Genomic DNA, 72,089 nt, shown 5'->3' with positions numbered 1-72,089 from the left:
CATTGTACACACATGACTGCGTAGCCGCTACCAACTTCACCACCATCATCAAATTTGCTGATGACACCGTCATGGTGGGCCTGACAACTGACAACAGAGAGACGGCCTACCTGGAGGAGATTGGAAATCTGGAGAACTGGTGCCAGAGGAACAACCTCCTTCTAAACGTCAGCAAGACAAAGGAGTTGATAGTGGACTTTAGTACTAAGCAGGATAGGCCCTACCAGACCCCCGTCATCAACAAGAGCCCAGCGGAGAGAGTGGACAGCTTTAGATACCTCTGTGTTCACATCACGCAGAACCTGTCATGGTCCTGTTACATCAACACTGAGGTAAAAAAGACCCGGCAGCGTCTCTACCACCTCAGATGCATTCCGGACATTCCTAGACACTAGTGGACACTGCACACCTGCACATTTGTGGACATTAGTTATTTACTCTAACATAAGTCACTTTAAATATGTCACTTCAGGCATATTTGCACACCCCCTGGACATTCTGTTTCCATGCACATAGTCACTTCAGATGCACATAGTCACTTTAAATATGTAAATCATGACACTTTCAGGCACATTTGCACACCCAATGGACATTTCTATTTTTGTGGAACTGCATTCCTACACAAAAAAATCCACAAATTCTATTTTTTCTTTATCGTACAGCTGGTTTTCTTATTTTTCTATATTTTTCCATATATTTTTCTTATATTGTATATTTTGTACTGTACAGTTATTTTATTCATCTTAGTTAAATTTACCTTCTATTTTCTTTTCATATTTATTTCATATTAATAGTTTTTTATTTTAAGGTCACGGCCAGTCGTCTAAGCGTTTCATAACATGTCAAGAAGTCACTGGAAAGACTTGTCCTTAAGTAACACTGTGAGAGTCATGTTTTTTTATTTCTTCAGTGCGTTCAACACAATTAGACCTGAGCTACTCAGTAATAAGCTAATGGACATGTGGGTGGATGTCTGCCTTGTGACCTGCATTACTAACTATCTAACAGGTCATCCACAATATGTGAGGCTGCAGAACATCACTTCAGACACTATTGTGAGCAGCACAGGGGCTCCCCAAGGGACAGTCCTATCTCCCTTTCTGTTTACACTCTACACCTCAAATTTCAGACACTTCTTCTTCTTCAAGAACTTTATATCTTATCTTATCTTATCATATTTCACTGCATATCGTACTGTGTATGACTGTGTATGTGACAAATAAAATTTGAATTTGAATTCAAAGGTTTCTTTGTTACTGAACAGAAGGTTAGTGGTTCAAGCCGCAGCTCCAACAAATTGCAAATATTGCACCCTTAATTTTCTATATTTTTCATTTCCTGGCTGACCCTGCACTCTGACCCTTTTTTTTTCTATCTGGGATATACGAAGATAAGAATTTCACTGTGTTGTAATGTATCTGTGACAAATACAGTCTTATTCTTCTCTCCTAAACATCATACACATGGTTATCATTACACTTCCTCTCCGACCGTTGAAAACTGCGTTCTTAATTTGTTGACCCACCAGATATTGGATTAATCAATCATTATCCAGTATTTTCTCCATTTCTGTTTAAAGTTCGACTTAGGGACATCGAGATGAGTAAATTATCTCAAGTTAAAATGTAGATGTTTTAGAGGAGTCCTGTCTAATATTACTCTGAACAGACGACTAGGAGCAGCAGAAGAGACTTGTGATGCCGGTATACAAAAATATATAAAGGTATACAGGATATGGGAACTTTGGCTCTATATATTTTTTTTTAAATCAGACTGTCTACTCTCCAAATAAAGCATTGAGAAATATTCGTAGCTAACGGTTCCAGTAAATCACACACCCAGCCCACAATCACCCCCCCTCCCCCCCAATACAAACACACATACACACACACCAAGGGGTGATGTTACGCTGTACCCTGACCTGTGAATTTCTCAGCAGAGGAATTATTTATGGACGCTGTCTCTAAAACTATTTAACAGTTTAAAGGTCATCATGCCTTAGATATATTTTGTGGTTCAAGCTGTACAGAAGAGGATATTATTACTTAATGATAAATAAGATCAACTTAAAGATGTGATTATTTAAGTGACATGATTCATTATTAAAACTCCTTTAGCCTTCATCAAGGGGTGTTCAAATCAAAATGGGACTTGTAATGAACCTTCTTGTGAGGGTGTAGAACTATTTGTCTAGATTCTTATTTAATCTCAATTCTTTATCTTAGATAAGCCTGCCCTGGTAGTACTGGGAGTACCTATGCCTGTCCCGCAGAAGACACGATTGGATTTTCGTGATAGGGGGCCCCGGCCGGGCGTGGGGTGAGGGGTTTATGGTGCGGGTTTACAAGTCAGTCCACTTTTATCCCCTTTTCCACCAAGGCAGTTCTAGGCCTTTTTCACGCTGAATTACAAACCAGTTCCTTGTTTTCTTTGTTGGCGCTCAGACAGAAAAACCTGTTTCATGGCGGCACTGACATTTTACTGGACTAGAACAAAGACCCGCTTACGTCAGGGGTTGTTGTATTATCATGACCAACTAAAGGTTTGTGACCACCATCTTTAAACCGGAGTAGTGTAGTCATGTGTAGTGTTGTACCTAGCACAATAGATTAAAAAAAAGAAAAATGCTTTTCTAGTAATGTTTGTTTGATCCCAACGTATCCCAAATGTTGAAGTTTTACCCCCACTAACATTGCCGCTAGAATTTTTTTTAACGCTAACATTGCTGTTGGCATTGCTGGAAGAGTAGAGACATACAGACGTACAGTGACATAATCATGTGACTTTCTAGCCCATGGAAAAACAAAGCCAGTTCTTAGGAGGTTCACTATTAAACCAGCTTAGACATGGCACTTGAACCAGACATGAACTAGCATCTGGTTTATTTTGGTGGCATTTCAGATATTTTAGCTGAAATGCTTTTTAGCTTAGTTTTATCTTTATCAGAGCAACAAGTTATAATCAGTGGCATGACATAGAAAATGATTGGTCGAGAATAAAAGTAAAAGTAATAAAGTATATATAAATTAATGAGTTTCATAATTACATTTGCAAATAATTATTGTGCACCTGAGTTAACCAAAACCACCAAGGTTAAGCTATTTGACCTTTGCACCTCCGATCCGATCCCACTGATCCTCGTGAGAAGTCATATTAAATTTTTTCATATGCTAATGCTAATGAAGACGTTCTTTTGGATAGATATGGGGCCAAAAGTATTGAGACAAAAATAGAATGCAACGTTAGAATTTTCTTTTTCAATAATGACTTATTTTACATTTTAAATGTTATTTCATGCAATGAAGTTTTAATACAGCAAACCAGTATTTAATATGAATTCTTCCAACTCTGCTGGGCATAGAGTCAAAAAGATGCCTGCGGACCTCTGATATCACTCTCTCACAAGGGCTGTTCAAGACCGTTCAGGGGGCATTGATCTTTCAATGGGCGTTGCTTCCTGAAGATCATGTACAGAAATTTGCCACATAAGTTCACACCTCACTTGAGAATTCACAAGTTGTAGCCATTTTTATCTGGAGGTGGACACCCAGCTTCAGAAAGTAAAAGTTCTGCCACATAATTGTTCCATCCTTTAATTGAATCAGTTGATTCAACCAGAAAGACAAAGGCATTATTGACATCACGAGTTTTGTGCACATGGAGGTCTATAATACGTGGCACATGTTGTCTTAATACCTCTGGCCACCGCTGTACAAACCCAGCAAGAACTTCATGTCTAAAATGTCTGCTTAAAACTACTATATAACCAAAAGTTTGTGCACACCTATTTATTAAAATCAAATGCGCTAATTGAACATCCGATTGAAGATTTCTTGCCTTTCACTAGATTTTTAATCGTGGAGATTTGTGTTCATGCAGCTATATACTGTATGTATTAGTAAGGTCAGGCACTAACATCCAGACAAGGAGGCATGGGAATACATTTCCCTCACTCACTCATTCATCTATCTATACTGCTTAGGCCTGTATACAGGGTTGAGGGGGCCTGGAGCCTATCTCAGGAGACTTATGGCATGAGGTGGGGTACCATGAGGTGGGCAGGGTGCCAATCCATCACAAGGCAAAAACATACAGGCACTCTGGGGTCACCAATTAGTCTAATCTGGATAGCATTGGACTGTAGGAGAAAATCAGAGTACCCCCACCAAGCGCTGGGAGAACATGCAAACTCCATGTACACAGAAGCGGGAATTGAACCCAGACCCTGGAGGTGCAAGGTGACACTAAGCCACCATATTTTATTTACTATTCATGGTGTGAGTGGCCATGCAGATGTGACTAGGCATGTGACCTTGGTTGAAGTGGCATATTAGGTTTTCCATAATCAAAACAGGTAGGAGTTAGTAGTTTTAGCCAAAAGCCTTGGAATTTGTGGAGCAGCATGGCAATGGTTTGCTTCTTACCTAGAAGATAGGTCATATGAGGTAACATGGAGTGGATCTACATCTGCCCCACATAGACTCTCCACTGGTGTCCCGCAGGGCTCAGTACTTGGTCCTCTTCTGTTCTCCCTCTATACCCGGTCTCTTGGTAAGGTCATATCATGGGGGCCAGAGGTAGCTCAGTGGTTAAGGCATTGGACTACGGTTCGGAAGATCCCAGGTTCAAACCTCACAACCACCAAGTTGCCACTGTTGGGCTCAGATGTGTAATAAGATAAAAATGTAAGTCGCTCTGGATAAGAGCGTCTGCCAAATGTCTAAATGTAAATGTAAATATCATCGCATGGATTTTCATACCATTGTTATGCAGATGACACCCAACTTACTCTCTCCTTTCCTCCCTCTGACACTCAGGTTTCCACCCGGATCTCAGCATGTCTGGCAGACATCTCAACCTGGATGGCTGCTCATCAGCTAAAGCTCAATCTCAGTAAAACAGAACTGTTGTTTATCCCTTGTGACTCATCCCCATGTCAAGACCTTGTGATATCCCTGGACAACAACCAAATCACACCTTCAACCACTGCTCGCAATCTTGGGGTTACGTGGACAATCATCTGTCATTTTTCCCACACATCGCTAACCTTACTCGCTCTTTTAGATTTCTTCTTTACAATATCATAAGAATTCGCCCATTTCTTTCTTCACAAGCTACTCAGGTGCTTGTTCAGTCCCTTGTTATTTCAAGACTGGACTACTGCAACTCACTTCTGGCAGGCCGACCTCTGTCCACGATTCGTCCTCTGCAATTGATCCAGAATCCCCCCCCCAAAAAAAAACCCTCTTCCCAGTTGTGTTGGACTAATGGCACTTAGTTATTAACCTAGTTAACCCAGTGTAAGTATGTATCCAATGATGTAAACTTTAAAGCACTTTTTGTAAGTCGCTCTGGATAAGAGCGTCTGCCAAATGCCTAAATGTAAATGTAAATGTAAATGCAGCACTATGTAAAAAAAATTTGAAAATGTTTTCTGTATTGTACATTGTGCTGCGTTTTAAACTACCTGACATCCTTATCATTCCAAATCCTTAAGTAAATACTCTTATGACAGATTTAACTACTAAAATCCCCGAAGCACTTCGATAACAACTTCAGTATCTTATCTCCACGTGTACAAACTAATCCAGTCTGAATAGGGCTTTATATTTCACAAATAGTTTAAATGATATAAATTGCACAGCAATGCACAAATAAAGGCATTCCTCTATCCATCCAGCTCCCACAAATGAATGTCCTTAAGGCTTGCAGAAATGCAACATGCTGTGTCCCGTCTGATTTGTCAATGTTAGTTAAACCACACGCAGTCAAAGCTAGGATAAACTTCATTCTGTGTAGCATAACACAGCTCATGGTGCTCCAGCTAAAGTATCACTGAGCTTCTGCATAAGTAAACCATAAATCTGCTTTTTAATTTATCGAAACATGTTTTTATGTTTAAGCATCCTGGTATCAATAATAAGCTAAAAATGGCATGTAAAATAATATACAGAATAAAAATAAGTCTTTTTACCGGTGCTGCCTCAGTGAATGAAGATAGGAAAGTGAAAATAAAAGTCCTTGAATCAAGCTTAAGATCTCTTTAAAACACTCCCTTTCTTCCCTTCCTGATTGGAGAGCGTGAACAGGATCGGTTGGACACTCTTTTAAAAAGTGTAGAGATCTGGGAGAGAAATGTTGTGAGCACAGTGTTTCAGATATGAAGCAGGCAGTTCGATCATGGCTCTGGCGAACTGAGAAAACTTTCCATCCAAGAACTAGTGAAACTCTGGACACTGGGATAAGTGTATTAGTGTAGCAGGGGATTATATAGAGAAATAAAGGAAGTTTTTACTCTCATAACTGTGTTCTGTTTTTCTGCACAAACAAAAATCTTTGTATGACTTAAACACTCCTCATATAGAGATATATGTATATATTTTCAGGTTAATTCTTAAAAATAATGCAAGAATTCTAATGCATGAAGCCATTTGACTTTCTCATTTTTTTTGCTTGTCTGTTTGTGTCCATAAACACTATGCAAGCAAATTAAGCAGGTCAGGTTTAATGAAGTAGTTTTGCACTCAGTTGGAACCATTGAGTTACAGAGTGCAAGGTAAAATTAAATAAATCTATTTCCCCAAACTGACTCTACTGCGCCATACACTCCTGAAAAACTGGTCTTTTGGGGCAGAGACTTCCTTTTAGACCTTAACACTAGCAAAGCAACTGTACCTGTACCTGATTCCTCACTCCTACATGCCTTAACCCTGAAAGTCATTAGCTTTCAGATCCATTTTCTGATTAAAGTGTAGGCTAATAATATTTGAATGAAAGTGTTCGCTCCAGATAGAGCAGCCAGTCTGGAGGCCAGCTGAAGGCTAATCTGATCTTTTAGTATTATGCGATTTTGTGCTGAAATAAGAATAGATGTATTTGCTGTGGTGTATCCATTACAGCTCCCTTCATATCTTTTATTTAGAATAGAATAAGAGCATAGTTTATGTTACAATACTGATTGTTTAAAGCAGCTTTGTGAGCTAATATAGAGAAGGAAGCTGGATGAAACCTAAACTCAGCAGACGAGCCAGCCCTCTTCTGAGCCATACTAGATTCAATTTTTTTTTTATTAGTGAGAATTTTAGTTTGCAAGTTTATATACTGTAAGTTAATCACTATCATATACAGTACTACTTATGTACTAATATTCACTGGAATCAATACAGTTTATTCTCAGTAAATGTGATAAATTGGTTATAATTAGAGTTAACAGAGGAAAGAGGAGGGTGTTTATCAGAATAACACAAATAGCAGTTTGTGTTCGCAACATGTCTAAACCAGAAACTTGTAAAACTAGAGTAGGTGCTTATAGACTTGGGTGTGGATATGAGCTATAATGCCTTATCATGTGCAAAGTTTTTTTTTTTTTTATTGATTGGAATACAAGGAAAATGACCATGTATAATATATCTAGAGTAGGATCTTGTATGTCCAAGAAAGGTAGGAGTTGAAGCTTGTAGACCTCAACATTTCTAGAATAGGCCAACTTCTAGGCCTTGGGAGGGCAGGAGTAGGATCTTACAGACCATGATAAGGCTAAAATAGGATTCTGTACCGTAGGTCCCAGGGAGGCCTGAGTAGAAGCTTGTAAACCGCATTATGACAATATTAGTGGCTTGTAGATCTCAATATGGATGAAACAGGAGCTCATAGACCTCAATATGGATAAAATAGAAGATTGTAAACCTTAATATGGATGAAATAGGGCCTTGTTGATATCAATATGGATAAATCAGGGGCTTGTTAATCTCAATATGGATGAAGCAGGAGCTTGTAGATCTCAATATGGAAGAAACAAGATCTTGTAGATCTCAACATTGATGAAATAGGAGCTTGTAGACCTCAATATGGATTAAATAGGAGCTTGTAGACCTCAATATGGATAAAATAGAAGATTGTTAACCTTAATATGGATGAAATAGGGCCTTGTTGATACCAATATGGATGAATGAGGTGCTTGTTGATCTCAATATGGAAGAAACAAGATCTTGTAGATCTCAACATGGATGAAATAGGAGCTTGTAGACCTCAATATGGATTAAATAGGAACTTGTTGATCTCAATATGGAAGAAACAGGAGCTTGTCGATCTCAACATGGATGAAACAGGAGCTCGTAGACCTTAATATGGATAAAATTAAAGATTTTAGACCTCAATATGGATGAAATGCGGGCTTATAGACCTCAATATGGACAAAACAGGAGATTATACACCTCAACATGGAAAAAAATAGGTGCGTCTAGACTTTAATATCCCTATAGGAATAGACTTGGCAGTAATTAGAGCCTCGGTTCTTCAGGATGGAATAAGCAGGAGCTTATAGACATCAGAATAAAAGGAAATGAACATGTAGACCATAGTATGGCCGGACTAGGAATTTATAGACCTCATTACAGCTGGAGTATGGGCTTGTAGATGTCATTCTGGTTACATTAGGAGCTTGTAGATTAAATTATGTATGAAGTAGGACCTTGTAGGTCTCAATATAGCATGAAACTAGCTTCATTGCTTCAGTAAAAAAAGGTCTGACCTTTTACACCACAAAATGCAAGCAGTAGGATCTCATAGACCTTAGAGTGGCATGAATATAAACTTGTAGACTTCATAGTGTTCTTAGGAAAAGCAGCTTGTAGGCCAGTTTGTAGGCCAGGGTGTAGTGGTCCCCTTGCACCTCCAGGTTCCAGGTTCGATTCCCAGCCAGGCTCAATTCCAGTCTCTGTGTGCATGGAGTCTGCATGTTCTCCCTATGTTTGGTGGGTTTCCTCCGGGTACTCCGGTTTCCTCTCACAGTGCAAAGACCAGTAGATTGGGCTAACTGGCATTCCCAAATTGTGCAGGGTGTACCCCGCCTCATGCCCTAAGCCTCCTCTGATAGGCTCCAGGCCCCCCATGACCCTGAATACAGGATAAAGTGGTATAGACGATGAGTGAGTGAGCTTGTAGGCCTTGGGATTAATTAAATATTTGTCTGTATGGCTCAGGATGGTGAGAGAAGGGTAGGTGGGATTCAGGAGTAAAAACCTCCTGAATGTGACCATTTTTATACCCAGGACATAATTTTTTTTTTTTATTTGATCGAACTAGATCATTTTAAAAAGCTTGTTTTAAGTTTAATTCCATGTAACAGTTATAATGATTTACTCACATCTCAAAATTATATGTTTAATCTTCCCTTATTGCAATCCTTGAGCAAATGGATAACAAAAAAAATTTAGCAAATATCACTGTGACATATACATCACGTATGCAAAAACTGCAAGGGAAAAATGTCAAAATGTTCAAAATGTGTTCTATGCACTCTATTTGATCTGTTTTATATCTCCTATAATGCCCTTAAAGAAGAACCGCATCTGGGCATTTATAGGTTAACAAAGGAAAATTGGAGAACTTAAAAGAAAATTTATTTTAAACATTTAAGTCAGCTTGTTGATTCTAAGCAGTCATACAACATTCATTTCTGCCAGGTCAAAAAAAATAGCTGACTTTGCTTTTGAGAAATAACCGAGACAGGAAACAGGTTTATCCAGTGTCTATGCCGCAGTATGCAAATAACACATGTGAGAAAACCTTAAAATATTACTGTTTATGCTGTTATTTATTATATTAATGGGTGAATGTTCTATCCTAAGAACACAGACTTTTATTCTCAGTGTTATTTTTTTTTCTAGACACTGGATATAAATCCTTGATGCTTTTGATGTCTTTATGTTCAAAGAATTACCGTATCCTTGTTATACATCCTGTATTGCGAAATACATTGAAAAAATATTGACTTATCACAACATCATTACACTTATAAAGTTGTAACTGGAATAGCTATACGTAAATAGTTACATAACAGGGCATGTCCTCGAACAGCACATCAGATACGGTATATACTGTAAATCTTGCAAACATTTCTAGATAACATAGGACAGAATGCAGGAAATAAACTATGCAAAGTCAGTCAGTAAATGACTCCATTTAACCAGGGGTTCTTTGACTCCTATTTGTGTATTTAAATAATACTGGCTTGCTTTCTAGACAAATTTTATTCTGATGGTGAATGGATTTTGGTTAAAAAGTCAAAAATCCACGGTGGCAGCAAAGGATTGTGGGTTATTATAGTGGTAGATGCCTAAGGAATATAAAATTGTGTGAACCTGAGACACACACACACATGCACAGAAAGACACACGCATACAAAATCAGGGTTGCTGGGGGTTTAACGACCGCAACCAAGACAACATGACAACAAATACTCAGGGAGCCAATCCGTCTGACCTTTAATACGGTCCATTTCACACGCTCTTAACAGCTCAAGAAGAAGAAGAAGGAGAACTGGCTGCAGTTTCTATAGGACTATGGAAATATTTCACTACTTACACAGCAAACCAATTATATAAAAAGGTTCAATTAAATTTTTTTTAGTTACTAAAGATGCGGTACGGTACATGACCTGTGGATCACGATCACGATTCAATCTCCGGTCAGATGTTAATGTGTCTTCCATATCAGTGTGACACGTGTACTAGGTTTGAGTTTTACTCAGTTTCAGAGTGAATTTGCAAACCAAAGCTGAATTGTGCATCGTGCTCTGGTTTGTAAATCTACAATGGGAACTTGTTTGTCGAGTCTGTTTTAAGCTATGAGTTCATTTTCTATACAGGAACCTGAATGTTTTATATAGAAGCAGGCACTCTCTCTCTCTCTGTGCTGCTATCTAAGGCTCTCCTACACAGACTCTGACACAACACAGAGCCAAGCAGCTTATCAGTGCGGTCATGACCCTGTAGGACAGAATGAACCCTTCCCTGGGCCTTCAAGAAACAGGAGAGGCTAGACGCTATTTAACAAAGCAAGTCAGGACGCTAACCAGTGCATTTTTCATTTGAATTAAGCATGGGCAATATCTAGTGCACATTAAGTTGAAATAAATAGGGACACTATCTAGTGCACATTTCACTGAAGGAAGTAGGGGAACTATCTAGTGCACATTTAACTAAAACAAGCAAGGACACTATCTAGTGCACATTAAGTTAAAATATGCAAGGACATTACCTAGTGCACATTAAGTTGAAGCAAGTAGGGACACTATTTAGTGCACATTTATTTCAAGTAAGTTGAGACACTAGTGCACATTTCACTAAATTAATAGGGACACTATCTAGTGCACATTCCACTAAAGCAAGCAAGAACACTATAAAGTGCACATTAATTTAAAATAAGTAGGGACACTACCTAGTGCACATTATTTGAAGTACATGGGAACACTATTTAGTGCATGTTTATTTGAATTAAGTAGGGACATTAATGCACATTTAACTAAAATAAATAGAAGCACTATCAAGTGCACATTAAGTTAAATAAGTAAGGACACTACCTAGTGCACATTAAGTTGAAATAAGCAGGGACACTATCTAGTGCACATTAAGTTAAAGTAAGTAGGGACACTAGCTAGTGCACATTAGGTTGAAGTAATTAGGGACACTACCTAGTGCACATAAAGTTGAAGTAAGTAGGAACACTATTTAGTACACATTAAGGAGAAAAAAGTAGCGACACTATATAAAGCACAACAAATTGAAGTAAGTAGGGACACTATTTAGTGCACATTAAGTTGAAGTAAGTGGGGAGACTACCTAGTGCAAATTAAGTTGAAGTAAGTAGGAACACTATTTAGTGCACATTGAGTTGAGGTAAGTAGGGACCCTATCTAGTGCACATTTATTTAAAGTAAGTGGGGACACTCGTGCACATTTCACTAAAATAAGTAGAGTACGGTGGCACGGCCACCATAGGGACACTAATGCACATTTCACTAAAATAAATAGATGCACTATCAAGTGCACATTAAGTTAAAATAAGTAAGGACACTACCTATTGCACATTAAGTTGAAATAAGCAGGGACACTAGTGCACATTAAGTTAAAGTAAGTAGGGACACTAGCTAGCGCACATTAGGTTGAAGTAATTAGGGACACTACCTAGTGCACATAAAGTTGCAGTAAGTAGGAACACTATTTAGTGCACATTAAGTTGAGAAAAAAGTAGTGACACTATCTAGAGCACAATTAATTGAAATAAGTAGGGACACTATCTAGTGCACATTAAGCTAAAATAAGCAGCAACACTATCAAGTAAAGTAGAATCATTACTGTATGGTCCCCCTGAAGTGCACATGTTTATATGGTGCATGTCCTCTCAAGTGTCAGGTAGACAGAAGACACTAGATCCTAAAGCGTGATGTGTGAATGAACTATCTTAAATAAAACAAGTGTACACTTTGAAGTAACAATTAACACTCTGCATTAACAATTAACGTTAGCATTAAATAAAATAATATGTGTTTTACAAACTTGAAATAAAACAAAACACTACTGGTGACAAAAAAAATAGCCCCTTGGTAGAGCACGCAAGTGCACAGGCTTGGACTCACTGAGCCCCTTTGGCTGGCTCTGGAATTACCCAACATGCTCTAGTCTTTGTGTATTTAAGTTTGTATTTGCAAAAATTTAACCTGACTTAATGTTTTACACAGTATAGATGCAGCTGCAACACACACATGCCCATTTTAATAAAGATTTATTTCACAGGTCAGGCAAATATACATTTACATAATCAATCCTCACCTCAATCTCTCTGCTGATGTGTCTCAAAACACACACGCGCACACACACACACACACACGCACACACACAGTTTATTTCTGAACTGAAAAGAAAAAATACTGATAAGTATAAGAACAACGACAATACCAATAATACAATAATTTCTCATAACAATACTCAAAGCTCTGTCTCTAACTCCGGGGCTTTTTCATATAAGGGACGTCAGGAAGATGATTCTCAACGTCTTTCAGTCTCTTAGTCTTTTTGAAGTGGTCGCTCTGACACTCACACATACACACACACACACTCTCCCTCTGTTTCTCCCCGCCTCATGTACACGGCGTACAAGCCTCGTCTGATTCCTCACAGCACTTCTGTAGAACATGAGAGAGACAAAACACTTAGTAAAATACACACACACACACACACACATCAGATCAGATCATATCAGAAATATTAAAGCTAATGTGATAATAAACTTTAACATTCTTAAAATGTTAAATAAGCAAAAAAAGAACATTATGGCAACTAAACTTACTACCAACAACCACCAAATAACTAAATCTGTATCTATAAGCCTTTAGCAAGAACCGACACTGTTTAGTAGGGACGGAAATCACCAGTCACCACCTGCTATAATATTACGATCATTATGATTATGATATATTATGATACCTCGGTGACGGTTCGATTAATATTATAATTCTGTATCAGATTTTTTTTTATAAATATATATAAAGATTTTATATATCTTTTTCCATTTCGTTCCAATTTTAAGAGCATGAAACCTTTATATTTCAAAGTTGTCATAAATCGAAAATATTACACCTTAGCTTTATTTATTACCTTCACAACAACTAACCTGAACATGATTTTTAAATAGAAATAGTCTGTTTCTTATAACATTAGTTTTCTCACTTAAAAATCAAGTGCAGCATTTAAACAATACAAACTAACTTCAAATACAAGAGTTCAACATTTAACTTCAGTTTAAACACAAAGCTACATTGTTACCGAGCAGCGCGTATCTCTGTCATCTACCATAATTATGATTTCTAAATAAAATTAGTAAATAAGTAAATTATAATAAAATAACTAAATTATTCACTCGTACCGCACGGGGTGCCAGTGTGGGAATTGTTTAGAGTGCGCCACCTGTAGGCTTACAATGAAACAGCAATGTTTTACCGCTGCAAATGCGGTCTTAAGCGATTGTTGAGCAGAGGTGGGTAGAGTAACCAAAAAATGTATTCGAATAGCTGTACTTCAAAATAATATTAATCAAGTAGTAGTAAGGAAAAAGTAGTTATTCAAAATATTACTCAAGTAAGAGTGGTAAAAAGATACTCAAGTACTGAGTCACTGTTTCATCATGATGTCCGATTTTTTTTTTATTGTATAAACCGTCAGACAAAATGATAAAATAATGTACAAATTGCGACATTTCCAATTAATAAAATACCTGAAATAAATGTAATAAAATAAATGAATAAAAACGAAATACTGTATAAATAGCAAATTAAGGGACAAGAAACACAATTTTCCTAATTTCACAAGATATAATGTATATTCAGTCGCCCTCCGAATGACTCAACAGATTTGAATATCATTAGAACATACAGTATGTACACGAGTCTCACTTTATCATAAACTGGAAACTCAGTTTCCTCGGTTAGACTATTTTCTTTTATCAGACTTTAATTATTTGTTATTGTGGCTGATTGGTCGAACGGAGTCATGTGATTATTGTTGCTACATCTGATTGGTGAAACAGTCACGTAGTACTGTAGATGCACCGGCTGCGTTTCTCTGGCAAACATGAAGAATATCTAATGTGTAGAATAAATAATTAGAGAAAGAGTCAAGTGTAGCCGAATGTAGTGAAGAAAGAGTAGCTAATTTCTTTTTCTCAAATCTATTCAAGTAAAAGTAAAACGTACAGTATGGTGCAGTAAAACTACTTATAATTTTTTTTTTTTTACTCAAGTAAATGTAACTCGTTGCTTCCCACCTCAATTGGGAGCACACTTCCAACACACGTGTTTTTTATGAGATGAGACTAATTAGCGCTCGTGGTGTTTTGAGACAAGTGAAAGCGCATTAAAAAAAACAGATCAGAGGCTTTTTAACGTGCGCAACGTCTGAAACTGTGACGTAATAAAAAAAATCTGTTTCTGTTGCACCACTCAGAAGCTTGTGCACTCAGCACAGAATCGGTTCAAGTCTAGTCCAAGATCTTTTAAGATCTGTCATGTCTAATCGATCTGAAAACCAAATTTTGAATTTTGAAGTTTTAAATTATGGATTTTGGAGTCAGTATGGTGAAACATGAATCTCCACTCAAAAGTTCACATTTCACTGTAGTAAGAACGGACACTTTACAGTTGTCTAATCTCAGGAGGTACTGTAACTTAGTTTTAAATAGTTTTTTTAATGTACAAACACATCAAAGACTCGTTAAAATTCAAACAAATAACACCCTTGCTTTTTTAGATATTATACTAAAAGCTTAAAGTTAAACAAAACACAACACCTAATCGAGCAGTTAGTGTAAATCTTTTTCACCTGCTACATGCTGGGGCTTCATTGGCCCCGCCTTCATGATGAAGGGCTCTCCTCCCTCGAAGGCCTTGATGGGCTCGGGGCTGATCCCGCTCGGCGACTGGCCCTGCCCTGGGCTGTTAGCGCTGCTGTGATTGGTCAGCTGGATGATCTCTTCGAAGTCTCCGTTGGAGGACAGGCCGTTGTGGTGTTTGGTGTCCTGGACACCGTTTACCAAAGGCGCAGAGTTCCAGGACACGGGGCTGAGAGGAGACACGGTACAGATACTTTACAAACGTTACCGTGTATACTGTATTAAAAATCTTATATGTGAGTGTATCAGATGTAGCAGGTAAAGTGACTTAAACAGTATACAGCACATTCATACGCAGACAAATACATGCACATCTATATCTGTATTTACGGTAGCTCTGCTACTCCAGTACTTACAGTATTGTATTAGAAGATCCCCTAGCAGAATTCAAGGCGTTAATGAAATGAATGACAAGATGTTTCTGTCTTTTATTTTAGAGTAAACATTATCTTGTGATCAAAAGCTCTGTGCTGTTTTAATCACTTATGCTATGCTACTTTAATGTTTAGGATCATTGATACACGTGTAAATCACGCTGGTGACGATGTACCCGGCAGACAGTTTACCTAGCTTTCACCTCGCCCTGTGATTGGTTAAAAGCTGGAGTGCTGTTGCTGTGATTGACAGATGGATTAAGCGCCGGGACAGAATCTGCAAAAAAAAAAAAAAAAAGTTAAATCGTTTATATTAATAAAGAAAGACTTTATATTCTATATTATAAACTGTCTTTTCTACATGATTGCACTCTTATTCTGCAAACTCCTGTCTCATCATTGTCTCTGATCCTATGTTGTAATATATTGGACACCATTATACAAACAGCATTACAGTGTGTGTGTGTGTGTGTGTGTGTGTGTGTGTGTGTGTGGATGGGTGCTCTACAGAATCTGTGTTTCACTGACTGAGCTAGGCTAAGTCACTAAGTATCTCTTTGTTTGTCCCATTGTTCTTCTCCCCCTCTCTCCTTTTTTCCATTTTTGTCTTTATCTCGCTCCTGTTGCCGGACTCTCTCACTCTTACCATCTCTCTCTGTCCTCTTGTTGCTTTCTCTCTCTTCCATTGCTCTCTTTTTTCTCTATCTCATTTCTTTTCTCTCTTTTTCTGATATTTTTATTTCATTTTATCTCTCTATATTTGTCCCCCTCATCCTGTTCTCCTCTTTTCATCTCTCATTCTTTCTTTTCTATTTGTTTCTACTGCTCTGTCATCTTTTCTCTCTTTCCCTCTCCTTCTATCTTTGTCTCCTCGTCATTTTACTTCTCTTTCCATCTCTCCCTTTCTCTGTCACATTGTCCATCCTTCTCTCTTGTTCTGTCACCATGTGCTAATCTTTCTTCTCATCTTTTTCTCTGTCACTTGTTCTTCTCTCTCTTTCTATATTTCTTCTCTGTGCTACAACCTCTCTCTCTGTCTTCTTGTCCGTTTTTCTTTTTCCGATCTCTCTACGGTTCTCTTATCTCCCATTTCACTTTTTCCCTATGTCCCCTTGTCCATAACTCTGTACCTGTCTCTACAATCCCCCTTGTCCTTCTCAATTCTCCCTCTCTGTCCTCTTGTCCATTTCTCTTTTTTCCCATCTCTCTCTCTGTCTGCTTGTCCTTCTCTCCCTTCCCATCTCTCTCTTTATCTCTGTGTCCCTTGTCCTTCTTTCTCTCTCTTTTTCTCTCCCCCTGTATTCCATTGTCCATCTCTCTTTTTCCCTATCTCTCTTTCTCTGCCTCCTTGTCCTTCTTTTTCTTTCCATCTTTCTCTCTTTCCCTTTGTCCATGTCCCCTTGTTCTGACCACTTGTGTTGTTCCTTCTTGCTTCATCTCTCATTCAGTTCCCTTATCCTTCGCTCTTCCGTCCACTTAATGTCTCTCCCTCTTTCCCTCCCTTCTTTCTCAAACAGTGTACTGTTGCTCATCATCGTCATGTTGTCTGTGTGTCTGTGTGCTGACTGAACGCGCCTCAGAGCTAACTCACTCGTGTCTTTGCCGTTGAGCTGCGCTGGAGATTTGACCTCCTTCTGCAAAAGGAGAGGAGATGATTAAAGTTTAAAACTTCGTAACTGGCATCAATTACAGAAATCCAAGCTGCTCATTTGCTCTAGGAACTTCATTGTGACAACAAATGTAACCATGGCAACGTGGAATGAACGAGAAATTATTTAATGTGATTGAAGAGATTTTCAGGTCTCACCTTGTCTCCCGCGTCACTCTTACGGGTTCTCTTCATGATCTCCTCCAGTCTCTACACACACACACACACACACACACACACACGTCATGGTTAATATAGTACCCGGGTAGCTCTGTATAATATCACACATTACGCTCAGTGTCTCACCTTCTTCCTCTCCAGACGTTCCTGCTCCTCTTTCTGAAAGTGCTTCTCTCTCTCCAGCCTCTGACGCTCCGCCTCCTCTCGAGCCCTCGACTCCGCCTCCTCTCTCTAAACGAGACACATACACACAATAATGTCTCTCCAAGTCCTAAACGTCCAAACTAGTGAAGCCCTCAGGTGCATCCTTCTCCATGTGAGGCAGTTCCACATCCTGCCACCAGGTGGAGCCAGGGTTCTACTACTGCCTCTTTTACAGTCACTTCATTACTAGTCAGTGTTTCTCACTAACAGTTAAAGATCATTGCTGCAATAGTAATAACAACAATATCCTTTTTGTCAAAAAAAAATAATAATAATAACTACAAGTCTATGACCAAACCCCTGCAGGGTTGTCATGGTAACCAGGTTCATGCTGGTTTTTCCTTTCCACCTTACAATCTTTTATGCTTAAAGTCTGACTCTCTTCTGCTCTAAACCCGGCTCTTTCTTTCTCTGTCCTGTTGTCCTATTCCTGTGTCCTTGTCCCTCTTTCCAACTCCCTGTCTCTCTCCCTCTCTCTGTAAGGTTGTTCATCTCTATTTCTTTCCATTTCTCTTTCTATTCCCTCTGCCCTTGTCTTTCTTTCCACCTCTCTCCTCCTTCACACATTATCCTTCTCTCTCTCTCTCTTTCCACCTCATTTTTGTTCCGTCACATTTTCCTTCTCCCTCTCTTTCCATCTCTTTCTTTATCACCATGTCCGGCTATTATTCCACTCTCCCATGGTCCTTGTCGTTCTTTCCACCTCTCTCTCTTCTCTCTGCCTGCTTTTCCATCTCTCTCTCTCTCTATCCACCTATCTCTTTCTCTGTTCTTTTTATCATTTTTCCTTTCTTTCTATCCCTCTCATTATCTGGCTTGTCAATCCCTCTCTCTTTACATCTCTGTCTTTCTCCTGTCCTTCTTTATTTTCCTTCTCTTTCTTCTCTCAGTCCAATTATCCTTCTCTTTCCGCCTTTTCCTTTTTTATCCTCGCGTCCTTTTTCCTCTTTTCAATTTTCTCTCTTTCTCTGTCCTGTTGTCCATGCCTATTTCTTTCCATCTCTTTTCTTCTACTCCTCTCTTTTCATTGCTTTCTCTATTCCGTTGCCCTTCTCCATTTTCTTTCTCTCTATTCCCTTATCCTGCTCTGTTATTCTTTCATTTCCTCTTTTCTTTCTCAAATGGTGTCTTTGTCCTTTAGCTCCTCTCTCGCTCTGAGGCTGAGCCAGGTCTCTTTCACATTGCTCATGACTATTGTCTGTGTGTCTGTATGATGACTTAGTGCCCCTTGGTGCCCCTTAGTGCGCTCAGCTTCGTGATTAAACTGAATCCTTCAGCAGCAGAAGAAAGAGAAAAAAAGAGCACTTTGTGCTGTGCAGTAAAAGTTTGGGAAAAATCAAGACAACAAGCTCACAAACACGGGTAAGTGGAATGATGATGACGAGGAGCTCCTCCTTCAGCGCCCACCTGTTTCTGGAGACGCATGTTCTCCTCCTCCTCGGCTTGAGCTCTCTCCTGCGCCTCCTTCTCCTCCTGCAGACGCTGTTGCTCCGCCATTAACCTCTGCTCCTCCTCCCTGCGCTTCCTCTCCTCCTCCTCACGCTGAGCGCGCTCTTCCTGTAGAGCTCTGAGAGCAGACACACACACACACACACAACAAACCACTTAAATATACTCACACTGTACTGTATACATGCAGTGAAACTATAACAAGACATTGATGCCTAGACAATCACAGTAGAGAAATGTACAGCGTCTTGAATAAAAATACGTTCACACATTAAATAATTATTTAAAATAAATTAAAAGACAAATAAGTATGTGGGTAAGGACATAACATTACTGATAATTTTGGTTTGGATGAAGGTTCAACGCACCTTAAGGTGCCATTAAATCTATTTTTTTTTGCTGATGCCGTCAACATCGAAAAAAGATTCACAAAATGCTCACTTTCACACGGAATGCTCGCTTTCATACAAAAAACTTGTTTTCTCACGAAATGCACACTTTTACATGAAATGCTTGCTTTCACACAAAATGCTGCTTTCACATCAAATTTTCGTTTTCACACGATAGGCCAGCTTTCACACGGAATACTCACTTTCACACAAAATGTTCACTTTCACACAAAATGCTTGCTTTCACACAAAATGCTCACTTTCACACGAAATGCTCGCTTTCACACAAAAATGCTCACTTTCACACGGAATTCTCACTTTCACACAACATGTTCACTTTCACACAAAATGCTTGCTTTCACACAAAATGCTCATTTTCACACGAAATGCTCGCTTTCACATAAAATTTTCTCTTTCACACAATAGGCTCGAATTCACCCGAAATGCTCGCTTCCATACAAAATGCTCGCTTTCACACGAAAAGCTCGCTTTTACACTGAATGCTCGCTTTCACACTGAATGCTCGCTTTCACACTGAATGCTCGCTTTCACAATAAATGCTCACTTTCACTCTGAATGCTCGCTTTTACACGATATTTTCACTTTTACACGATAGACTCGATTTCACAATGAATGCTAACTTTCACACAAAATGTTAATGTTCACTCAAAATACTCGCTTTTACATGAAATGCTTACTTTTACATGAATAGCTTACACACAATACTTATTTTTATATCAATCCCTTTGACATTTACAAAAAAATATAGGCTACCCGAAAAAAAAATCACAAAAAATCCTCTCACATTCACATAAAATTGTCTCACATTCACATACTATAAATGCTGTTTCCCCTAAAAAACTCTCACATTCATGTTAAATTTTTTACACTCACATTAAGTGCTTACGTTTACACAAAACACTCACTGTCACATAAATGTCTCATTTTGGCAAAAAGCACTTTTACACTTTTACATTCCCCTCCTGGCTCTCCCACCTGTTCCTCTGCTCCTGCTCCAGTCTCTCCTGCTCCTCTCTCTCTCTCTGCTCACGAGCCTGCCGCCGTTTCTCCGCCAGCGCTCTTGTCGCCTCCTCCGGGTCTGTAGTGCCCGCCATCGGCTTGGTACCAGAAGGGGTGGAGTCAGCAGGAGGATTACAGGGTGTTGGCTCTGATGGTGCCTGAGAAACTTCTGTGATTGGCTGGCTGGCAGGAGCCGGTTTCTCAGGAGAGGCGGAGACTGTGATAGCAGGAACTAATATGATAAAATAGAGAGGAAACCAAGCCTTAGATAATATCTTGACTTTTAAATCCAAAGTTCTCGTCTGAATATTTGCGCCGCTGATCAGACTCACTCTTGGCCTCTTTAGCAGGTCCGGTTTGAGCCGGTTGTTCTTTCTTTGTCTCGGTCACGGTGACTTTGCTCACGGCGGGCGGCTGGACTCGGGCCGGGGTCTGTGCACGCCGGGGTCGGGTTTTAGAGGCAGGACGCGACGGGGGGATGGACAAGGGTTTGGGGGACGCGGCAGGACTGGGGGACAGGGGACGACTTCTGGGGGGAGCGGGGGAGGAAACGCGACTCTTAGGTTTAATGTTGGTGCTGAAATAAAGAAGAGCGAGAGAAATCAAAGAACTGACTGGGTAATATTTTAAACTTGTAAAAAACTTTACAACTGCATGATCAATTATAGATAGTTATTTAATCGATACATGATTAAATAAATGGTACGAGTTTACCGAGTTAGAAAGAAAAAGCTAATAATTAACAAAACTGAACAACAGCAGTGATAATGAAGTCCATCCCATAATATACTGTAATGAAGAGTGCTGAAATGTAAAGAGTGTTAGATTAATGTAGATTAATATCTGTTTGCTGACACACCTGAGCTCTGGTTTGGGTTGTGTGATCGGCTCGGACTGTCTCTTCTTCTGCACCTTCTCTTTAGTGATGGCGTTCTTCTCCTTTTCGTTCTCTCTCTCTTTGTCCTTCTTCTCTTTCTTTGCCTGTTCAAAGCAAAATGTTTCTTCGTAAATGTGCATACATGTAATAAAAAAACCCTATGTATGAGAGGGTGTACAAGTCTGTGAATAAGTGTGTGTATGAGTATGTGGATGAGTGTTACATACTGGTGTAGAGTTGCGTCTGCGCTGGCGCTGTGTGATATCTGGTGTGCTGGAGCTCCAGCGGTCCGCGGTGTGCTGGTGGGAGCAGCCGGCTAACAGAGACGCAGACGGAGAACGGGAACACTGATCTAAGAACACACACACACACATAGAGTTATTCATCCTGATTATCCAAATTAGCTACAGTATATAAAGAGATAGCATTGACTCTAATCTTAGATCTGACTCATAAACACTGTGGTTAACAGTTTGAATGTATAATCAATTTATTGAGCTTAAAGCTGATCTGAGATCAGTCTAATTTGAGTTTAAACTCATTTACTGAGCTTAACGCTGATCTGAGGTCAGACAAGAATGCAGCAGCTCTGCATTAACAACTCCATTTATGATCAATTTAGAGATCTTAAAACAGCCCTGAGATCAAACTTAATAACAGTAAGATCTTAGGTCTCAGATTAGCATTAAGCTCAGTAAACGTTAAAACAGTTAATGTACAAGTTCATTGAGCTTAATGCTGATCTCAGATCAGACTCTGTAACACTTCAATTAACATTTTTAACATAAAACCAACTTTTCTGAGCTTGATCAGCTGATCTGATATCGACCCAGGAACTGCATTGATTTATGATTTATGATCAGTGTATATATATAGCTTAAAACTGATCTGAGATCAGAATCCATAACACTGCAATTAACAATTTGAAAGGATAATCAGAGTTTCATGACCTTAAATCTGATCTGAGATCCGACTAAATAACACTAATAAACAGTTTGAACATACAAGCCAAATTTAGTGAGCTTAAAACTGATCTCAGTACAGACTCCGTAACAATGCAATTAACAATTTGACAGTATAGGCAGAGTTTCATGAGCTTAAAGCTGATATGAAATCAGACTCAATAACACTGTAATTACCAGTTTGAACATACAAGCCAAATTTACTGAGCTTAAAGCTGGTCTGAGATCAGACTAGAATGCAGCAGCACTGCAGTTCAACTTAAACAAAACAAATACGGTTTAAAGAGCTTAAAACTGATCTGAGTTCAGACTCGATAACACTGTGGTTTGGGACATACTGTGTGATGAGTTTATTGAGCCTAAAGCTGATCTGAGATCAGACCAGACTCAGCAGCTCTGCATTAACAGCTTCAATTTATGATCAGTTTAGAGAGTTTAAAACTGATCTGGAATCAGTTTAGAAGTCTACCAGCTGACTAATGTTTTATAATACACCATAGAATTTTGATTACTAGACTAGATTTATTAGACAGCCTTATTTGCATTAATGTGTGCAATAAAAAACAAACAAACATAAGAAATGCTTGTCAGAATATTGGCAATATGTTTGTCTATGTGTGTGTGTGTGTGTGTGACACTCACGAGGGTCGCTGCTGTTTAGGAGTGTGGCGGCGCTTCGGCTTCTGGCCAGGAAGGACAACGTTGGGGTCATGAGTCTCTCCACGATGCGACTCTCCCACGGGCTCAGACGCAAGCTACGAGCTGCCATGAGAGGGCACAATAAGTCACCACACACACACACACACACTAAAACACATACACCAACTCGACACACACCACCACACTGTTCTCGAGTACGCTCTTTCATTCTTTCTCACCAGCATACAAGCTGAATTTAATATAGACGTCTGAATTGTGATAGTAAAAAAAAAAAAAAACATAACAACAAATACTATGGAAATTATTATGTGACCCATGAAGGTTGTATGATATGTTTATTTAATGTTCAGAAATTAAAAAGTAAAAGGTAAATTTAACAGTAAAAAAAATGCATATGACAGTTAGTTTTATTTAAATGTGTATCCCAGATATTAAAAACTATAAAATTATTAACTATTTTTTATTGTAATATAGAAAAAAATAATAATGATAACATAATGATAAACATAATATACATAATATAGAGGGAAAATTGAGAAAAAAATTAATATATATTTTAAAAGTATCATCTTTCTGTTCAGTTTTAGTTGACTAAGATGACAGTAAAATTTCCAAATACGAAAATACAAAAATTATGATAATGTATTTTGGCCTGTGGAGCACAACAGGATCCGAATTAGTCGTCAATAGTCCCTTAAATTGTGACACGAACAGACCGCTCATATTGTTAACTAGAGAAAGAGCATTAACACGTCAGAACTCCTCAAATACGCACCAACAACATCTGATCTGATCCATAAGCAAAACCTTTGGTACGACCCAGTATGTGAGTTTTGTGATTTGTTACACCTCTACGATGTAATATTTTCATCAATCCTGCTCAGATAAAAGGCTTCTAAACATGTTTGCTTTGTTGTTTAAAGTTCTGCCACACACTACTGTTTTAGTGTGTTATGGGGATGAACGAGTACCAACAAAAGACCACAAGTTAACAGATAAAAACCTACTAGCTTTCATTAATTGTTGGGTCTTTTAGCCTCAGAGCCATTTTTATAATTTTCAAGTACTAATATTTACAGAAGGAAAATCTTCTCATTAAAGGATCGCTATGTAAGCCCGATGACGCCATGCTTATTTCCTTTACAGCCTTTTCCTTTCTTGGTCTACACACACACACAGTCTCATACACACAGAGTACTTTAAAAATAAATGATCCGTGTCTATACAGGAGCAATAAACCCGATTGAAGGTCATCAGCAATGGGCTGGTTTACTGCACAACCCTCTGTTGCTAAGCAACCACTTTTTTTTACCCCTCACTGCGGCAGGACGGCCAGTAGAGATGCTGAATCGGCATACATACGTACATGCATAGACACCAGACGGATCAGACGAGGACTACCTTCGCATTAAAGTGGAGTTTAAATTTTTATTGGATGAAGTAATAAAATGACATGAAATTAACCTTTCTGATTTGTACATCATAATTTGTAGTTATACACAGTTAAAGCGCAGTTTAATTCCTGTATCTGACTGGTCTCAAGGAGCATGTATAGTTTTAGGTACAACAGCACTGCTGTAACATAGGCGAAGGGTGTAAATTAATGCGCCCGGACTAATATGTCATAATTTAAAGTAATCTATAAAGACTTGTATGGAGGAACCGACACATAATCTAATAATCTAATAAACTGCTTCACTGATTTATGGATGTGACAAAGTTTGTTTTAAAGACATTTAACAGTAGAGAAAAGCCTAAAAGTAAAATGACAAGCTGGCTTTTTTTTTTTAGAGAGAAAACATGATGTTGGTAAAGGATGGGTAATTTATTGCAGCTATACTGTAAGTAATAACAATAACTTACTTTCCTGTTTTGTCAACATAAAAGTTTACTACAAAAGATTAAAATGTGTGATGTGTTGTCCATAGAAGCAGAATAACTCCCCATTTCCACCAGGAGCGGGTCACTCGATCTGATTCCTGCCAGCCTAGTGAGTCCACCAGGGGGCGCCGCAGAGCAATTCAGAAGTGTCCCACAAAAAGCTCTCTACTAAAGATGCACACCTAGTCTATTTTCGATGGAAGCTGCTTCTGGTACGCTTCTGAAAGCAGTTCATACTGCTTATCGTGTAGCTTTTTCCTTGCGAATATTGAAACTGGGCCCAAAGTCAAGTCAAGCCAAGCCGCACCTTTTCTAAAAAGGCTCCTGCTGGGTTTTAAAGCCACACAGAGTACAAAACAAAAATCTGCATCGGAAGTGTGACCTCATAGATGTTCTCTTAGTGGAAATCCAGGGTAACACTCCACACTACTCTGGCACAGTGGTAACAGTAATCTGCTTCAAATCATTCCACATTACACCATCTTATTTTCCCTTCTTCTGTCTGGTTTCACTCTGCATGTACCAGTTACTGTTACTGTTTATTATGAGTGAAATATTAAAAGTAACATCTACAACTGTTAATTTCTTAGAGAAATGCACATCAAAATTTGCATTCATATATACAACAGCACAGATACATTTATAAATCTGATCGGTCACAAGGAGCGTGCATAGTTAATATAATGAAAAAAAAAAAAGTTAGAATAACAGCATGGCTGTTTTTAATTTTTAAAAAATGTTTTAAAAAATCAATACATACATTGCCACAGACAAGAGTCACTGAACTGATTTATTTTCTCATCTCAGCTCTTTATTGTTTTCCCATGATGACCTTAAAAGTGCACCTGAAAGTTCCCCATGATATAGACTACGATGATAGATTTCCCTTAATATAACGCACCTCATTTCTCTACTTACCGTACTCCAGTTATCTTCATGCATTTGTTTTTGCCCAAAAATCTCTTTTGAAGGAAATTTCCTTTGTTTTTACGTGCCCGGTGTGATTAATCAAATGTAAGGTAGCATGTTATTAATCCTCAATAACATCTCAGTTCCTTGTTAATGTGTTACATTGCATTTGAAATTCATAATTCATATTTCAGTCACATTCCAGCTACTCCACAGCAAACAGCACACCACAGACAGCGGAAGAGGGACGACCCAAAACAAATACGATGGTGGAAAAGTAAAGTGACTTATGAAAACAAAAACATAAAAACAACAACAACAACAACAACAGGCACCACCACCACCAACACCACAAAACACCAGCCATATCACTGCTGAACCACCACCACAAGCCAGGAGATTAGAGATGTGTGGGCTGATGAGGAACTCAAAACTACCCACAATGCAACACAGGGAGAAAGGGGTTGATTATGAGAATGACTACTGATCACCAGGCACAAGCAGGCAGGCCGGCAGGAAGGTCACCAGAAACAACGGTTTAACAGGGAGGGAAAAATAATAATTTAAACAAAGATGGAATCTGAGGAGGGGGGAGGGAACACTTATGCCGCTCGAGCTTACTTCGTTTGGGCGAGTTCCACAGCGTCGCAGACGACTTGGACAGCCTGTTGCTAATCACAGGTTCTGTCTGCCGTGGCAGGTTTACGGTGGACGACGAGCATCTGCCTGCACCGGAGAGATCGCAATACACACACACACACACACACACACACATATACACACACATGTTCACAGAGGAATCCAAAGATTCATATATGGAGGAAAGGAAACAGATCCGGTGTTGGAGCTATGCCATCAGGATGTCCTGGAAGCTGACTCCCAGTCTCGTCCCAATACTGCCTGTAACACTACCGCTTCTTACTCAAAAGTGCACCAGATATCACTATGTACATATACAATCACGTGTTCACTTAAATGCACATGAATAGGCCACATAAACAGCCCCACTCGTGTAATATTCACCACTTTGGGGAAAACAGTCAAAGCAGTAAAGAAATCTATTTTATTTGTTAAAGACGTGGCTATTTATTTATTTTTTACTGACTTAGCAACTACATGCTAATTAATATCACCTCAAATATAGCAAATAAACGCGGTAAAACTAGCTAGCGTGTTTATTGAGTTTAGTCATGCCACTGAGATAAATGTATAATCTTCACAATTTTTTTTGTCATTTCCACTATTTTCAACAATGATGTTCTAAATATTGTTATTATATCTAAATTATCAGATCAGCCTATAACTGATATACAGTAGATTTAGCTAGGACATTGCTATTTAGTCATACTAAACCATTTCCTAGGAATTTACACACATCTAAACAAATATAAGATAAATGTAAATGTTGATTTCCCCCATGTTTTGTTTTATTTTCACTTTAACTAGTGAGCCGAATTTACTTAGCACACATAGACATTACTTGTGTGATAAATGTTAATCTTGGTTAAACATTGGTTTAACATAGTCAATATGTAAGGTAAATTAACTAGCAGATTTTCAGTCACATCTGAGGTAAATGATTTTTGACCTACTTTCACTATAAAAGACTCAACAACTATGTGCTAAACCTTAATTATTTACCTCAATGTTTTAGTTATATTGCCAATAATAGCTAACAATTTATGTAAATTTAGTTAGCACACGGCTGTTTAAGTCATACTAAGCCGTTTCTTAAAAACTTACAAACACATATGAGGTAAACGCTGATTTCCCCCTATTTCTATTAACTACATCTGTCAAATAACTGAGGTACATTTCACTAGCACATGGTTGGTTACTTATAGTGCACCTTTACCTAGACATACTGTATGCCAACACATCTGTGGTAAATTATTCTTTATATATATGCCAACACATCTGAGGTAAATTTATCTAGCACATAGTTCTTTACATTACAAAAACATTTCTTACAAATTGACTCATAGATTTTAGATTTTAAATGCCGATCCTTTTAACATTTTTGACCTAATTTCACTGTCTTTACACAAACTTAATAAAAATGTGATAAAAAGGTTTACTTCCATTATTCGTTATATATGTAAATATAACTAGTAACTGGGAGACATTAGCTGGAACTAGCTAGCTCAGTTATGCTAAGCTATTAATTAGGAAGTTACAAACTGTAAGAGGCATATTAGCTAAATATAGCTAATAACTACACGTCATTGATTAAATAGGGTAAACCCTGTATAACCAGATAGCAGACGACTCTGATCGCAACAAGCAGATCCACATCACATACGCTAACCCATACCAAAGTCTACTGCTATGAGGTTATTATCTAGCTATCACAATGTATTAATATAGTTAACAGCTGAAGTAAATTTAACTGTTATTATAGCTAACAAAAGTGGCTCATTTAGCTAGGGAATGGCTGTTTAACCAACACAGTCATATTGATATCAGTTATATGGTTAAATACTACTACTACTAATAATAATAATAGTAATAATAATAATAATAATAATAATAATAATAATTTGGAAATGCATCTGAGGTAAATGTTGATCTTCCCCATATTTTGCTTCTAGTTTTACTGTCATATTGGCTAAATATAGCTAATAGCTGAAGTATATTTTGCTAGCACAGATTGGGGTAGTTTCGACAAACCCTTTTCTAGATGTGTACCAATACATCTGAGGTACAGTAAATGTGCCCTTATGTTTTGTTAGATAAATATAGTTGGCACTTAATGTCTCAAAACATTAGTTACCACACATGTTTCTGGTCATACTAAGCCTTTGCCTGGAATTTATAAACACATCTGAGGTAACTGTTAATCTTCTCAACATGTTTTTACGGTCTGTATACAGTATGTTTAGATTAGCTTACCTTAGTTGTTAGCTATAAGGTATGTGCTTATATTTTCCTCACTTTCTTTTGTGAATTTGTTTTGCTTTGTGATTACCTTTAAAATAATAACTGTTAAGTTTGAAAGCTGTTTAGCTGTTCAACTAGATAACCAGATATAATACCAACTAGGTAGTGCATGTTTTTGCTGTTTTGAAAAGGAATCTTCATTAAGAGAACCCTCTTAAAGTCTATAATCATTGAATTCAAATTATTTGCAAATAAATTATCGATTGCATTCTTTAAAGGACGTTGAAATTTGGTACGAAGGTTAGTCAGTTAGTTAGCAACCAACTTCCAGAAAAATACTTTAGGTGGTCTAGTACTAAAGACACTTAACGTGAGCTAAACAGCCCATACGATGGTGATGGAGTTACAAACAAGGGAAAATAGTGAGGAATAGATGAGTGATACGGCAAACTATATATTACGGTACATCAAGACATTCAGAATAAATTGTATTTTTGTAAGAATTTACAAAAATACAAATTTTAAGCAACTAGTAAAAACATGGAACCTCATTTATCAACTTGGTATTGAAATTTTAATACGTTGTCCAATAAATAAAGAACATAAGCGCATTAAAAAAGATTTGTACCCTATATTTTGCTCCTAAGATGTATGAATGTACGTATGTACTGTATATAATTCTGATGAAACTTTCATCCACTATTAAGGTTAACTGTAAAGTCAGCTGTGCCATGAATGCGCTGGATCATTTACAGGTGATCGCGATTTATCTCCCATACACATGTGAAAATCAAAACATTTAGATAAAATATGTACATTATATATTAAATTCCCATGATGGCCTTGTAAATTTGTGAGTATCTTTTTTTCCCGCTTTGCCTATGAAAAAATTTACATTCTTATTTACCTGAGAGATAAATGAGGCCCATGATTCACAAGTCTAAATTGATGTCATATCAATATAAACAAGAACACAAACACACTCACAGGCAGAAACACACACATACTACTTAAAACCACATCACCAAGCATGTACGACCATATTATACCCAAAAATTTTATACACCCAGCATCAAACTGCTCTCTCACATACAAGCAGTTGCTAATAAACAAGAGAATCTCAGCCCGTATATGTAAGAATCCACAACAGTGACATCCAGCTGTCTTATCAAACTCTCACGCCTCATTTCAGTTCAGTATCTATTTAATGATTACAAGTTCTTATTCTTGGCCCTCTGAAAGAAACATCTAATGAAAATGCAGTGAAGTAGATAAGAACCCGTAAATGTCCAAATTATCCAAAAACAACTATTATTTTCTAGGCATATACATTACCAGTCAAAAGTCTTGACACAAGTTTGAATTCATTTTCCACATTCTAGGACAATACTAGACTATCAAAAACTATGACATGACATATATACAGTAGCATTAGTCAATAAGGTAAGGGCAGCAGTTCTGGAACAGTTCTTGTCAAGTGCGTTCGCAAAACCCATCACTGATAAAATCACCCATCACTCTCTCTCATGAAGACCTTCCCAGGAAAATAAGGCCAAAACTTCATTTAGAGTCACCAGCCTCAGAAATCACCAATTAACAACCAGCACCTCAGATTAGAGCCGTTATGAAGCTTTACAGAGCAGAAGTAGCAGAAACATCTCAAGATCAACTGTTCAAAGGAGATTATTGTGTATTTTGGGCGCCTTTATTCAATGTTGTAAGAAATAACAATGAAATTAGAAGGTGTGTCCAAACATTGTACTCGACTGGTGGGACACCCTTGCTCCATGGTGCTTTTTCATTGTCTACAGCAGGGGATTTGAACTTGTGGACAACGCTTTGAGCAGAGACCAAGCAAAATAGTTCAGCAAACTGACCCGCCTTATAAAAACATACAGAAGAACACCAAACAAGCACTCCAAGACTCCAGTTTTCTATACTATCGAAAACGTATGCTTGTATCAATTATTCAGCTAAATAAACTAAATCAAACCTTGTTAGTGGGTCTGATTAGTGAACTGATAACATGATGGTAGTTAACAATGTTAGCATGAAGTGATACTCAAACTTTAAAAGTAAATGTAATTTCGTTTAGTTACCCCCCCGATTTTCAGTAAGTACAGAGGAGAAAAAAGGATGGAAGGACATCACCAGTTCTTTTGAAGAACCTTAAAATCCCACACAAAAACCTTCATGCCATGAAGCTGCTCAGACATTACCAATCAAAATGGTTATGGAAGAAATGATAATAGCGAGAACTCCATATGTGTGTGTGTGTGTGTGTGTGTGTGTGTGTGTGTGTGTGTGTGTGTGAAATACTCCCAGTGATACCAGTCCACTACAAGGCAAACATAAGCTAATCATCTCCTCTCCCTCGGTCTACTATTAACATGATGACTATTACTAAAAGCACTCACTCTCTCTGCGAGACGTCTGGTTTAGTCCTCCAGCCCAGGACCATCGCTGCTGTCTGATCTCAGCCCAGGTCTTCTTAGTCGAACGTTTGATAGCAGACTCATATCTCTCCTGCACAGAACACAAAAAGCAGCTCTCCCAGTGAGCTTTCATAGCACACTTATTCATAATAGTGGTCAGGTATTGTTGGGACTTTATTTTTTATGTAAATGTGAACAGGAAGTGTTGCTTCGGTGTCTGGGCCATGCAATGCTAAGATTTGGACAGTATTAGCAGTCCTAATGCTTTAATGTTTTAAGATTAAAAACTAAAAGCTTAAAAAAGATTACACTAAAGATAATCTGAACAAAATGTAAATGTTACAGTCAACATACGGGATTTAATTTGCATTTTAACCATTGTACTATAATTTTCCTAAAATCAAGCAAAAAGACTAAAGTAGTAAAAAGGAGACAAATAAACTAATACTAAGGACTAAAATGTATGTTAAAGGGTTAATATAAAAAATATATATTAAAAAATGCAACATAAGAGTGTGTAAGTGTGCATAAGTGTATATATGTGCTTGCAACTGTGTGTATATGTCCTTACAAGTTTGTAAGAGTGTGTATAAGTGTGCATAGTGTGTATATGTGCTTGCAACCGTGTACTGTATAAGTGTATATACATGTGTATGTGCTGACAAGTTTGTATAAGTTTGTATAAGTGTGCTTAAGTGTGTATAAATGCTTACACCCATGTCTAAGTGTGTATAAACGTGTATATCTGCTTACAAATATGTGTGTGTATAAGTGTGCATAAGTAGTTACAGTATATATGCTTACAGGTAGGTATAAGTGTGTATAAGTGTATATACTGTTTATGCTTACAAGTGTGTGTGTGTATGTGTGTGTGTGTGTGTGTGTATAAGTGTATATATGTGCTTATAAGCGTGTATGAGTGTGCATAAGTGTGTCCATATGCTTACAAGCATGGCTAAGTGTGTATAAGTGTCTAGATGCACTTAAAAGTGTGTTTAAGTGTGCATACACTGTGCATATGTGCTTACAGGTGTGTATAGTTGTGTATAAGTGTGTATAGGTGTGGGTAACTGTGTGTATAAGTGTATATAATATAAAGGTACCAAGTTAAAAGCAAACGTTCCCTGAAAGGGAACAGCCGAAAGACAAAGAAGAAGAAGAAGAAGAAGAAGACCAAGTTAAAAGCAAACTAGAGAGAGAACAGGACAGAGAAGTGACGCGGCTGATGCACAGCACCCTGACCTTGTTCTTCTCAAACTTCTGTCTCTGTTTCTCCTCGAGGAGCGCCCGGCGTTTCTCAGCCCGGAGTCTCTGCTCCTCCAGCCTCCTCCTCCGATCCTCCAGCTGACTCTCCCTCAGACGCCGAGCCTTCTCCTCCTTCTCCAGCCACTGAGCTTTCTTCATCGCTACAGAGGAAGACGAGGAACATAAAGTTTTCACAATATCTACACTGACACTCACACAAACAGACAGCAGCCAAGCTCACGCATCAGACTGACCTAAGGAACTGCCTTAATGGGCAAATGAAATCAATTCGGTTTGACTGGTGTTATTTTTGGAAGTCAAGGAGTCAATAAAGTGCAGTCAAGAGTGAGCAGAGAACTTAGGGTCGGTCTGAGGAACTGCTCGAGGGGATTTGTCACTTCACAGTCTTATACCTAATTTACTGACTAAGTGTACAGAGTTAAGGCCTTCGCAGTTCGTTACTGTCAGAGAATAACTGTCAGATCTTCCCAGATTTCAGTAACTCCATCGTCCCGGATTGTAATCACACCGAGCGCTCTGAGCTCAGCACCACATGAATGAGTCGACTGCAAATGAGAGCGATAAAGAAGCCTCGTGTTTCTGCCTCGCGGCTGTCCCAGTGCACACTGCAGACCTCGTTTCACTTCCTGATCAAATAACGATTAAAAAGCCATCACAGCTTCTTATTTACATTTCCCAGCATGCTGTGCATCAGCTGCTTAAATTCTCCTTGAAGGAGAGAAAAAAAAAAAAAAAGAAAACGTTCGCCGCAATGCTACTGCGGTATTTCCTGTTTTCCAGAGCTTTACCCATGACAACACACACACACACACACGGTTAGACTGGGGTCAGGCCAGATGGGACTGTGGAATGCAAGCCTCCCTGAGGAACTGCTTTGATTTACAGGAAGTTCAGGTCACAAAAGCTCCTTATTTTACTTGTGTTTCTATCCTGTTTCCTGGTGGACTTCCTGTGACGAATGGTAAGCGTGTACGTCTCACACAAAAGTGTGATGAAGATATACTGGCGAGGGGATTTTTTTTATCTGTAAATCTCTGCCAATTCATAGCCTATTTCCTTCCTAAAATTTTTATTTTGCTATCTGGCTCTTTAACTCGCCACTGTTCCAACTCTCTGGCACCGTCATGATGAATTAACTGGCATGAGAAAAGGAGGATAAAACAGAACTATGAAGCCGCTGGATTGATAAAACGGAATATAAACATTGCAAAAGACTAGAGACGAGCAGCGACACTGAAGACTCCTTCCCTAAAATGTCCAGCACAGAAATACAGGCTTTCTAGTGTGACGATCTGTATTTTACACCATAAAAGAATATACTGTTAGAACAAACAACAACCTGCAGAGTACAATATTAAAGATTACCGTGAGCACAAAACCTTGTAATCCTTTCAGCTTTACAAGTTAGATCAGCCCTTCTCACCTAGGTGAACAAAAGAAGGGAGCTCGGGTATTATAATATTCCCTTTCATCTGAGTCGGCTTTCCGAGTTTTATGTTTGCTTGGGATGTTCTCTCCCCTAAAGAAAGATAAAGGGCTGAGGATGTTAAAAAAGACTGCATTGCGGCACTAGAAGAGCTGGATCTCGGGTTTGATGGAGTTACCGCTCATCTAACAGCTGATAAACATCAGGTATAGGCAAAGGTAGTTCTTTCTAATCTGAAAGGGGTGGTTTTCATGCCTGTTACAAGAAGATCTTTATCATGGAAGCTCTGTCTCGGATTTATAAATCTGATCAATGCACACTGAAGACTAAACGTCTATGTCGGACGTGTGTCATTTACACTTACAGTATATATTTATGTTTTTGTAAATACCCTTCATAGGACTTTTTAATTAGGACTTAAAAATAGCCCCACCCACTTTGTAGCCTATACAAGAATAAGATTGCAATATGTTAAGTACATATGAGATGGCTATTGGAACAAATTTGCACTAAATACACTATAACTAAAAGATACCAGCACAATTCAGTTCATTAAGACTGTAGAAGCTTCACTTGAGTCTCAGCTGGATTTGGGAATGCATTTTTGCATGGAATAAGGGTTGTGGAATTTGGCCCCAAGTACTTACTTCAGACTCGCGCTCCGGATACAAACTTCACAGTCACTGCACATGGAAATTTATAATGACAAGACCTATAATGATGTATTCATACACTAAGTTAGGAGGTAACTGAGTAGATTTACTTTGTTACTGTACTTAATTACATATCTTACATATCTGTACTACATAACTAATACATAACCTGTGCAGTATTTGAAGCAAGAATTTCGCCACCCGCTGACTATTTTGACTATTATAACTATATGAATTGCCTTTCTTTTGAAAATACGACTAACGTCAGGTGTTTGAAATCACAAGCGGTTTCTGACCGTGACAAAAACAGCATGTTCACAGTCGGAAATAGCAGGATCGAGTGACAGAGACAGGGAGATTTTTACTATAAAAAAGGGTGCTTTGTGCTAATACAAGTCCTGTACGTTTGTTATGATAAGGCAAGTGCTTCTGTACTTTTACTCACGTAGACAAGTAAATGGAGGACTGCTACTTTTACCTGAGCAATATTTGCTGATAGGATTCTCTACTTTTACTTAAAAACCAGACTCGTGTATTTCACACATCTCAATTTTGATTTCAGACAAACTTGGAAGAAAAAAAACCTTCCACACCATACATTCTTTTCGTCTAGCTATATGAGAAAATCATTTAAAACAATAATTTATATAAAAAAAAAGTTAATGTTTTAAATTAATACTTCTGATATGATAAAAATGATATAGAGATGAACCTACTGTGCATTCACAAGCATTAATAAATGATGTGAGTAATCAACCTGCAAAACTCAAAGGCTGATTATTTTTTTCTTTTTAATAATATTTTCAATATAATCTGTTTATCAGTATGAGCAATGATTAGTCAAAATATATGGAGTTCTGGTTATCTAAGAGCAGCTGGTGGAGCGGATCAGCAACCGTCACAGTAGAATTTTCCATTAATTTCTCTCTCGAGAATACTTTCTCATCAGTGCTTATCCTACATGCACAAGATATGTGGTGTTGAGAACGTTGTAGTCTTTTTGATAAAAGACTGTTTAAACAAGAATAGTCACCATAAAACAGTTTTCCATCTGCGCAACACATTTCCCTACATGCAGCAGCTGGTCTGGACATACTGAGAATTCTACTTATATCATCTGCTCCATACTTAATGTTGTTTGTCATAAACATTCTTCTGTTTCAATGCTTAACACATGCTACACCCAAATTAGCTACAAAAATCACTGAATGATGGTGTATAGATGAAAATGGAATTAATTTGACCCAAAACTGAGACGGGTTATCATCCAATAAATTAAGACTGACCTACATTGGAATTGTACTGAATTTAGATCATTTCAGCACAGTTGAATTTTGTTAAGTTTAATTGAATTTAGTTGCATTCATCTGTACTGTACTGATCTGAATTAAGTTTAAGTGAACTGAGTTGAGTTGAATGGAGTTAAACAGTTAAAGTGAGTTCAGTGTAGTTGTACTGAAATTAGATTAACTGAATTGAGTTCGGTTAATCTACTGTAATTTCAGTACAAAAATTATTCAGCTGAAATGAGTCAAATTTAGTTGTACTGTGTTTAAATGAGTTGAGTTGAATTGATTTTAGTTTAGCTCTGCTTAGTTTGAATGAATTGAGTTGATACAATCAACTCAAAAAAACTTTGTGTTCAGCTGAGTTTATCTGAAGTAAGTTCAGTTTAGTTTAGTATTTAGTTAAGATTAATTAAGTTGAGTTGATACATGTTGAACTTAATTCAACACAACTTTGTTCAGCTGATCATAGTTCAACTCCTTTTATTTCTCTCTACCACATAATCATCTATTGAATTGATTTGTAGTAATCATCAGGTCTTGAGACAAACAAGGAGATCTGATTTAAAAACATTAAATTAAAATTACATTTCATCAAGTTGATTCGAGCTGATTTGAGTTAAGCAGAATTGGGTTCAGATCAGCTGAGTTTAGTTGACTTGTGATCAGAAGAACTGAGTTGTGTTAAATTGATTTCAACTGAGTTTTCAGAAATTCAGTTTAGATGCAATTAGTTCAGATTAATTCAACAGCGTTGAATTTAATTCAGCTGAATTGAATTGAGTTGAAAAGTACTAAACCTATTAAAACTTGTTTACGTTATATAAAATTTTACTTGATTGACTCTACTGAAATAATGAGATTGTAATGAATTAAAAGCAAGCTAAATTTAATGATAATTTGCCACACTGAGTTGCCAGACTACCGTAATTTCTGGAGTAACATGGCTACCATAAAACCACATAAAAAAATCAGAATTTTAGAATTAGGCTAATTTAGGTAATATAACACATACAGTATATCAGTAGACTAAACAAGTCACGACATCTTCCAGAAAACAAACAAACAAAATCTTTAAGTCCAGAAAATACAGTAATCACATGAAAGAGGATCAAAAGATGATTACAATAACGAATGGGGGTATCTGTTTTAAAACACTACATCAAAATGAGATCTGAGCCATGATACCACAACTTTTATCAAATGCCGTCAGGTATCTTACCTTGCTCATGGGTTTTCTGTTCTGAAGCGTTAAAAACAATGAAGAAAAAACAGCTGTCAAGTTTCTATCCCTCACTTCTGTTACTATGCCAAAAGTACAGTAGGGCTGGAGAATAGTCACAACTTTTATTTACAAGCTGATATTACACATATTATTACTGTATACACTTTAGAAACAGTTTCCTTTTAAACTTCATGTTTTTATGTCAATTTAATCTAAAAAACAAACACTATAATTATTCAGCATGTTAAATTAATATACATATTCGAACAACAAGGCTTCAGAGAAAGTCACGGGTCATGGGAATGTGGCTAGGGTAAATTTTAATCCTTGAACATTCTTAATGAACATTCATTAATGTATAGTCATGTAAAACTGAAGTCATCAGTGTTTTTAAAACATGTGGCGTTGCCAAAAATAGGGAACTTAAAAATACTCATAGTGTTATTATTATTTCATAGTCATAGAAACAAGATGAAAACAACCATGAAAACATGTGATTGTGTGAGCCTATGGTATTCTTTGCCTACGTGGACCAGGAAGTGGCGTGTGGATTGAAAAACTATTGCACAATACTTAATGTGTTATAGCGAATACAGTGGAAAACCCAGTGCTAGACTGCTTGTTTGGACTAGATCTTACTTCTTTGTAAAATATTTTTATTATTATTATTATTATTATTATTATTATTATTTTACGGCATTTGGCAGATGCCCATATCCAGATTGACTTACAATTGTATCTGATTACACATCTGAGCAGTAACGGTCTTGCTTGAGGGCCGTAAAGTGACAACTTGCTGGTGCTGCGGTTTAAACCAGGGACCTTTCGATCAGCAGGCCAACGCCTTAACTACTAAACCTGCCCCCTTTTTCATAATTATCACATGGTATTTTAAACACAGGCTCAAGTGTGTAAACTGTGGAAGAGGCATTACGGGTTCATATGGCAAAACGAATATTGTGGAGAAAAGACTGTTGAAGCGTGTTTGAATAAGATTTTACTTCCTAGTTCAGTGTAAATAAGGATCATCAAATCTAATCATAAGTCTAATCTATTCGAAGTAAAAATTCGCCTAGACAATACTGTTTTCTTTATACTTTTTAAAATACTTTTTTAATAAGAATATTTGTTTGAAGTTATTGTTAATTTTTTTAATTGTTTTTGTTTCATAAAAAAAGTTTCTAATTGTAATCTGTAAATAACATTTCGTGTGTATGTTTGAAAATAATTCATTAAGAAAAAAGTCATTTTGTGTTAAAAATCAATAAATAGTTGTGTGTGTTTTTAACAACTATTTATTTTTATTTAAAGTCTATCGGATTTTTTTATTTTGTCATGCTTTTTGCTTTTTTTGTTGTCTTTATGTAGTTTGGTTGAAATGAAATATAATTTACTTAATTATATTTCCTTGGTTTTGCTGATAAAAGAATATAAGACGCTCTATAGCGCATAATCTCTAAGCCTTGATACAGTATAACCATGAAAACACAGTCATGCAAAAATTTTCATATATTCAAGGGTTTATACAGTATAACTAAATGCATTTATCCCTGCATAAAATGCATAAAATATCTCTTTAAATATCACGTCTCAAATTAAACCTTTGCATTAAATACCTGCAGATTAGATCCATATTTAGCTGAAGTGGTTCTTACCCAGGTATTTGGCCCGCTCCTCTCTCCTCTGTTTAGCCAGCTTCTGTTTCTGTTCTGAGCTCATCCCATCTGTATAATGTCATAAAAAACACGAATAATCACAATATAATCACAAACAGCATCAGTCATAAAGAACATAACAGAAAAACAGCCACAGATAATGTGTTGGTCTGCACCCACAGACCAACACATTATTACAAATAAAGTTTCAGGCCCCTAGCAGCCTGCTAACTAGTTAGATCATGCTAGCTAAGTTCATTTTTTCCCCCATAGTAATTTAATTTCCTTTATTTATACTCCTTATTAGCAAGGAGTGATGCCTTGACATTAACCCGTTAAAGGGCATCTGTTATGCACTATGTAATTTTTAGTCATCTGTAGACATTAAGATCTCTAGTCTCTAGTCAGTATGCAAAAAAAAAAAAATATCGGAAAAATATTCCCTTATTGAGCCACTAGCAATTGCATTCCGCAGTTGTAGGGATATATCTGGGATTTGGAGGCAGGGAGAAGAACATAAAGTTTCCCTTTATGCAGATGATCTTCTACTTTTTATATCAAATCCAATCTCATCCCTTCCACCTGTGCTGTCATTGCTTAGTGAATTTAGCTACTTTTCAGGGTATAAATTGAATTTGCGCAAAAGTGAACTTTTTCTGCTTAATAATACAGCAGTAACAACTGGTATGTACAATTTTCCATTCAAGATAGTGAAAAATCAGTTTACCTATCTCGGTATTACAATCACAAGGAAACATAAACACCTTTTTAAAGAAAATTTTACTAGGTTGTTAACCCAAACTAAAAAGGACTTGGAAAAATGGTCACCACTGTCCATGTCCCTGGTGGGCCGCATTAATGCCATTAAAATGAGTATTCTTCCTAAATTTTTATATCTCTTTCAGTCTGTACCTGTTTTCATTCCCAAATCTTACTTTGGTGCTTTAGACTCAATTATATCCTCTTACCTTTGGAAAGGTAAACATCCACGATTAAATAAGTCCCTACTTCAAAGATCTAAAAGAGATGGTGGCATGGCTCTGCCTAATTTTCGCTTTTACTACTGGGCAGCAAACATTCGATCTGTCATCTTTTGGGCATATTTTCATAACCAACCTAATCGGCCTGCCTGGGTGGAAATGGAGATAAAGTCTGTCAAAAATCTCTCTGTCTCTGCACTCCTTGGATCTGCACTCCCCATCCCCTCAATAAAATTAATCAATAACTCAGTTGTTAGGCACACCTTGAGAGTATGGGCTCAGTTCAGAAAGCACTGCGGTCTTCTGGGCTTCTCTCTGTCCAGTCCTATTGTCTCTAACCATCTCTTCCAACCCTCCTTACATGACTCAGTGTTTCAGGAATGGTACAACAAGGGTATCAAGCTTTGCAAAGATCTGTTTGTTGACCATAAGTTTGCATCGTTTGAGCAGCTTTCTGAAAGGTTTAACCTACCCAATTCAAACTTTTTCAGATACCTGCAAGTAAGACACTTCATTCGCTCTTTAATACCGAACTTCCCTGAAGCTCCTGCTGCAAATATTATAGATAATCTCCTATGTTTGTCCCCGCTGCGTAAAGGCCTAATATCCACTATTTATGGTGGATTGATGGGTTTGAGTTACACCCCTTTAAGTAAAATTAAAACTGCTTGGGAGAAAGATTTAAATCTCTCGCTGTCAGATGATACTTGGAATTCAATTCTTAAACTTGTCAATTCAACTTCCTTATGTGCTCGCCACTCTTTATTACAGTTTAAGGTTGTACACAGGGCTCATTTCTCCAAACTTAAACTTTCCCGTTTTTACCCAGACATTGATCCTTGTTGTGAGAAATGTAAAAGTGGAGAGGCGTCTCTTATTCATATGTACTGGACATGCCCGAATTTGGAAAAATTCTGGAGGGATGTTTTTAAAACCTTGTCGTACATATTGAAATGTAACCTTGAACCAGATCCTCTGATCGCTCTCTTTGGTGTCACTGGAGAGGAAGACAAGCGTTTAACTCCAGCTAAACAGCGTTTGTTATCTTTTGCGACACTCCTGGCCAGGCGTTCTCTTTTATTCAAATGGAAGGATGCCACTTCACCCACTCACGCCCAGTGGCTCAGAGATATTATGTCTTGTCTGTCCCTGGAGAAGATCCACTACTCAATCCATTATCCAGACTTAAAATTCCAACAGGTGTGGGGGCCCTTCCTTCGCTTTTTTCATATACATCTATAGTTTGATTCCTTTTCTATTTAATCGTTTGTTTGTTTGTTCTTTTTTCTCTTTTTGTTGTTGTACACAAAACTAAAAGACTTCCAGCTCCAGGTTCTTTTTTCTTTTTTTAGTTTCTCTCCTTTGTTGTGCCTGGCGTCTAGCCTTTCCTTGTACTTGTAAAGCTGGCTTGGAGCTAGGGAGGGGTGGGGTGGGTGTTATAGGGATTTATAAGGAGGTTTTTAACATTACATGTCTACCCTGTAATATCCCTGTTATAAAATCAATAAAAATATTGTTGAAAAAAAAAAAAAAAAAATATTCCCTTATGTTGGTCCTTCTTTGCTTTTTGTATTGCTGGGATTTAAACAAGCCAAATTGATTTCCCCCCTAATGTGACCTCAAATAAGGAAATACCCTTCACCAGCCTGTTGCCTAATGATGCTCTTCTAGTAGGAGCACTGACACACACGTTATGGCAGAGCTCTGAGAGCTGTGTTAACATTTCAAAGAATTAGTAAAATATGGGACCTTTAATTAGAGAAGGACAAATTTAAGATCCGCCCATCGTCCTGTTAACAGATACAGTTTTCTAAAGTATTTTTAAGATGTGTCAAATCATTTGGCATAATATATCCATTCAGACCGACATCTTGAATTGCATGTCGTGTGTGTGTTAGTGTGAGTGTGTGAATGTGTATGTCTCTCTGTACTACACTGTGCATGTTATGCAAGATCTACCATGCAAATCTAACATGGGACAGTCTGTTGCTATGGCAACTTCTTACTAAGATGTTGCTGGAACACTTGGGACTGTCAGACTGTTTAGGAATGCTTGTCTACACACACAGAGCTGAAAACCCGCAGCCGTCAGTTTTCTGCCTTCCCGCTCTAAACAAACGATGACTTGGCATCGAGCCACAACCATCTGGTCGATTAAAAGCAAAACAGAGAGAATATTTATGAGGACTCACGATGGCATGCACCGCTGTCGACGCCGCGCTCCAGTACGACATATTGTTCGGGAAAACAACCAGCCACTCGTTACTGTATGAGTCAGCTGAGCAGCGACTGCGCTATACTTACTCTTCGTTCTTGTTGTCAATACCCTGATGGAGTGGAACAGAATCGATAGGTACCAGTACTGAATCGTGCTGCTGTCCAAACGCACTGCCCGGAGCGACAGGAAAACACACCAGGGTTCAATCCAAATAAACTTCAATCTAAGGGATGCCTGCTCCCAAGTGAAAAAACTTCAAATTGACCGATTCGCCACGTGAAGCGAATCAGATACTCTGTATGTTATTGGTTGCAACATTTTCCTCCAAAACTGAAGCAAAGGACAGAACTGTAGCACTGCAGCAAGACAGTGTGTTGTGGAGTGACGAATAAAAAAAAGGTATATAATAAACGCTGGATGTGATACAAAAGTTGTATCGTACGACAGCTACCAAACTGAGATCGCGAAAGCTGATGCGTGCTTTCTTTAAGAATGTGAAGACAGCTACAAACTGCTGCTCATGCTGCACTCTACAGCATGGTCTAATACAAACAATGGAAAATGCTATCCACCCTCTTCAACATACACAAGCTCACCGATACCAATACCTGACGTGTGGTGCTCTGATTGACAATTTTGCTTTCTCAGACTCCCAGGCCACGAAAGCGTACAACGTTGTCAGAAATCGCAAATCTTCGTATGTCACTTACAACACAATCATCTATGTTTCCTGTCAAGCTTCTGATTGATACTCCAGTCCAACAGGTGGCAGTAATGTGCCAACCTTCCATAAATCCAAAAAGAAGAAAAAGCAATACTCTTGCAAAAAAAGATTACTTTTGCAAGTTCTTTGTGGGAGATGGTTGCGATTCATATTTCCTGCAAAGGCTGTAATATATTTTTAAGGAACTTGTCATCTTTACATCAGGTTTACACGGATGATTTACAAAGTGTGAACAAGTTCTTAATCTAATACTGACCTAAAAAAATTTATTTAATTGTTCACCTTCATTAGTTGGGCGCAGTGTATACCTAAACCAAATCCAATAAACGTTTAAAATTTTCAGTGCTGCTCTGGCTTCGACTACTCGCAAGTGTAACTTCAGCTGAGATAATACACCTACATCTGTTAAGGTTTTGACTTTCATTTGTGTAAAAGTTTAGAGCATTTTTTTTCAAATCACTGTGGTCTCTTTAAAAATTAAAAGTCCCAGACAACATTTTTTTTAAACATTAAAACAACCAGGTTTGGTTGGTTGGCTGTCTTTATTCATTTGTTTATTTTTTGATGCTGTAGTGATTTTCCACCAGGAACATTGTTTCACATTAACATCTAGATCTAGAAAGGTCTAGAAAGAAATCTTTTATGGGATGGTGCATTACCTTTTTTGTTCTGAGGGGTGGCGCTGTTTGCAGGTGTGCTGGGTCTGCTGCTGGGTTTGACGGGCGTCTCTATTTTGGAGGGAGGGTCTGTGATCAGAGAGGAATCTGTGACGGTGGTGTCGTCGGCTTTGAGCGGCTCCTCGTTCTGCTTCTCTGGTCTCAGGGTCGAGTCTACAGGAGAGCTACTGAGACCTAGGAGAGAGAGATAGAGAGAGAGAGAGAGATGTAAATGTCCATTCAGTAAATAATGATAACTAATACATTTTGTATCAATGGCAGTGAGAGGCGGGGCTTCAAACAGAGTTCACTGCTGATTCGTTAGTTTATCATCTTCATAGCGATCACCTTCACCCACCTTGCATCACCGCTAGCGCCAAGTCTAATCAGTACTAGCCCTGATGTAGGCCTATTCTCACGCTGTCACCATTACAGCTCTTAGCATTCACTACGGTTTCACTTCCATCCAGTTAACACGTCATTAGCATCCAGTTTGCGCTCATGTGCCATCCAGCACGGGGACATTTGCCCTTCCAGGAGGCTTCAATTTAAACATATCACGCAGAACCTTATTCCTCAGGTTCGGATTACTTTTTTTGTTTTTTTCTATCATTCTGCTGCCTCGGAACAATCTGATGCGTGAGATTTGCTCGTTAGCGAATGAGCCAATTTTAAACAACTTTCCATAATTAGTTAGCTTCAAGTTGCCAACAACCCTTTAAGTGTAGGAGTGTAGGTACTAAAAAGGTATTAGTCATTTTTTCTTCATCATTTTCTAAAAGAAGGATCTGTCCTGGCAGTTAACATGTAGCTTAAAAGCCTAGGTATTTAGGCTTTAAGTTTTTAGTATTTAAAAAAAAAAAAAGGTACCCTGGTGAGTTTATTGGATAAGTAAAGGTTATATTCTCTCTAAAACAGTTCTACTTGGAAGTAATCTCACTGAGAGACATTCTCGAGGGTTAAACCCAAAGTGAAGAGGAATCACCAGTCACCACCCGATACGATATGATCACGATACCAAGCTTATCGATTTGATTAATACTGCGATTCTGTAAGTATCACGATTTTATCATTTTAAGAGCGTAAACCTTTTTTAAAAAAGTTGCCATAACTTAAAAGCGTTAAACCTTAGCTTTATTCAACAGCTAATTAAATGAATCTTATTCCTTATAGCATTCTGTTTTCCTCTTAAAAACCAAGCACGGCATTCAAATAATACACACTTACTTCAAACAGAAAAGAGTTTTAACATAAACTAACATTTTAATAAGCTAGATTTTTTTTTATTGAGTGCAGCATTATGTCATCCGCAATGATTATTATTATTATTATTTTTAACTTGGGAAAATAATTGTCAGATTATAAAGAAACGGTGCCATTTTCCCGCCACAAACACCTCCAAAGTATCAAAACTCAACTTGACAATGAGGACGCGGGTTGAGCGACTGCGAGCACGATTTTTTCAAGACGAATCTGCACTCGCTGTGTTTTGAGAATGATGTAAGAGTGTGTAATGAGCAGGTTTGAGACTAATTCGATTGCAGAGATTGGAGAAAAAGGCAAATTGGAGGCTTTTAAGGTGCGCGGGTTTTGATCATGTAACAGCAAAAAAAAAAGTGTTTCTGTTGCACCACTTTGAAGCTTTTGTTTTCTATAAATGTAAAAAGAAAATGTTTTGAAGTCAGTGTGTTGATCACAAAAGAATCACGATTCATGATTTGAGATGAGTCATTAAAGAAAAAGAAAAAAACAAACAACATGGCAGCCATAACCCATCTTCACACTGCACGGGTCTGAGGTCTGAACTCTCAGGCTGGTAGTGTTTTGTTTCCCTACATTGCCCCAAAGGAACATGTGTAAAATGTGCTGTAACGTCAGGTTTATGTCAGAAGGTGAAAATCTTTAAGCGGTCTGAGTAGAAATATGTCACCCAAACAAGCAGCTGACGCCGCTTGACTTTTGAGCTTGTAGAGGTCAGAGTACACACAAACTTCCTGTTTTGATCAAGAACACATGTGGAGACACCGGCTAGCTCGTCTGCACCACCGCTATGTTTAACTCGGAGAGAAGATTGCCTACTAGTCCACAAATAACAGGGCTGAATCTTATCCATTCATCATTCTCATACATTGATAAACAATAGAGACAGAGAGACAGAAAGACATTAAGACCAATGTTAATAGATACAAAGGATGGTGTCAGCAATGCAGATATTAAAATTAATGACAAAAAAGAGGAAAAACAAGGACTGAGAGAATGAGAGAGAGAGAGAGAGAGAGAGAGACATAGATCTGTCTCTCACTGTTTATATATAGTCTCTCTCTTTTTCTCTCTCTCCGTCTGTCTCCGTCTCAGTGCAAACAGCAGGCATGTGGTCTTTCACTCTGGAGATAAACTGCCACTGCAGAGCTCCATCTGCTCCACACACACACACACACACACACACTGGTAAATGAATTAGGATGCAAATAAAGGAATTGAAGCGCCTCCTCCATTCTGAAAATGAACTTATAAATGTTTTAGTTTATACTGTAGTGTCGATGCTTCCAGAACAACCGATAAACCCTGATCAAACTTACTACGCAGTGGTACACACGTTATAATCCTGCATCTCCATCACTGCAAGGAGTGTGTGTGTTTTATTATGAGCGGCTGAACTGCTGCTTTGTACTGAGAGAAATAAAAGGTGCAGCAGTGCACTCCTAATGAATTACAGGTTTTTAAAAAGAAAACTACTGATGCCGGGTCTTAGTAATGAGGCTGAATGTTAGTCCAGACTCAGGCATGTTAGAACGTCAGATGTTAGATGTCAGTTCTAATGCTGGATGTTAGTACTGGTGCTAAATGATCGTTTTGATGCTGTATGTTAGTACTAATTCAATATGTTAGTACTGATTATGAATATTAGTACTGAAGTTGGTACTGATGCAAGAAGTTAGTACTGACCCTGGATGTTAGTACTGATTTTGGATGTTAGTACTAACCCTGGATGTTAGTAACTGATTCTGGATGTTAGTACTGATATTGGATGTTAGTACTGATTTTGGATGTTAGTACTAACCCTGGATGTTAGTGAGTGATTCTGGATGTTAGTACTGATTTTGGATGTTAGTACTGATTTTGGATGTTAGGACTGATTCTGGATGTTAGTACTGATTTTGGATGTTAGTACTAACCCTGGATGTTAGTAATTGATTCTGGATGTTAGTACTGATTCTGGATGTTAGTACTGATTTTGGATGTTAGTACTAACCCTGGATGTTAGTAACTGATTCTGGATGTTAGTACTGATTCTGGATGTTAGTACTGATTTTGGATGTTAGTACTGATTTTGGATGTTAGTTCTGATTTTGGATGTTATTACTGAATTGGGTTGTCTGTACAGACACCAGATGTTAGTACAGATCTTGGATGTTAGACCTGCTGCTGAATGTTAGTACTGACACTGGATGTTAGTACTGATTTTGGATGTTTGTATTGACCCTGGATGTTATTACTGACCATGGCTAGATGTTAGTACTGATGCTGACGTTAGTCCTGAAGCCCAATGTTCATCCTGATAGAAAAAGTAATGCGACAGTGAGAAAATGAAGGCGACAGAAAGAGACAGAGAGAATAAATGTGTGATGGTATTCATTAGTGAGCTGTGCTTTTGTGTTTTCTGTGGGCTGCATAACTGAGTGCTGAAAAAAAACAAAAAGCCAAGCTACAGACAGGGAGAGAGAGAGAGAAAGAGAGAGAGAGAGAGAGAGAGAGAGAGAACAGATCAGGACATGTCGCAGCTCCAGAGACAAAATGGAGGTCTGGGATCTGATATCATTCCTTACCAGGAGACTGAATAACAGCACAAGACCCCAGTTTAACGCATCATCTACTTTACAAACACATGCTGTGGCAATCAAGGGGAAAGTGTAAATGCGGAAAACATATTAAAAGAAGAAAAATGAGTCTCTCTTTTCCACTTGTCTATTTGTTTTGGATAATGTGAGATCCCTTCTGTGGCTTTTGAAATGTTAAATATTTTTGATGAAAGTTTTGAGACCTGGCAACCCTGACGGAACCCCTGTTTTTCTAAAACAGCATTTTGACACTTGGACCAGACACTGAGATTGAGACTCGTTTGGTGATTTGCTTGACTTTACACGTGTCGTGTGCACATTATTGTGGACAAAACAGGATTAGGGTTATGCGTTAGCTTTAGGTGCTACACGCTAGAATTAGCATTTGGTAATTTCTTTCATTAGCTGTTACGAAGGTCCAGAATGTTTTTTTTAAAAAACTGAACTTAGTAAGTAACAACCTCTGAAAGTTTCCAGAGCTGTCCAACAGAAATCTCGCGGTGTTACCCATGCTATGAATACCTTGATCAACATTGCTCTGATGACTTGTTAGACAAGTGACAGCGGTTCATACAGAGGAATGGATAAAGCAGAGCAGCCAGGCTGATGATAAACAAACTTTTGGAACTGTAAATAAAGATAATGATTTTTTTAGCTGTTAGAAGTCTAGTACAAACTTATTCCAGTGACCAAGCCTTTATTTATATGTTGTCCAATCATCTATCAAGCCATCAACATGATGTCACACAACAATGCCCAACAATCTCCACCATACCATCGGCGTCACCCAATAACGTCATCACCATCATGGCATCGGGTCACCATTACAGCATTGCGGTAATAACATTGCCATCACACCAGTGCACCACTACCATCAGCGTCACACCATCATGCCATAGTGTCATCATCATCGCGCCATCTCCAGCGCACCACTGCAACACTATCATCATCACACTACTGTTACATGACCATCATTCTATCACACCATTGCTATTACACCATCGCCATCACACCATCGCTCCATCACTCGCTATGACACCAAAGTCATCGCTATGACACCATTGTTATCACTCTATCAGCACCATGGCATCACCATCAGCCTGTCAATTTCACTTCATAGCACCACTGCCATCATACCATCACATTATTGTACCATTACCATTACACCATCATACCATCGCCCTCGCCGTCACACCATCGCCATTAAGCCATCTTCATCATAACATCACCATTCCTCCACTTCTAACACACCATCATATCATCAGATCATCACGGCATCGCCATCATTTACATCCTAACTTCTGGTATCCATCACTGATTCCTAATTCCACTGCCAATCTCCAAGGACCATTACACACTTTATCAAAACAAAAAAAGTGTGAAAATGATCTTAGCTGCAGTTTAATATCAGCTGGCACTGTGTGTTAGCGACAAACACGGGTGGAATCAAGTATTTGTTCATGCGTGCCATTCTACCCCAGTAAACAAAGCTGCTGATAGGTTACTACCTCCCCATCCTCCATCCTAACCTAATAAACTCCTGCCAAAGTGCTAATCTCAGAGGTTTATATGGGGAATATAACTGCAGAGATGTATTCCAGTGGCAGTTATACTGTATAAAAGCCTAAGATTTACAAATTACTGGTTACAGGCTGCAAATAAATCCCTTATAAGTGAGTCAGCTTTGTGCCAAATAGGCCAGCGGGTAATCCTGGTATAATTACACCAAATAACTCTTCAGCCATTGGAACATTGGACATTTAACCATGAACTCATTCACACGCAAATTTATAAATCATAAGTAAAAAAAAAAAAAATCTGGATGTTTAAAATTCAAAAGCCACCATTGAATTTATTTTTACATTCTGTTCATCACCAATTATCATTCATATGCTGAAAAGAAAACTTTGAATAAAACAATAAAATAATAATGCAAACTAGTAAAGAATTTTTACCATCAAGTGAAAAAAAAAAACTACTTTAAATGTTACAAGATGTTTTAGCTCAGGGAATTACTGCAAAAACATGAGGCAGTTTTTCTTTAAATTATTTACTATACAAGGTTTGTGCGTGTGTGTGTGTGTTTGTGTGTGTGTATACACTCTCTAAAAAAAACAAAACGTTAAAATATCTAACATCATTCGGACATTTTTTGTTGTGGTCTTTTGAAGAGGAACTTTTAAGGTTCTATGTGAAATCTTACAACAGCATTTAAGTAAAAAATCCATGGCTACACAAAAGTATATATAGCACTTAAAAATAAAACTATTAAAACTAAACGTGATATATTACAATTATATATATTTTATATTTTACAAAGCAACTACAATCTTTTTCCAGTAATAATTTATTCTAATAGACATTAAATCAAAATACGGTGAAACCTCGGACTGCGAGTGTCTCGCAAGACGAGCAAAGTTTTTTTTTTTATTTTGACTTGGAAAACAGGACAGAAATAAGACAGCTTATTAGAAATAAGCTTAATTATCTTATATTTTTAAGCTTATTTTATAATTTGATTAAAATCAAGAAAATTTGTTGCAGTGTATGTTTTCACTCCCCTTACTTTTTCCTATTGGACAGTAGTTAAGGTATATTAAATCAATTACTACTGCAGAGTTATCCTGAAAACCCTACAGCTGTGTATCTTTGGGGCGAAAAAGTCGTGAACTCGGCATGTACGCACTTGTGCACTAGTCAGGTGTTCCCACACAAACAAACACACACACACACACACACACACACACTTTCTGAGCTGTGTAGTCAGGTTTCAGCCCACACAGATGGCACTAGAGGGTAAAAATAACCACGGTCCAGGAATGATCCAGCAGCCATAAAAGGCTGTGCGACTCAGACCCATGCGGCGTCAGGAATCTCCACGTGTCCACTGCAGCGAGGACGCAGTGACAATCACACCTACTCATCATATTCAGAATATTCTGCTAGGGTGGATAATGATACAACGTCCCTAATACAGAGATACAGAGGTTATGAATCAATGTACTGCGATGTATTGTCATCGTATAGTATAAATTAGAGCTGTATCATTTCAATCGATTATGCAATTTCATTGATTTTCCATTTTTTAAATCAGAACCAATTAAAACTTTTTTCAGTATTTAAATAAACTTGGGTTCATGTCCAGTCCTCTAAAATCCCCCAATTCCTTAAAACATATTACGCCTTCCAAAGAAAATAAAAACTGCCTCCAACATAAGTGTGTTCATATCCTGCTTTCAGCGCTTTCTGATTCATTGATTAGTGACCGTTATGTTGAAGTGGAAATCAAGTGGGTGAAGACAGATTACAGCGATAATATCTAGTGGTCAGGCATTTACACTGGAGCTGTGAATCATGGGTAGCCTCTTGATACTATTTAATTCAATCGCACTAATGTTGGTTGTCTGATTTGTCTCAAGCAGCTATATTTCCTACGGGATCCTATTATTATGATTATTCCATCATCCGTCCATCTAGGAACCTCCGTAGTCCAACTAGGGACTGTGGGACAATGGGGACCATTGTATTAATTCCTGTTATGACCGTGGTAGGACTTCCGGACGACATTAACATGCGCATTTACACACTATGGGGAATTTGGGAATGCCAGTTAGCTTAATCTGCGTGTCTTTGGACTGTGGAGGGAAATAGGAGTACCCGGAGGAAACCCACCGAGCACAGGGAGAACATGCACTTACTGTTTGATTATTAGGTATTACAAATCACGAAAGGTATCTAAGAAACGCTGAAATGCTGTTTATAGCTAAAATGTCACGTCCTGTACAAAGCAATAATCTTTTCTTCCTGTCGATCTTCTGCTATACAATCCCATCCAACAGGGGGCAGTAAAGCAGCTTTTAACTCCTCTTAACCTTCAAAAAGAAGCCAAAGAAGAAGAAGAAGAAGAAGAAGCAATACTCTTACAAAACGAGAGTATTTTGCGAGTACTTTTCAGGAAATGCAAGCGCACTGGAGATCCCTTTCATACTTTTCAAATGTAATAATCATCTTCTTAGGAAAAACTTTACCATGCTGTAATAAGAAACGAGATGTTAGAAAGAAAAGCCGCTAATTAGCATTTAGCATCTGTTTAATAATCACTGGCACACTGTTTATGATCAAAATTATTTATATTTAAAAGCTGCTTATTTTTCTACTTGCTGATTAAAGATTCTCAGCCACACACACACACACAAACACACACACTAGAGAGGGTGTGTGCAAACATTACATCATTTCTAAAGTAAAAAATAAACTCTTAGCTAAACTTTTATCACAGTTTGTTAAAATAAATATCAGTGTTTAAAGATCGCTTTGTCTGAGAAATATCAGGATTTATTGGCTGCATGTAGCACTGAGATAAAAGAGTGTGTGTGTGTGTGTGTGTGTGTGAAACAGATTATTGGTGTCTGCCTATGCATGAAGATCAGAGTTCATATCATAATTCTGAGGTTAAAGTGGGTCAGCTCTGTGTGTGTGTGTGTGTGTGTGTGTGTGTGTGTGTGTGTGTGTGTGTGTAAGGAATCTGGGTCAGTGAGGCCTTAGGCATGTAGTCTATGCACTGATCGCAGATGGCAACTGGACGCCTGTTTTCTCCAAACACAGAGGGTGTGTGTGGGGGGGGGGGGGCTGGGGGGGGGTATATAATAATAATAATAATAATAATAATAATAAGAGGAAGAAGAAGTAGTATATGATCACACTTACACTCTATGCTTTTGTTAGTTACATCTGCTGTGATTAGTGATTAATCTCTCTCTCTCTCTCACACACACACACACACACACCATTAAATGAAGTGACCTTCTCTCTCTACACAGAGACCAGTGTGTGTGTTTGAGTGCTGTATTCACAATATGCTTTTGGTTTTATTATCCAACCCAACCATGTGTGTGAGTGTGTGTGTGTGTGTGAGTGTGTGTGTGTGTGTGTGTCACACAGTGTGACTTTTTTTTATTGTGTGTGTGTATCACGTGTTTCAGTAGCAAACTGTGTGTGTGTGTGTGTGTGTGTTTGTATACATGTTTCAGTAGCAGAATGTGTTTATTTCATAGTGTGTGTGTCTGTGTGTTTGTTTATGTATTACATTAACAGTGTGTGTGTGTGTGTGTTTATTTCACTAACAGTGTGTGCTTTTTTCATTGTGTGTGTATCTTTTACTAGCAGTGTGTGTGTGTGTGTGTGTGTGTGTCACAGACTTTGAGCCTGAGACCACGGCTGCCTTCTGGAGGATGATGTCATAGGTAGACCAGGAAGTCCCTACACACTCATATAGAAATGTGTGTGTGTGTGTGTGTGTGTGTGTATTTCTCTAACAGTGTGTGCTTCTGTCATCGTGTGTGTATGTGTTTTACTAAAAGAGTGTGCATTTGTGTTTCAGTGTGTGTGTGTGTGTCACAGACTTTGAGTCTGAGATTAGAGGCCTTCTGGATGATGTCATAGGAAGACCAGGAAGTCCCTACACACTCATATAAATAAATATGTTTCTGTGCATGTGTGTGTGTGTGTCTGTGTGTGTTAAAGACAGAGAGCTGTACGTTTACTTGCTCTTTGACCCTCGTATATCTGTGATACCTGTATGTGTGTGTGTGTGATGATGTTGTCATGGCGATAACGAGCCTGTTATAAAACAGCTCAGACAGTGTCTCATCCTCTCTGATCACACTCTGTAACAGTGTGAGTGCTGTTGATAGAGCAGATTCAGTCTCGATCTTTTTGTGTGTGTGTGTGTGTGTGTGTGCGTGTGTGTGTGTGTGTGTGTGTGTGAGTTGTGGTCTGGCTCCGTTTGCTCAGCTGGGACTCTAATATTAGCAGCCTGGCCGTGTAAGTGTAGGTCGAGCATGATGGGCTGGCTCACACACACACACACACACACACACACACACACACACACACACACACACACAGAGGATATCGAAGCCACAGTGACTTTACAAGAAGTGTAAAGAACCTGAGAGCGCTCTATCTGAACCACACACACACACACACACACACACACACACACACACTCCTGTACATGACTATAAGCAGTGTGTTTAATATTGTTTATTATTATACATCACTGCTGAACCACACTGAGTGGAAGAGGCTTAGAAGTAGCCGAGGGGGTGTGGTCAAGCTAATTAGATTGCTTGAGTGCACATTAGGGGTGTGGCCATGTCAGTTAGATCCTGAGAGTGCACGGAGGGGCGTGGTCAAATAAATTCGATCTTTGAGAGCATAGAGGGGCGTGGTCAATCCAGTCCAATCCTTTGAGTGCATGAAGTGTGTGTGGGGGGAGGGGGGGTTAGGGCATGGTCAAGAAGAAAGCTCAGACACTTAAAACAACACCGATGTAAAAACACAAAACACACAACCTACTTCTCATCAAAAATACGAATGCCCTTATCCAGAGCGACTTACATTTTTCTCTCCTTATACGTCCGAGCAGTTGAGGGTTAAGGGCCTTGCTCAAGGGCTCAACAGTGGCAACCTGGTGGTCGTCGGGTTTGAACCTGAGACCTTCCGAACTGCAATCCAATGCCTTAACCACTGAGCTTCCCCTGACCCCCGGCACAAGTCTATTATCGTTTCTATAGCAACAGCTCTTTCGCAGAAAGTCATATGGGCGTCGGTTATGCAACATTCTAGGAAGGAGTCTCCAATTTAAGCATCTAGTATATTTAGACTCCAGTCTCCAGTATGTGAATCCATGCTGTCATGATGTCAAGCAGACAGAGATATTTGTCCTTTAGGTCAGTGAGAAGAAACAAGGAGGACATACATGGTAGTGATAGTTCTGCTTCACCTCTTCTCTCTCTCTTTTTCTCGTTGTCCTTAATGTATATTCCTGATTGATTAAAGTTCAGCCCCCCTTCCCCTCCTCCGCTTTCCTTCCAAAAGTAATGATGCAAAGAAAAACAGTCACGTGGGGGACAGAAATAGGAAGTGACTTCCTGCTTCCTCTTTAGCCTGCTCATTTTAAGCTGCAAGTGCACAAATAAAAAAAAAATACTCTGGAATGAGACGATGAACACGGCTCGTTGTGCTGTATATCCCACAGTCTATGCTACTGTATGTTAATGCTTTTAAATTTCAATCAGTCTTATAACCCACTCATTACACATGCTTACACCACGCTCAAAACACAGAAAGCGCTAATTAGTCTTGAAAAATTATATGCATGGCCACGTGCTTGCAAACACTCAACATGCGCTCAAGTTTCCAGTTTAATTGTCACATGCACAGTCAAGAAACAGAATGAAATGTACAATGAAAGTCTTTCTTAGCTGTCCCCCAATGAATGCCACTAAAAATAAAAAAAAGCATAAAATAGTATAAAATAACTATAGGTATAAAAAGAATAGGCAAGAAAAAAGGTTTTATATATATATATATATATATATATAATGGTTTGTGCAAATTGTGCAAATGATTGTGCCGATTTGAGACAGTAAATGCATTTATAATCCTACAGGTGGCGCTCTCTAAACTATTCCCTCACTGCCATCCCTGGGTGGTAGGAAGGAATAATTTATTAGTTTGTTTTGAAATAATAATTAAGGAAGATGATGTTACAGAGATACGGGCTGCTTAGTAACAATGTAGCTTTTGTGTTCAATTTGATATAAGATTAAATGTTAAACTCTTGTATTTGAAGTTAGTTTGTAGTGTTTAAATGCTGTGCTTGGTTTTTAAGTGGGAAAACTAATGTTAAAAGGAACGGGCTTTAAAATAAAAGTCAAGGTATAAAGCTTTTGAGTAATGACTCCAAAAAACGTTAAAAAAAACTTTTAAAAGTCTGTAAAAAAAAATCTAAATTTTTTTTTTTTTTTATAAAATTGTGATAGTTACAGAATTGCAATATTAATCGAATCACCGCCGAGGTATCGTGATAATATCGTATAAGGTATCGTGACTGCTGTTTCCCGTCAATAGTCGGTAGGTCGGTACAGTAATCATGTAATTGATTTGCTTTATATATAGGTTTTAAGGCCTTAAAAAATCAGAAACGGACTCTTTAATTGTTTACTGCATCCGAATTGTTTTCCTAATTATAACCTAATTAACACGCTGTAAAAAATGAAAGCTGTGTTGTTTACAGGAAACAACCACATTGTGGCGTTTTTGTTGTTTCTTTTTTTTTGTCCACATGTATCTCAGTTCAATCCTCCACAACCAGGAATGCAGTCAGCTGACTCGAGACAGAGGACGTGTTGGAGGACATGCGGCACAGCTGAGTCCCCCGTCCCTCCCCCTTTTAACTCAATAACAGGTGTGTATTCAGGGTGATGGAATTAACACGGAATGTCTGTCATTCCTACCATTAACCTTCTCGGGTCCTTTATCAGTACTGCTGAGCTGTGTGAAGTTCTCACCACACGTGACCCTCACGTCCGACGCCATCTGACTCCGGAGGTGTGCCTCAGGACGAAATTGCGAGTGTAAACACCTCATGCTGTTTTCTAATTGTCTGTATTATCATGCGGGTTTGGATCCTCTTTCCTTCATCTGCCTGGAAATGCTGAAGTTGCGCCCTAAACCCTGTTCACTTCCTAGTGCACTGGCTAGTCACAGAGTTTTCAAACTAGCATAACACACGCTATTTAAAATAAATGGAAATAATAGAGTACTTAGAATGTAGAGTATAAAAAAAGACCCTTTTTGGGTATGGTGCAAAAGTTTTTACCCCCATCATTACTTTAATGTCATTCAGTGTTTTAGTAACAAGATCAAACAAATATCTAGGAATAACCAAAAGCAACTTGTGTAAAAAAAAAAAAAAACATCAAGATATGGTGACATCATTATGGTCTAAATTATTGAGCATAGCTCTGCACCAAGGAAATCTATCTTTCCTAGATTATCGTGTACCATAACGTCTTTGTGACAGAATTGCGGTATTTTTTGGATATCGAATCTTTTGTGCGGAAATTTGTGTATCGCTTCAAAATTATTTTTTTTTTATTTTAATAATATTTGATTTTATTTAGGTTTACATTTGAAATGGTAAAATGTTGCAGTTCCTCTATGATCCTGCAGGTGGTGCACTCTGAACTATTCACACATTGGAAGGTAGCACAGTATTATGTGTACTAAGAGTGAATTTTGTGCTAAGTTTGATTAGAATTTTAAAAATCCAATATTGAATTTAAATTTTTATACAATCATGATATTTACAGAATCACAATACAAGTAAATCAGCACATAGTTATTGCGATAATATCGTATCAGCTGCTCCCTGGTGATTCCCATCCCTATTGGTCAAGCGGTATTGATTAATTAATGAAACGCCTTAGTTAGTGGGATGACTACAGACATAAGGTATAACATTTATGGAAGGAGTCGCCAATGTCAGCACTTAGTTAAGGGTAAAGCTTTGACTTTACAAAACAAACAAAAGTCGATAAGATAAGATGTGTTATCTTATTAAATTTTGAAGGGTTAGGGAGAAAAAAGACAGGTTAGTGAGGGATACAACACTCAGAGACGTCCTGTTGGACTTTAATAAAGTCTCAAATGAAACATAAAATGTTTGATTTCACTATAAGAAAAGGGGGTGCAAACTTTTGAGAGATTAAACTGTTTTTTTTGTTTTTTATTTTATCCTTTGTTTTCTGATTGATGTACAAATGTGATCGATCACGTGGACATAAAATTACATTTTCCAAAGGGTACACAAACTTTTGCACCCACCCTGCACATCCTCTAATAGTCTCAGTTAGATGTGTGCTGAGTTGGACCTTTGGCCCAGAGACTCAAATTTCCAAGTTGTGCGGTCTGAAAGCTCAGCCAGGAAATGTTTCATCGTGAACTGTGAGAGCTCGGAGACGAGGACGAGGAGGAGGAGGACAAGGAGGAGGAGAACAAGGAGGAGAAACACGTTATAAGACATGATGACGTGCTAGGATTTTGGCTGTGCCTTCCGGGAACAAAATGGTCTTCTGCTTCCTGTGACGTCCAATAAGGAGGAGCAACATTATCTCTCTCTCACACACACACACACACACACACACACACACACACACACACACACACACACACACACAATAGCCTGGATCTCCAAAACACACCACCAGTCATGACTCTGGAATTCTGGATTGTGATTGGTCGGAAGGTGTTGATTAGTTTCCTAGGAAAGCGCCTCTGAGACCTGCTATCGTTTCCATAGTAACAACTCATTCATGAGGAATTGCTTTAATGAAAAGGAATGAGTCTCCAGTGTTGGAGCAAAAGAATCAAGTCTTCGTGAAATGTTCTCAAGTGCACACTTTGTCACTAGAGAGAGAGAAAGAGAGCAACAAAGGGAGAGAGGGAGGCAGAGACTTCTCTTCCTGTTATTAAATGCGAAGCAGGTATCTCTTTGAACATGTCCAGTCTTGGCCGAGTCTCACAAACACAAACACACGTAAAGCCACTAATGACAGAGTACGGGGCACACACACACTACCCGCTCTGTGACGTTAATTGTAGGTGTATAAGATCATCAGGCTGACATCGCAATTAAACCCCTACCCATAAAAAACAAAACAAAAAAAAACAACCCTCACCTTCCCTTCAGCAAACCCACAGACGCATACACCTGCATGTGTTTGTCTGCTATCTTTATAGAAATTCCCTGCTTTGCTATCTTTGATCAGCTGCACGCTAACATCCTGCGGGTCATTTGTAAGGCTTGTGGGATCATCTACATTCCTAGGAATCCTGGAATATTTGAGACGCCAGGAATTCGGACACTCGCCTTCCTCTGAAACCGCAAGTTACTTTCATTCTGGGATTTCACACGACTCTCGGGCTGCACCACCAACCAGTCGAGCAATGTTAATATTTTATATTTCCGCTAACAGGAAGAGGAGCGACTGTTACATGTGCTAATTTTCAGAGCAGCATGTAACCTTATGCAGATGAGAAGCAAAGCCTTGGAAGAGTGACAGTCCAAGATGTAGTTCTTTGGTTCTCCCAGCTGGGAAACATTTATTTGTTAACATATTTGTTTCTTCTTGCAGCTCATGATTCTGACCAGGCGAAGCAATGGTATACAACAAACAACATCAAGTGAAATGCTTGTGGTCACATCTGTGCTGTTGATCAAAACAAGATTCTAACCTACGGTCAGTAAGACACTAAGATACAGGACAAGGCTAGATAAATCGAGACCGTGCCTTAAGTAGGTTGAGACTGAATGCTGAGAACCATCAACTTTTACTTTGGCTCATTAGATTGATTTCATAATTGTTAATTTGAAACAGGGCCCAGCATGGAGCCCTGGGGTACACCATGTGCAACAGCAACTGAAGATAATGTACTGTATATTTACTTGGGACGGGAATCACAAGGGATCAAGCGATACGATATTATCACGATACTTAGATGCTGATTGAATGTATGAATTAATGCTTTAATTAATAATGTGTTACAATTCCAAACAATTTTATCAAATAATTGCCTGCCAATGCGGTGGTGTAGTGGTAAGCACTGTTGCCTTGCACCTCCAGGGTCCAGTTTTGATTCCCGGCCAGGCTCAATTCCCGTCTCTGTGTGCATGAAGTTTGTATGTTCTCCCCATGCTTGGTGTTTCCTCCGGGTACTCCGGTTTCCTCCCATAGTCCAAAGATATACAGGTTAGGCTAATTGCCGTTCCCAAATTGCCAGTAGTGTGTGAATGAGTGTGTGAGTTTGTGTATGTGTGTGTGCCCTATGATGGATTGGCACCCATCCAGGGTGTACCCCGCCTCGTGTCCTAAGCCTCCTGGGATAGGCTCCAGGTCCCTGTGACCCTGAATACCGGATAAAGCGGTATTGACAATGAGTGAGTGAAAGTGCCTGCCAATGTGTGAATAGTTTAGACAACACCACCTGTAGGAGTACTGAGGAACAGTAACATTCTACAACCTCAAATGTAAACATATATAAGTTTAAAATTCATTTAAAAAATATTTTGTAGTTAGTGTGCCGATACATAAAACTATTCCTCCAATTTTAATATTTACCAAGTATCTGGGCTAATGCTTTACTCCAACCCCCTACCTCATGATTAAGATCAAGTTCACTGTAATCATTTGTCAAGAAGAGACCACTTTCTAAGAAAATTAAAGACAGTACCAACTAGGGCTGGATCCAAAAATTGAATCCAACATTCCAATGTAATCTTGCCCATTTTAGTAACCTATTTTTTATATACTTTTTTAAAATTCTGCTAAAGCTTTCTTGTATGTGTGCATGTACAGTACTGTACTCTTAAAAACATACTAGTCATGTGACTCCATGACTCATGCAACTTACGCAAAAGAAAAATGCTGTGCTCGTCATTTGCATTTAATTTTAGTGAAGATGACACCAAGCAAAAAGAAGTCAAATGTACAATAACACAGAGGAAATATCTGGTATCAAATATCTCTTCTGGTATCAAAAGTCCAATCTGTTTCAACACTCACATTGGCAACAATCACGTTACCAAACATGAACAGCATCTGGTTTAAACAAAAAAGGAACAACTCCAGCAACAAGCTTCTCCACAAAGCAGCTGAAGATAACACGAGTAAACTGTATACAGACGCTACACAACATGAAAAACATTTAAGAAGATAAAAGGGAAATTACTGATGCCATTTCCTACTACATCATTACAGCACAGACTTGTCAGATAAAATGTCCAAATAATCGTGATATTGATTTGAGGTCATATCGCCCAACACTGTTTGGGCCCAAGAGCACACTTGGCGACACTAAGCCTGAGCCTGCACCATGTGTAATTCCAAACAGCAGTACATGAGGGACAAGAATGAACTTGAGACCGGATTCATGTCCTCCGCAGCATGGTACTGCAGACGTTGAAAACCCTGACTCCTCTGAAAACTCAGTCTGGTTTTTCTCGTAAAGCGCTGTAGTTGTGTATGGGTGTTTTCGCATTAGGACCCTGGGATTGTTTTCAAGAACATTTGACCCCAAAGTCTGGTTCGTTTTGATCAGTTTGAATGCAATCAATCATTACCGCACACAGGAACCATACCTGAGACCGTTGGAAAACGTAAATCGGTGTACTCTATTACGGATCGATGTACGGATCTGTGTGCATGTAGCCAATCTTCTCCTCCGACCTAAACGGCCGTAGCTATTACAGTAGGCAGGAACGCGAGACCGTTATGCATGACATTTTTTCCTAAATATCAATAACATTATTTTATATAACATGAGGATTGACTCCCTCGTTCTCTTCTTCTTTTGTTTTTAATGGTGGCTCGCAAACCTGTATCGGAGGGAGAAAACATTTGAGTGTACTCAAGTGTGGAGGGAGGAGCAAGTCATCCTGATACGGTGCAAATCAATCGTGCCGAATGAGAAAACGTCATAACTAGCTCGCTCAAATCCGTTGCTTATTACGTGCATCAGTGATCATTGGGTGCCCTTTACCCACTCGCTGGTTTACTGGTTCTTCTTCCTTGCAGCACTTTTGATCGGTACTAAGAGGTACATTGTATACAGTATACCCCGTAAGACTTGGTGTTTTTTGGAGATGCACTGCCGCAGTCGTCTAGACACTACAAGCTCAGCTATCCACTCGCTGCCTAATGAATCGATCCCACTCTGATCGCAAGTCAAGCACAAGACCTCGAGAAACAGAAATGCATTTCAAAACATAGCAGCGAATAATAATAAAGCGACATGCACATCAGCCTTATACACAGTTATAACCCTGTAAAAGTATATTAATAAACCCAGGATGCCATATCGATCTGTGTGTTTGGGGGACTACAAGCTACGTCTCAGGATTCTATCAGGACGAGACGTTCCGTCATACGTGACGCTAAGAAACGCTAGTCACATGGTATACGGAGATAAGGCCTTGTTAGGTCTGTTTTGAACAGAGTCATGTAGAAGGAATGTGTTTTTTTCTTGTCCTCTGTAAGTGAGAGAGAAAAAGACTGAAAGCGAGATGCACATCTATGCTTCCCTTCACCTCGGGCAGATCCTTGCAATAATGTATCATATTCCCAGATGTGCTCGGTTTCTTGAAGATCTAACAGTTAATGTCACTCTAGCGGACGAAGCCAGAGCGAGGACGCAGAGCTCACATGTCTCACTCTGAAGATACGCAACGTCAGCACCCTTTAAAATTACAGCCGGCTGACGGGTTAAAAAAAATGTCGCCGCGCTGCGAGTGACCTTAAAGCCGACCGAGTCTGTCAGGCCGTCCTCATTACAGCATCGAGCTCGGAATTAACGGCTCTCCCGCTGGTTTCTTCCCATCCTTTATTTGCACACAACATGGCTGAAATGATGGCCTGCATTCAGTGTGCTAAGCCTTCTCATCTACAGGAATAATAAGAGTTATTATTATAATTATAACACACACCCTAAGGCATGGAGTGCTGGAGATCCTGATGATCCCTCGGCAGCTTAAATTCACTGAACACAAAGTACAAGACGACGTGGAAAGTTGGGCAACAGATCGACAGGTCAGGGTAATATTAGTCTAAAGAAGAATATAATTCCACTAAATGCACAGTATGCTCTCTGTAAGTGTGCACAGGCTTTAGACATTAGTTCTGCCCTGAGACAGATCATCTGCGACTATCAACAACAGCGAAGCAGAGAGTAAAGTCAGCCGCGTCCAGAACAACGTATCAGGGTTTTCTTCTTTCACGAGCTCGACATTAAGAGCTTTTTAAACAGGATGATTCGATACAGGTTTGGACTCAAGGGGCCGAATCACAGCTTATGTGTCACTGCAGATAACGCACAGCATTCAGGTACGAGTACAGAGACCACCGTCAAACACAATGAGTAAAAATAGTAATGCAGCAGGGGGGGAGAACATGGTGATGATGATAGAACAAGGACAAGACACATGATTGGACTTCTAATGATAAATAATAAAAAAGAAGAAAGAAAGAAAGAACAATATAGACGACTAAGCGCTTAAAGAATAACGGGAAAGATATAAAAGGTATGAGACACTAAACAAGTTTGGGCCTCTGATATTAAATAATAGGGTTAAAAATGGTCCTCCCTCTGGCTGTAGACTTAATTTTAATTAACTTTTAGAAAAGACAAATGCGTCATTTTTCGGCATAATCTTGGTCCAGCTGTCAACAAGCTCCCCTCATTAAAAAATATTTACGGTGTCTTCACTTCTTCATCAGAAGTGAATCTTCGTCCTTGTAGGGCTGCTCTCAGGGGACCGAACAGGTCAAAGTCAGATGGAGCGGGATCAGGACTATAGGGAGGACGCTTTAACGTCTCCAAACAAACTGGACAGTGTGGACAGGAGTGTGCGGACGTGCATCGCCATGTGAGATCACGACATCTTCAGATATCAGTCCTGTGTTTAATTCCAAGTTCAGTCTTCCGCTCTTCAATAAGCGTCTCGCTGTAACGAGCACTGTCGATTGTTGAACCATTTTCCTGATCGTGTTCCAATCCAATACTTCTGGCCCTTGAGATGAGAATCCCAGAAAACTGTAAGCGTTGATGAATTTTTCGACTTTTTCTCGGTCGGTGATTGAAGATGTTTCCGTTCCGTACTCTGCTGGTTACTCTCAGGCTCGTAGTGATGAATCCGTGTCTCGTCACCGGTAATGATTCTCTTTAAAGACTTTTTAACTTTTTTAACACTTCCTTGCGGTATAGAAATTCCATTGGAAAATCTCGAACTTTTCTTTGCAGATATCCAAACGCTTCTGTTTATACTCTTCTGTAAATCATTCTGACACCAGGTACACCCTTAAACCGCGAAAAAACAACCCAGAATCACCGCACGCTTTTTCCTTCGTCCATTTTTGCTCGCACCGCAGTTACAAATGAACTGATGCAACACCTTTACACCTGCAGAGCAGTGACCGGGGAGACTGGACTGGAAAGCGCTGATACCAAGGTGACTTATAATGGCTCATAAGTGAGATATGAGGGGATCTGACCACCAGAGAAGGACAGGAAGAAGAAGAAGAGTTGTTGCTTACTCGGTGCTTGGACCCCTAATCGCTCATATAATATATATATATATACAGTATGTATAGTGTGTGTGTCTCTGTGTGTGTGTGTATGGAATTGAGAAACACACAGCAGCTTGTTTATTTATTCCAGCTGTAAAATAAACACCTTCACCTCTGGCACGCACACACACAACCACACACACACACACACACACACACACACACACACACACACACACACATACACACAATGGGCCAGTCCCAGGGTGTGTCTGTCTGTCTCTCTCTCTCTCACACACACACACACACACTCTTCATGTGCTCCTCCTCTGACTGTCCTATCCAGCTCACACACCATCTCCAGGACCTGACCTGAGTTTACGTACGTACAGTATATCAGCACTCTGAGCAGAAAACATGCAGACAGGAGTGTTAATAAAGCAGCACACCACACACACACACACGTCAGTATATTTCATAAAGCTCTTACCTTTCTCACTCAGAGTCAGCTTCTCCTGCAGGCTCATCTCAAGATCTCCTTTCTCCATTTTATCTCTCTCTCTCTCTCTTTTTCAGTGTGTGTGTGAGAGAGAGTGAGTGAGAGAGTGTGTGTGTGTGTGTGTGTTTAAGCTCTTTGCTCTTCCTCTGCACACGCCGTCATTCCATCAGTCAATCCAGTAAAAAACACACACTTATATATATCTATCTATATATACATATACACACACAACCCCCAGCCTCCAACAAATACAGCTCTTACACACCAGAGACAGATTTATCACCGGATAGGATGACAAGAAACAGATCAGCTTTTAAAAAAATTCTAAATGACTAATAATACCTTAACAAATATATACGTCAAAATATCTATATGTACAAAAAAAAAGCAGACAATCAGAGAGAAGGTAGGTCCGGGTCCGTTACCCTGCCAACCCCCGCCGCACTGAGACTGCTGTAGAGGAACAGCCGAGCTATACCAGACTCTACCATTCACCCAGGATAAGCAGGGGGGGATCAGGGCCGAAAGAACGCCTACAATCCGAAAGGAATGCATTCGAACACGCAGCTAATATGCGTAATACCACATTTATAACACGTTCACGAACATCCTTTAGGCTTTCATGGTGCCGTTCTATGACTATAAGACAAACCACACTTCAGGCTTTAATGGTCTCCCCCCCCCTATACACACTCTCTTGCTCTTACCCTGTCCCAGCAGCAATGGAAGAAATTCTTCACTCAGGCAAAAATAGAAAGGACTTGATGTTGTCATGTTGTGTTCATTAAAAGTGAAACCCTGAAAAGCAAAACGTCTCGCCCTTTGTGTTTTTTTTTTTCTCGAAAGTAAAACTCTCTTTAGTTTATATTTAACATAAAGGAAGTGATGGCACTGTGTGTGTAGTGGTTACCGCTGTTGCCTCACACCTCCAGGGTCGAGGGTTCGATTCCCTGCAATGCCTCCTGACTGTGTGCATGGAGTTTGCGTGTTCGTCCCGTGCTTGGTGGGTTTCCTCCGGGTACTCCGGTTTCATTTTACAATCCATAGACATGCAGATTAGGCTGATTGGTGCTCTGAAAATTGCCCCATTGGGTGTGAATACGCATGAGTGTGTGTGTGTGTGTGTGTGTGTGTGTGTGTGTGCAGACCCTGTGAATGATTGGCAGCCCAATCTGTTAAGGTAATATGTGCATAAAAAACCTACCACAAAGTATATGGCCTTTTTTTTTTTTTTGGTTTATATACAACATGTGTTTTATGAATTGTACGCAAAAATCAGGTGTAAGTCAAAAGAGATAAGTAAAAGGAACTCTTTATTACTTCAAATCTAACAGAGATTGCATTATTCACAGGTAAAACACTGAAAGAATCACATAATTTACAAACCATACAGTATATACAGTACATGATTATATGATTGACTAAAACACACAGGCTGTCTTTTTAAGGGTTATGTATTAAAAGTAATCCTTTATGGACATAACGTTGTGTATAAATTACTGTATATTCAGGTGAGTTATTGCATTGCACTAACAAAAGGTTTAAATCTATATCTCTCGTTTTTAAAAAACAAAAACAACATCAATGAGGTCAAAGTGCAGGTCATCAAAGTACAAATTTTTAAACAGGAAGCAGGTCGTCATCCAAAAAATGAAGAAAAGGTAAAGAAAAAAAAAACAAAACAAAATGAATCTTATTCAAATTCAAAATTAAATTTTATTTGTCATATACTCAGTCATAAACAGTACGATATACAGTTAAATGCTTAAACGACCGCCCGCGACCCTAAAAACAATTAACAAGAAACAAATAAAACAAAATATTTTTAACAAATAAAAAAAAATACAAGAAATATAAAAAAACCTTATCTATACAATGATAAAAAAATATATATAATATATATATAAAGATAAATTTAAATGGATCAAAAGAGTTTCTAATTATCTATATATCTATAGGAATTTTTTTCTTCTTTTTTTTTAACTTTGGATACAGTTGTAATACCTGAAGGCTAATCATGCTAACCAGTTATGATAGCTAAAACTTTGGGAATAAACAATTGGCGTAGTCTGTAACCGCTTTGTGGAGTTGTTTGGTTGTTTTATACAGATGTGATTACAGTATGAGGTTCTGTAATGCCTCGGTGGTGTGTAAAAGCTTGTATATACAGTCGTGGACAAAAGTTTTGAGAATTACATAAATATTGGAAAAGTTGCTGCTTAAGGTTTTATAATAGCAAGTTGCATATACTCCAGAATGTTATGAAGAGTGATCAGATGAATTGCAGAGTCCTTCTTTGCCATGAAAATTAACTTAATCCCAAGAAAACCTTTCCACTGCATTTCATTTATGTCATTAAAGGACCTGCTGAGATCATTTCAGTGATCGTCTTGTTAACGTGAGAATGGTGAGAATGTTGACGAGCACAAGGCTGGAGATCATTATGTCAGGCTGATTGGGTTAGAATGGCAGACTTGTTCTTTGTTCTTCCATTGTTAACCATGGTGACCTGCAAAGAAACGCATGCAGCCATAATTGCGTTGCATAAAAATGGCTTCACAGGCAAGGACATTGTGGCTACTAAGATTGCACCTAAATCAACAATTTATAGGATCATCAAGAACTTCAAGGAAAGAGGTTCAATTCTTGTTAAGAAGGCTTTAGGGCGTCCAAGAAAGTCCAGCAAGTGCCAGGATCGTCTCCTAAAGAGGATTCAGCTGCGGGATCGGCATGCCACCAGTGCAGAGCTCGCTCAGGAATGGCAGCAGGCAGGTGTGAGCGCATCTTCACGCACAGTGAGGCGAAGACTTTTGAAAGATGGCCTGGTGTCAAGAAGGGCAGCAAAGAAGCCACTTCTCTCCAAAAAAAACATCAGTGACAGATTGATCTTCTGCAGAAAGTATGGTGAATGGACTGCTGAGGACTGGGGCAAAGTCATATTTTCAGATGAAGCCTCTTTCCGATAGTTTGGGGCATCTGGAAAAAGGCTTGTCCTGAGAAGAAAAGGTGAGCGCTTCCATCAGTCCTGTGTCATGTCAACAGTAAAGCATCCTGAGAACATTCATGTGTGGGGTTGTTTCTCATCCAAGGGAGTGGGCTTACTCACAATTTTGCCCAAAAAATTCACAGCCATGAATAAAGAATGGTATCAAAACACCCTCCAACAGCAACTTCTTCCAACAATCCAACAACAGTTTGGTGAAGAACAATGCATTTTCCAGCACGATGGAGCACCTTCAGGCAAAAGTGATAACTAAGTGGCTCGGGGAACAAAACGTTGAAATTTTGGGTCCATGGCCTGGGAACTCTCCAGATCTTAATCCCATTGAGAACTTGGTCAACCCTCAAGAGGCGGGTGGACAAACAAAAACCCACTAATTCTGACAAACTCCAAGAAGTGATTATGAAAGAATGGGTTGCTATCAGTCAGGATTTGGCCCAGAAGTTGATTGAGAGCCCAGTCGAATTGCAGAGGTCCTGAAAAAGAAGGTCCAACACTGCACATACTGACTCTTTGCATAAATGTCATGTAATTCTCGATAAAAGCCTTTAAAACGTATGAAGTGCTTATAATTATATTTTAGTGCATTACAGAAATAACTGAAACAAAGATCTAAAAGCAGTTTAGCAGCAAACTTTGCAAAAACTAATATTTGTGTCACTCTCAAAACCTTTGGCCACGACTTATATATATACATAAAGGACAATCCAGAAAACAGACGGCCACAAAAGGATACCATATGGCAAATAAAAAGCGAGCTGTAAAAAATAAAGTCGCTTTTATCTCTGGCTCTGGTGTGGGGTTATTGTAATGTTGAAACATTATAGTCCAGAGTTTTCCTTATGAATTGGCTTTATAACGCACAATCGTGTTCCTTTTATGTAGTGAGTTGAGACATGAAAAATAATATATATGTAAAAAGATAAACCGCAACAGGACATCCGAGGTCAGAATGTACATATCTGCATTTTTTATTCTACTTTAAACAGAAATAGACTGTTTGGTTAAAATTGTCACCCACCAGCTATTTATACACTGGCTATAAAAAAAAAAACATAACGACAGTGACAGTGTTACATAACGACAGTGGTGTGTACAATTTAAAGAAGCAATATCCCCACCGGTTGATTCTTCTTCTTCTTTGAGGGTTTTTAAAGGCTATGGTAAACTAATACATGCACAGTATATTTAATACTTTATATTAAGTATAAATTTTTTTTTTAGACTTTTACTCAAGTACAAATGTAAAAGGAGGACTTCTACTTTTACTTAAGTGATAAGGGTATTAGTAAGTAAGAAGTGCATTAGTGTGACAGGATTATTTGGATAAATAAAGAGAGTTTTTTACTCTTACAACTGTTTGGCGGTTTGACTTGAATGACCCTTGTATTGCCAGAAACCCTCAGATCTCAAACAACCAATTCGTCTTTACAGATATTTCACATCAGAGAAGGTAAAGAATCCGGAGAGGGGCCATGACATCATGACATCATGACACCAAGCTGTGAGTCACTGTACGTTTCCATCAAATAATCCACGTATATACCAGACTTTACCACCATACTGTTTTGATGTTCAAATAAACTGAAAGTTGGGGATTCCCTGCACTCCTGCACAGTTTACAGCAGATGTGAGGAAGGATAATGCTTACGCTGCAGGATAAACATTTCCCTATTCGTATACACCATAACAGTGATGAGAACATGAATGGATCGTCAGCGCGGCAAAAATCTCCACCTCTTACAGGGAAAAACAAAATACTCACCAAACAGTACATTAACCATTTAAAACAGCAGGAACTAACTGTTTCAATGGAAGAAGAAGCATTTACCCGTCATATGTACATTACAGCACAGTAAAACTTCTTTCATTGCGTATCCCAGGTAGGAAACTGGGGTCAGAACATGGGTACCTATGATACGGCGTCTCTGGAGGAGACAGTGGCAAATCGAAGGAGATGGGGCTTGAACTGCTGACCTTCTGATCAACAACTCAGAGCCTTAAGCATCTGAGCTACCATTACCTCTACCCCTGGTGTTATATTTGGACTTTTAAGTACTTTTATAGTCTCAACACCGAGCAGCACCACCCACTTTCTACATTTCTTCACTCTTACCTCATTTATATTAAAACATCTTCTTGAGTTTCATCCAGGTTCTCTGGTTTCCTCATAGTGTTCCTAGGAATAACTCTTGGCCAAAGTTGTCCTAAGTGGTTTACAGTGCCATTAAGTCTTAGACTAGACCACTCCTAAAACTTATTTTTTTTCTTTAGCCATTCAAAGGTGGACTTTCTACTAGTGTGTTCATTGTCCTGCTGCATATGCTGCCCAAATGCGTTTGAGCGTGCACAGAATTTATGGTTCCACCAATTATGGTAAGTCGTCCAGGTTCTGAAGCTGTGTTAGCTTTATGCCTGATGTAACGGGACATACACCTTCCAAAAAGTTCAACTTTTGTCTCATCAGTCCACAAAACATTTGCCCAAAGGTCTTGGGGATAATCAAGAGTATTTTTTATGCCTTTTTGAATCTTTTAGCATGCTCCACTATGTCAGACAGGTTCTGTTTAAGTGACTTCTTGATTCAACAGATCTGGCAAGTATCAGACCTATGAGTAGCAAGCAAAATAAAAAAAATAAATCACAGTTCATTCATGATATAGCAAGGAGAGCAATTACTTTTTTTAAACTACTTTTACCTAGTTTTGGACAGCTTTTTTTCTCTTAATAAATAAAATCATCGTTTAAAAACTGTATTTTGAATTTACTCTGGTTATTTTTGTATAATATTAAAACTGGTTTAATAATCTAAAAAAAATTTGTGACAAATACATAAAAAAAAACTTTTTTATAGCATCGTAAGTTCTTCTCCAAGTGTTTTTGAGGCATCATTGCTGATGGTTGCAGCCTTGTGGTATCCATCTTACTACAGACTTTGGGATCCAATGGATCTCCATTCGAAGAGAAGTCGTCTGTCAGGTCTTGAGGATTTTAGCTTCTTGTAGATGCTAGCTAAGACCTCTTTAAGTCTCACTGCCCTAATTACCACGATGAAGGTAAAAAGATGGAGCTTGATCTTTAGGTAAAAGGATGGCAACAACCAGATATTTCTCATCCTGGAGCTGCTGCTTTTTCAGAGCGGTATTTGACATCTGTCTTTTTGCATGTCCATTCTTGGAGATCACACTGCCCAAGTATCTGAACCTCTCCACCTCATGGAGCCTCTGCAGTCAAAATATTTTCCCCTCCATTCTACATTTGAACTTTATATGCATGATGAATGAACAATAATGTAACAAAAACAATTAGTGTATTAGACCCTATTGTAAACCCTCTTGCCGGCTGCAAGAGGGTTTACTTTAGTTTGCATGAAATCCACATTGAAAGACAGAACCGGAAAACAACCCGAGGGCAGGGAATTTCCAGGACAAGTAATCAGCTGGTGAGCTCGTCTCTGATGTCACCGGTGCTGCTGGTGATGAAAATAGATCATCATGAATTAAATAACAGAAACCTGCACTGCTGAGACGCCTGAGGCTGCACCATAGTGACGTAAATGTTATGTGCTCACGTCACAAAATCCTTCTATTTTTGTCTGATAGCTATGGAGTGTGAAAAGAGGCTTTGTTTTAGGAAAGAATGTTAAAGATGTGGTGAGACGGTCAAAAAACGAACAAGTACAGCTTTAGGTTTCCCATATAAATGTGTTTAAAGATTCCTAGAAAGCATCGAGGTTACTTAAATTTTCTACAGGGTGTAGGACAGATTCTGTCAAAGGTTTTTAGTGAAACTCTGGCCCATGCTGCATCTGTTCTGCTCTAGGATGGGCCTTAAGTAACAGCTGCCGTGACTCTGAATCGGATCTGTCCCCTGACGTGCAACAGCTGTGAGAAATCTGAATGTGTTTTATTCACTTTGACCAAATATTCGTCAGCCACTACTTTGGAAATGTTCTGAATCATGGGTGTTGCGCAAATGTGTCTTGCTGTTTTAAGACCTTTGAGACGGATCTAAGGATCTGGTGTAAGACGGACAGCAAGGAGTCATCACTGGAAACGAAGAAGGGTGGAGGAAGTCATGAGATTAACGCCCACAGCATTACAGTTACAACATTGAGGCTTAAAAAGCAGGGTGCTGGCTAAATTAGTATTTATTAAAGTCATGCGGTCGTTGATTTGCGTCCTGCCACATTGCTCACATTGAAGCCCACACCCACACACATTCAGTGAGTCCTTCGACAGTTGCTGGGGCTTTCAGCTCCAGTTCCTCCACCTGCTTCACTGCTGACCGGGTGTCAGTGCCTTAGACACCTCTCATGGTCTACAACCCAGTCTAACTGATCCAGGATCAGCGGTTACGCAGAAACAGAATAGCACTAATCTCAGGGTTTCAGCTGTTGGTCTATGCTTAGAAACAGGCTAATTCTTGCACCCACTGTAATGGATGATACATCTAACATAGTGGAAAATCAACAACTGGAAATAAAAAGTTTCATGTGTCGGACACAGTGCCATAATCAGAGGTCAGTTACTCTACAGTTAGTCTAACTGTCGCTTGGCTGTCAGTTATTTAGTCACTTAGGTACACAGTCAGTTATTTAGATAGTTGGGATTTTGGTCAGTCAGTTACTCAGTGGGTAAGTTACTCTGTCAGTTACTCAGTCACTCACTTACCTGAACAGTAATTAAGCCAGTCAATCAGCTAGTCAGTAAGCAAGTTACTTGGTCAATTGGTCAGTTACTCAGTCAGTGAATCAGCAAGTTACTTGGTCACTTAGTCAGTGAATCAGCAAGTTACCTGGTCACTTGGTCAGTTACTCAGTCAGTGAATCAGCAAGTTACTTGGTCACTTAGTCAGTAAATCAGCAAGTTACTTGGTCACTTGGTCAGTTACTCAGTCAGTGAATCAGCAAGTTACTTGGTCACTTAGTCACTTAGTCAGTCAATCGGCCAGTTACTTGGTCAGTTACTCAGTCAGTCAATTAGTCAGTAATTTGGCTACTTAGTCAGTTACTCAGATAGTCACATAGTCAGTTACTCAGTATGTCAATCACCAGTTAGTTAATAACTAAGTTACTTGTTTATTAACTCAGTCAGTCTGCTAGTCAGTCTGTTGCTTAGTTAGTTAGATAGTCACTCAGGTTACACCAGTCAGTCTGTCAGTCAGTCAGTCATTTAGAAAGTTGGTACTTTAGTCAGTCAGTTATTTGATCAGTTACTTTGTCAGTTCGTCAGGCAGTCAATTACTTGGTCAATTATTTGGTTGGTTAATTATTCAGTCAGTTAGTTACTTGGGAGTTTATTCAGTCATTCAATTGCTCGGTCAGTCAATTGGTCAGTTACTCAGTCAGTAAATCAGTCAGTCATGTACTTAGTTACTCAGTCAGGCAGACAGTCAGTCAATCAGTTAATTGGTCATTTAGTCAGTAAAATCATTCAGTTGTGAAGCCAGTTAATTGGTCAGTTACTGTTTACACTGTCAGATACTAAATCTATCGGTAAATCAGTCAGTCAGGTTCTTGATCAGGTTCTTTGTCAAGAGATTTGTCCATCATAATTTGTCCATATTGTAAAACACTTATTAAATTAATAAAATATTTAATGTGATACAACAAGTCAGTGAATTCAAACAATATATTTTAGGATTTTAATGTGTAA

General features: G+C 38.6%; 2 protein-coding genes across 7 annotated transcripts in view; both read right to left on the bottom strand.

Annotated features, from left to right (window-relative positions):
* Positions 1–12,547: 12,547 nt before the first annotated feature.
* map7d1b (MAP7 domain containing 1b) lies at positions 12,548–63,865 on the bottom strand. 6 transcript variants are annotated; one of them, XM_053479356.1, is made up of 19 exons: positions 63,423–63,865; positions 43,186–43,377; positions 38,605–38,673; positions 36,947–36,967; positions 32,336–32,499; positions 31,076–31,184; positions 26,400–26,504; positions 22,971–23,090; positions 21,594–21,718; positions 21,349–21,470; positions 20,822–21,066; positions 20,466–20,721; positions 19,039–19,198; positions 17,554–17,658; positions 17,407–17,457; positions 17,191–17,233; positions 15,792–15,876; positions 15,156–15,394; positions 12,548–12,964 (listed from the first exon to the last, which is right to left on the bottom strand). In XM_053479356.1, exons 1-19 carry the CDS (start codon positions 63,478–63,480, stop codon positions 12,954–12,956), a joined length of 2,280 nt encoding a protein of 759 aa, XP_053335331.1. In that variant the 5' UTR covers positions 63,481–63,865; the 3' UTR covers positions 12,548–12,953. The 6 variants fall into 6 exon arrangements, with proteins under 6 accessions (XP_053335331.1, XP_053335334.1, XP_053335332.1 ...); XM_053479359.1 differs by lacking the exon at positions 26,400–26,504; XM_053479357.1 differs by lacking the exon at positions 36,947–36,967.
* Positions 63,866–72,079: 8,214 nt separating this feature from the next.
* Positions 72,080–72,089, bottom strand: part of stpg1 (sperm-tail PG-rich repeat containing 1) — a 5,737-nt gene continuing 5,727 nt past the window's right edge. The window contains exon 9 of the mRNA XM_053491181.1: positions 72,080–72,089. This exon is cut by the window's right edge and continues 191 nt beyond it. The gene's annotated coding sequence lies outside the window, so the exon portion shown is untranslated.

The sequence above is a fragment of the Clarias gariepinus genome, chromosome 2, assembly GCF_024256425.1.
Source record: "Clarias gariepinus isolate MV-2021 ecotype Netherlands chromosome 2, CGAR_prim_01v2, whole genome shotgun sequence".
In the NCBI taxonomy this organism is placed as follows: Eukaryota; Metazoa; Chordata; class Actinopteri; order Siluriformes; family Clariidae; genus Clarias; species Clarias gariepinus.
Note: the sequence above shows the minus strand (reverse complement) of the source record. Positions and strands in the feature narration are given on the sequence as shown.

Excerpts from the sequence above, each read along its gene's own strand:
- map7d1b (XM_053479356.1), bottom strand. The coding sequence starts at position 63,480 with ATGGAGAAAGGAGATCTTGAGATGAGCCTGCAGGAGAAGCTGACTCTG. Across the intron at positions 21,719-22,970 it reads CCTAAACAGCAGCGACCCTC|ATCAGTGTTCCCGTTCTCCG; the intron begins GTGAGTGTCACA and ends GTGTGTTCTTAG. Across the intron at positions 21,067-21,348 it reads CAACCCAAACCAGAGCTCAG|CACCAACATTAAACCTAAGA; the intron begins GTGTGTCAGCAA and ends TCTTTATTTCAG.